This window comes from Larus michahellis, chromosome 12, assembly GCF_964199755.1.
Source record: "Larus michahellis chromosome 12, bLarMic1.1, whole genome shotgun sequence".
In the NCBI taxonomy this organism is placed as follows: domain Eukaryota; kingdom Metazoa; phylum Chordata; class Aves; order Charadriiformes; family Laridae; genus Larus; species Larus michahellis.
Genome location: NC_133907.1, coordinates 2,851,068 through 2,921,907, shown reverse-complemented (window position 1 = coordinate 2,921,907; position 70,840 = coordinate 2,851,068). Strand labels below are relative to the sequence as shown.

The following is a 70,840-nucleotide window of genomic DNA, read 5'->3' as shown; positions in this document are numbered from 1 at the left end:
AGCAGCAGCTCCAACGCCACCGAAGGAGGGCAGAGCAGAGAGCTCTGGAGGGGGCACGGGGGCGTCTTCGTCGTCGGTGTCTCCAGTCAGATCCCAGCAACGCCTGCGGAGCGCGGGAAGCAGCACGGAGCATCGGCACAAAGGTTTGGGCTCGGGCTCCGGCCGAGTTGCCAACAGTCAACACGGTGTGTTTGTACAGCAAGAGGAGATCGCATTCATCGCAGCAACACCCTTCCTCTTTACACATGTTTTTCAAGTGTAATAGCCATTTGACTACCAGTCCCCACCAGGAGACTAGAGAAAGGTTATTTTCAGTCACCAAAGGTTTTACTTGTTTCTTTTAATAAAGCCTGATGAAAAAAACATTATAACTGAGGCATGAACTTTTAATGAGTTCACTTCATAATCTTTTTGAAGATTACTGTTGAACTAACCGAGCCTTTCAACTCTTTTTTGTTGTTGGCTTAAAGTGCTGGCACCGAGCGTCGCTCTGGATCTCTCGTACTGGGCGATCTGCTCTGCCCCGTCCCCCCTGCAGATTTTGGTGAGAGTTGCCATTGCAGCGTAATGAAGTAGAAACACTCACTGACAGCGATATCATAGAATCACAGAATGGTTTGGGTTGGAAGGGACCATAAAGCCCACCCAGTGCCACCCCCTGCCCCGGGCAGGGACACCTCCCACCAGCCCAGGTTCCTCCAAGCCCCGTCCAACCTGGCCTTGAACCCCTCCAGGGATGGGGCAGCCCCAGCTTCTCTGGGCAACCTGGGCCAGGGGCTCACCACCCTCAGAGTGAAAAATTTCTCACTAATCTCTAACCTAAATCTCCCTCTTTCAGGTTAAAACCATTCCCCCTCATCCCATGGCTCCCCTCCCTGATCCAGAGTCCCTCCCCAGCTTTCCTGGAGCCCCTTTAGGGACTGGAAGGGGCTCCAAGGTCTCCCCGGAGCCTTCTCTTCTCCAGGCTGAACCCCCCCAGCTCTCCCAGCCTGTCCCCACAGCAGAGGGGCTCCAGCCCTCCCAGCATCTCCGGAGCCTCCTCTGGCCCCGCTCCAACAGCTCCATGTGCTTCATCTGCCCATATGATCCAGGGATAGTTATGAGCATCACATGTACATGAAGAATATGTAGCATGCTTAGTGAGCTGTACTGGAAAGATTTCCAGATAGTGATTGATTTTCCAGCCATGTAATTAGTTCAGAGGTTACAAACATAGAAAATATTGCTCTGGAAATTGATTCTTTTTTTAATTGTTCATAGCAGCAAAACTACATTGTGACTGCGAAGCACATCACATGCTTTCTGCAGAGAAAGACTTTGAACTTTGGAAAAATATTGCCCCTGTAAACATGGAGAAGAAATCACATGGGTAATTCTGTTGCTATCTCAGATAAGGCCTGGATCCCAACTCATTCCGGCCGATTTTGAAAATCCATCCCTATAGTTCCTGTCGCAGGATCAAGGTCTACAGGAGAGATCAGACTCCGCATCCACGAGGCCGGATCGTGTCCCGGCCAGGGGCTGCCCCTGTGGGTCGGGGTCCCTGCTCTCACCCTGGGCTCCCCCCAGCAGCCGGAGCTGCACCTGCACAGGCAAACCTGCCCTGGACCTGCCAGCTCTGCAATTCTCTATTTATTTATTTATTTTTTATTGCTTCCAGGCAACGTTTTTTCATCTGTAATTATCAGCCAAAGAAAGACGTCTCATCTCTTCTTCGGAGGGGATTTTGGGTCCGCCCCATCAAGGTGCAGGAGGCGGTCGGCGCTTGGAGATATAGTTTAGATTAGGGATGGGTTTTGTCCAAGTTAAGCTGACGGTTGGAGTAGATGATCCGAAAGGTCCCTCCCAACCTGGGCAGTTCTATGACTCAGTGGCCTCGTTGCACACACAGGGTGGGGTGGCTGTTGCTTATGGAAAATAGGAGTAGTTACGTCCAGTACAAAAAACACAAACTTCCTCTTCCAAAGCAGCTGTTATTTCTCTCTAACAGGATAATGGCAGATGTTTTCTGTGGAGGCAAAGCCAGGACACCCCAACAGAGGCAACGAGAGCGCTGCAATTAGGGAAGTTATTAGGATTATTTCATTTCATTGCCCAACTGTGCCAGGCATTAAACAAATCGCTTGAGTCAGTTCCCTAAAAAGCTTGCAAGTTAGGAAGGTTGGGCCGGCAGCAAAACCCCCTGAAAGATAATTTCCAGTTTACACGCTCTGTCATAGTCACCCGGAGAATTTGGCTACCATGAGGTTTCACAGGTTCTGCGAAATCTCAGGAAGGAAGAAGAGGTGCCCGTTTTTAAAAACCCCAAACCTCACGATAATGAAAACAGTTGAACTGAGCAATCACTGATTTGGATGAGAAAGTGCTTCTGCAACTATATAATTCCCAAACGTACCCAGTCCCAGCAAAACCTTGGGAAGCATCTCAGGAGATGGGAAGTTCTGCTGTGAAAGCGAATTTAATAAGACACGAATGAACCAGGCACCCCCCCCTCCCTCGCCCCCAGCGGCTCCCGATGCACGAGCATCCTCCTCCTGCACACGCAACCATCGTGCCAGCCCATTTTTAACCTTTGCAGGAAAACGGTATCGCTGGGAGTATCCTACAGGAGGAAGGTGCGGAAGGAAAGGAGGAGAAAATGCTGCTTTATTCTTTACTTCCCAAAGCAATTATCGGGGTCACCCGGCCTCCTGGGAAGCAGGATTTGGTGTGTGGACGGGAAGAGTGAATTGCAAGCGTTTTCCCCACCTCCCTCTGCCCTAGGACATACGGAGCATCTCTCGGGGATATGAAAGAAATAATAAGTATTTCACCCCAAGAATATATCCAGCCTTTGTGCAAGTGAACCCCCCTTGCATGAGGGCAGAGGGGGGATGCGGGTGTTGAGGGAAAGCACCAGGCAAGCGTTACTCCCCCCTAACTTTTGGGGTTAGGCAATAACCGCGCAGCCTGGGGGTGAGCCACGGCCTTCCCGAGGTGGGAGGATTTGCAGGGTGACCTGCGGGATCCCATCGGAATTCCTCCCGGGATGCGGAGGGGAGCAGCCGAGTTAGCCCAGTCTCACTCTCCCATCTAGTGGCAAAACAAGGAAAGGTGGTGCAGGCGGAAGGAAAAACGTTAGCTTTCTGGGCCTTTTGGAAGGGGGTGTTATTGTGGGTTCAGTGAAATCCATCTTCCCCAGCACCCTGGGGGTCAGGAATATCACCGACCTGATTCGGGGGAAACACAGCAAATGGCAAAAAGGTGGCTCCCGGTTGTTCCTGGGGTTCAGCAGAGTTTAGGGGGGCCCCTGCTCCGGGAATAAGCCCTGAAGGAGAGAGACCTGCCCACGGGTGAACGACACCCCAGGGAAAACACTAACAGCCCACACCTGAAACCACACGCTTCTGGAGGGGAACGTCCTCTACGCCACTCGCGATGGGTGGGAGGCAGGAAGCTGTCGAGCAGAACGAGAGCCGCGTCTTCCCACAAATACCTTCAAATAACCCTCGCTGCTGCTCCGGCCCCGACACAGCTTTGCAGTTTCCCCCCAGCCCCACGGCCACCCCACAGCCTTCCCGGAAAGGCGTCCGCGGTCCCCGAAATAGCGTGAGGAGGCACAAGCCACAGCGGCTGACGGCACGGCCAGGGCTGGGGACCCGCAGGCAGCGTGCTCAGGAAACACGCTGTGGGAAACGCGAGCCGGGGGATGCGGCGTCTGGGCACGGCACGCAGAGAACGGAATTCAGCAATGCAGCAGCCTGCGAGGCCCCTTCTAGGAGGTGACCAGGGAAGGCTGAGTGAGGGCGAGGTGGGTTACTTCGAGCTGTGTTTTATCTCAGACAGACCCACAGAGCCCTATGGGAAGGGTTTCACCCCTCCCACAAAACTTGAGGATGCTCACAGTGATTCAGGCTCAAGAAATCCCAGTTTTTCCACTGGGTATTGATGCAAAACCAGCTCCGTCAGCGGTTAACCCCGTGGGGCTGTCGCTCCCTGGGCTGGAGAGGTGCAGGGCTCAGATTCCGCTGTCCTGGATTCAGGATGCTGCGATCCCAGAACTCAGTTCCGGAGACCCGTGATGCAGAATGGATGCACTCTTACCCAAGATCGATGTTCTCGTGCCAGATCGAAGGATTGCGGCATTTCCTGGAAGGTTAGATGATGTTTCATTTTCAGCAAATAAGGTCAAAAAGCACAAGGGGGAAAAAATAAAAAGTAATCTCTCTTAGATCAGCTGTTGACAAACCCCAGAGGTGCAGGAGCTCGGCTCGCATCGCTGCTCGTACAAAAAGGCTTTCCTGGAGCCGCACGCTGCTAAACGTGGCTTTCCCAGGGCGGTACCCACGTAGTCTGCAGCGTGAACAGCCTCAGCTGGGACAAGCTAACTCAGCTGGGTACAGCGCTCACTCCCACACTGTCAGATTATTTTAAAAAAAAAAAAAAAGAAAAAAAGAAAAAGAATAAAAAGTGCTGGGCAGGTTTGGGAGGGCAGAAATCGGTCAGGTAAGGTGGGAATCTTCTGCCAGAAGGAAAGCAGTGCTCGGGGTGGTTTGTCAAGCAGCACCCACACGCTGCCGGAGGGGGGATGCAGGTGGGACCCAGCATCGTCAGAGCCGGTGAAGGGGCCAGGCCATCTCGGGGGACGCAGGAGGCTGCGTTGGTCTGGGCTCACTGGGATGGGCAGCACTGGGCTGTACGGAGAGCGGCTGGGAGCAGGGTGGGTGCTGGCCGAGGGTGCTGGGCCTCCGCCGCCGCATCCCTCGGCCACTCGGCGTGTCGGGAGAGGGCAGCCTGCACCGCCGATGGATGCGGCCGGGAGGGCGAGAGGCACCCGCAGCCAACCGGCCCCGGCCCAGCACAGCGGGAGCCACAGCTTGGAAGAAAAGCCTAAATGAGGAAGTTTAAGTGATGCCCAGTGTGGAAAAGGGGGTTGCGCAGGTGCAAAAGGCACCTTTCTTGCATGGAGACACTGTCATTGCCAGAGGTTAAGCACCATACCATCTGCGCCCTCAAGGATGTCCCAGGATGTGATGGGCCCCTGGAGCAAGGCTGGCCACAACCTGCTGCTCCCAAATCCCCTCTCCAGCAGACTCGTAGGTATATATCGGGTTTCCCCTTCTTCACTGCAGCTCATCTACATGCAGCGCAGACCACCAGGCTCATCCGTTCGGCTGCCACAGCACCGCATGTGCCGCAGCCTGGGGACCTGGGTGGGACACCCTGGGCTCGCATCTCCGGCGATGGCCCTGCAAACCCTCCCTGGAAAGGGCATTCCCTGCTACGGCAATAAAAAAACATTAATGAAAAGACATGCTGGAAACGTGGAAGCAGAGTTAATGCTACTGCTGTGATGCTGCATTTGAGCTGTGAAGAGAAGATAAAGTTCTGCCTCCCGCTAGAGGTGTCACCAGGGAAAATTATTCCTTCCTGCTCTAAATGGCATCGCATTGTTTCTTCTTTTCAGCTTGTTGCCAACTTGGTGTCATGGTCTATTTTTTTTTTTTTCCCCATGAAGATACTCTGGTTACCTGGCAGTGGTGGTACCCTCCAGCCAACCTCCCACCCCCCAGACAAGATGAGTACAAAAGATATTCAGAAATAGATTCGCCTAGGAAAGAAGAATAAATAAGGACTGCTCTTAGCATGTGAGTAGCTAATGAAGACCCACTTAGCAGTCTCGGCATATTCATCAGCTTCAGCAGATGATCGTTGATTGTGTGTCTGCAGCTACTTTATTCTTCTTTGCTCATTATACCCAGGTCAAACGAAACACACACAGAACCGTGGCAGAAATGAGAAGAGCCGATGGAGGTGGCCATAGTGGTGACCCATCCCAACTGGAAAATTACCGGTTAGGAGTTTTTATAGCCTGTTACATGGAGCTACTTCATCTAGCAGCAAGAGGTAGGTCACTTCTAATCACCAAGGGTGAGATCCAGCTCATCACACCGTCCCGTGCCTCTCATTAGCAAGAGATGAAGCTGAACAGTCCTGCCTGGGAGAGCCCTTGGAGACGCCACGGGCAGGCGTCCTGGGGGTTGTTTGGGATTCACCACTCCACCGATGTGCTGGTGTTGCCCAAAGAACTCGGGCCAGGAGATGACTGAAGAAGGTGGCAGGGCTGCTCGGCACCCAGCTCCTTCAATGACTGCCACCCTCACTGGCCCCTGCACCACTCTCCTCTGCCCAGAGAGACTTTTCCCTCTAAGCAAGAGATTTTTCAACCAACTGGTAGGGTCCTGGGAAATTTACAGTGAAGAACATACATAAATACACCGCAGGCTATATAAATATAGGGAATCCTCTAATAGGATGTTCTTCTTCCACACTTTAGGACACTGATTTCTCCCTTTCCTGGGAGAAACCAAACCCGGAGGGCTCAGGGACTGCAAGGTGGATGAAGTTCTAATATTACATTTGCTAATAAACTGGGAAAGAAGAGGGAACAAGAGAGTAGGAAAGAGGGAGAGCCAGCCAGATCCTGCCTTGTCACAAGTACCTGTGCCTCGATTAGTTTTCCACAAAACTCGTGGCAATGGATAAAGATGGAAGAGGGTTGCTGTAGCGTGAAGTGCCGTTGCAATCCGGATTATTAATCTGGATTTGCTCTATTTCTACTTGTCTGATCCAGCCCCAAGACCTCATTGATGGTGATTACTCCCAGATCCTTCGGTCTCCTCTCCTCTCTGTTCCTAACCCAGTGACCGACCCTCTTCTCACCAGTTCTGGGTTCGGGGGAAATGTTGCTATTAGGCTACCTCTATTTTACAGTCTTTTAATTATTTCCACCTCTGTGATTACACTAATTAGCTAACTGGTTTCTAAGGGCTGTACAGTAGCTCGCATTACACTTTCATTAATCACAGCATTAGCTAGTCTCGTGAAGAGTCCCTGATTTTTTTGTATTATGATCTGAAATTATTCAATGCAAAAGTAATCTGAAGGGGGAAGAGAAGTCAATAGGAATAGACACCGTCTTCGCCAGCAGCTTGGCTGAGAGCCTTTCTGATATATTTAGAAGTGTTATGATTTACAGGAGCCCGCCAACCATTTACTTAGTGTCTATAAAAAAAAAAAAAGGTAAGTTCGAAGTTTCCAAATCACAACTATTAAAGGCTCCTTCTCACTTTCTTTGATTCGAGGCAGTTGACTGACACATTCAAATGGGATCAAAAATAAAACACCTGACAACACGTCTCCTTCATCCTGAGAGCTGTAACCAGGCTAGGCCGTCTCTTCGTCACATCGCAAACCCAGGACAAAGCAGAAATAAAGATCTAAGAGAAGGTTAAGTTTTTGCTGCTAGAAAAACATTACTCTGGCAGCTCTCAAGACCTGCCTATAAATCCTCATCTACAGAGACTATTTGATGTGATAAAGGACTTCTTAAAATATTCAAAATTAAGAACAAAGCAGCCCACATCGGGTAGCTTAAATACATGCACAGGGAAGTGTTTGCCACTGTGGTTGTGATGGAAAACAATAACAATAATGATAATAATAATATTTAACACCTACTTAACAGGAGCAATTCAAACACAAATCAATTACCCCTGCCAGCCTGCTGTGTGTCAGGCAGGGGAAGGATGACGGGTGAGAAGACAATTGCCCAGAGAGCTGCAAAGTGCCAGCAGAGAAGGCAGATCTGGAGCCACCAGCGCAGGCAGTGCTGCCCGTCCACTCGAGCCCTGCCCGGAGACGAGCCATTGCTTTATTTCCATTCCCAAACGTGATCCCGGAGCTTCCCTTTTCCCTCCACTGCATCACTCCGGGAGCCCCCGTGAGAGATCGGTACTGCCCACACCACCCCCGTCACTGCGAACCCTGGGAGGAGCAGGCGGGCACGGCTCTGCCCATCACAGCTCACCCCCCTCCCAAACCCTGTGCAAGGCAACAGAGACACAAATTAGAAAGAAACCAAAAGTGTGCTCTGACACATCAGACCCATTTCAGCTCGCAAGAGCTGAAAATTGATGATGCTCTCTCCTGCTAGGGATGCACGTACCTGGTGATTCTCACTCCCTTTCTCCGCCCCAGGTCAATCCTGCACCATCAGCCCTTTCTCAAGGAAGGAACCTCCACCTGTGCAGCCCTTGCTGGAGGAGAACATGCTGGAGGCCACAGGGATGGCTGTGGCACCAGTGACAATGATCAGGCCTAGAAAAGCTATTCCCAAAGGGAATGGTGCAGGCAATGAGCCAGGGCAAACACAGGAGGCTACCAAAGCTTCTACAACAGAGCCCTGCTAAGATAACGGCACTTAAATGCTGTTCCCTGGGCAGAAATCAGCACTTTGCTCAGCTGTTTGTGACCTTCATCAGCACAGGTGCTGCTGATGCCTTCAGGGAGCACGTCTTCACCTGCCATTGTCTCATTGTCATGGTTTAGGCTCCAACCAGGACACTCAGGCTGGTTTTTGGAGCAGGACAGAGTTTGACCGTTATCTAAGACAGGGTAACAGCACCCCACGAGGATTCACTAAACCTCGAGCAGCAGCTGCAGCATCCCAGCTACTGCAGGAGGGTGACCGTTGGCTCCTGTGGATTTATTTTTTTGTAGCAGCAACCCCTCTATTTAGTTATTTTTCTTCTCTTCAGTCTCCAACCAGTGCCCCTTGCCTGCTGCAAAGCTGAGCTCTGAAGAAGGATATTTGGTCCTGCTGCAGAGCGTGGCCCTTCTCCCAAACCTAGGGGTGCCGACCTGGGCTCTGTGGCGTGATGAAGAGGGTGGCCAAGCCCCAGCTCAACGAGGTGCTTTAATGCAGCATATTTTTAGTGAGCACTAAGTAAAACATTTTTCGCAGAAGGGACCAGGGTGACGTTGCTCTTGCCTGCCAGGGCTGGCTTTGAAGAGGAGGGAGAAGAAGGCAGCCTTCATTTCCTGAGATGAAGAGGCCGAAGAGCTCCCATGGCAAGCCAGCCGTTAAAAAGAAAATGCAACAATAATACTGAGCAAAATATGGCTTCAGGGAAAAATTTCTGCTTGGTTTTAGCACAGATGTTGATATTGCACGCTCAGAAATGGCTGCGTGGAAACACATTTGCGGCGTGCTATTAGATAGTGCACGAAAGCAAAGAGCTGCGCTTGCAAGAGAGAAATTAAAGCATTTAAAAATTAAAAGATGTTTTAAAAAATGCCTTCTGAAAGGCATTTTCTTCTCCAAAAGAGAAGTTATGAGTAGAGAGACTGGGTTTCCCAAAATCACAGAGCCTTACCAGAGTCTGGGACTACCTTGAAGCCCTCGTCCAACTCTTCCGCAGGCGGGAGCTGGGGCAGGACGCAGCATCGCCGCTGAGAATCCCATGGGATCTCCTCTGCTGGCGGGGAGGCCGTGCCAGGCTCGTCCTTGCAAACCGGCCATGGCTCAGGAGCACGTCTGGAGCTGGGGGACCTGCAACGTGCCAAACGTCCCCAGGGCGAGCCTTTCACAGCATCACAGAATGGCCGGGGTGGGAAGGGCCCTCTGGAGATCACCCAGGCCAACCCCCTGCCAGAGCAGGGTCACCCAGAGCAGGTGGCACAGGAACGCGTCCAGGCGGGTTTGGGATGTCTCCAGAGATGGAGACTCCCCCACCTCTCTGGGTAGCCTGTGCCAGGGCTCTGCCACCCTCACAGCAAAGAAGTTCCTTCTCCTGTTGAGATGGAACTTTCCATGGTCAAGTTTGTGCCCGTTACCCCTTGTCCTGTCGCTGGGCACCACTGAGAAGAGCCTGGACCCATCCTCTTGCCCCCCGCCCTTTAGCTCTTGCTGCGCATTGATGACATCCCCTCTCAGCCTGCTCTTCTCCAGCTGAACAGCCCCAGGGCTCTCCACCTTTCCTCATCAGAGAGGTGTTCCAGTCCCTTGATCATCTTTGTAGCCTCCACTGGTCTCTTTCCAGCAGTTCCCCGTCCTTGACCCGGGGAGCCCAGAACTGGACACAGCACTCCAGATGTGGCCTCCCCAGGGCAGAGCAGAGGGGGAGGATGACCTCCCTCCACCTGCTGGCCACACTCTTTTTGTTGCACCCCAGGAGACCATTGGCCTTCTTGGCCACAAGGGCACATTGCTGGCTCGTGGGCAACTTGCTGTCCACCAAGAGTCCCAGGTCTCTCTCTACAGAGCTGCTTTCCAGCAGGTCAGCCCCAATCTGTACTGGAGTATGGGGTTACTCCTCCCTAATAACGCCATGCTGGGAGCAGACACCCATCCTGCCTGACGCCAGCACCGCTGGAGATGCTCTGCCTGTAAATTCAAAAGAAAGCTTATCCATACAGTGCCCTTAGCACCTCCGCATGAGGACCCCACACAGAATAAGGGGATGCTTTTCAAATTTTGTTGTCATCTGTTGTCATAATTTCAAAACCCGAAGCCCTTGGGAGAAAGGGATCCTGAGACCTGTGGGATGAGTTTTTTGGGCACGGAGCACCTGAAGGTGGCACACAGCGCCAGGCTCGTGCACGGAGGTGATCGTGTTGCAATTTTGCATACTCCCTCCACGCACCGGGCTGGGATTTTTCATTTCATCCATAATTCATATCTCGCTGCAGCGATTCTATGGAGGCAGTACAGGACCTCGGCACCGGTGCTAACAAGGAAAGAGAGAGATGCTTTTCGTCGCCAGGCAGCAAACTGTGGAGCTTGGGTCCCACCAGCACCTCCACTTTATCCCAGTTGCCCTGTAGGCAGAGGTGCGAATAGACAGTGGAACGAGGGCTGTGTTCGGGGAACAGCCTGCCAGGGGTGCAAGGAAAAGCTCCGCAGGGCGGGAGGGCCAGCCAGGCTCCCAGCGGGGCATCCTGGCAGACCTTTGCTCTTGGCTCAAGGCTGCAGGTGGCTACCGCGAGCCCCACACGAGCCCACGCTCAAATCCCTGCCCTGGCTCCGTTTGTGGCCAGGAGGGACTGCGCGGGCAGCACGGGGCTGCTCATTCCTCTGGCCCCAAAACGCCATTGCTAACCGAGCTCAGCGCTAGAGCCGCACCACCAGCTTTTGGGGACAGGCTGCTTCTCTTTTCCACTTGGCTCCAGCAGTGCTGAAGGGTGACAGCCTCCGCTGTCGCGGTGGATGGGGATGTCACCGTGCCGCTCCGGCCATGTCACCTACTTGAAACAGCCTGCGCTCGCTCCCAGGGCTATAAAGCTTTCTCCTGTAACCCTGCTGCCTTTCCTCTGCCTAACACACAGGCTGAAAAACCCAGTTTGTCAGAAACTAAAGTGCTCTGTGAGATTAAAATGTAAATGTTGCGCTCGGCTTTTCAGAGGGGGTTTGATATTTTACTTGCGACTCTGCGAGGAAATAGATTTTTGATAACTCTGCGGAACTGCTGCTGCACAGCCGCTGCTGCGAATGGCCAAAACCTTAATAAATAAATCCTCTGTCAGCCAGCTCTGAAAACCAGCTTGCTGGTGGTTTGGAGAAATATTGGGAATTTCAGAGCAGCCTTGCACAAGGGGAGGTGTAATTCCAGCAGCCTCTCCTGCGCTCCCCCTGGGTTCCAGAGGAAGGGGGACTGCGGAACACCTCCTTTGACAGTGCCGGCAATAAATGCTATATATTAACTTTTTACTATGTTTATCGACTTGAAACCGTGGGGAAAGGGCTGTGTCAGGTGTCATGCTTTGCACTGCCTAAGCGCCACCTGTGAACACCAGAACGGGACATCAAAAGGGAGCGTGAAAATTATTCACCTGAAATTCCTGCCTGGCTTGGCTCCGGTTTGCAGCCTCGCCTCCGCAGGACACCTGCAAAAAGGTCTGGCTGAACCCAAACTAGGTCCCTCCTGAGGCGATGCATTTTCTTATCTTTCCCTGATGGATCCAGGTCTCTTTTCTCCGGACTCTCCGACTCCGCAGAAACGCGGCTTCGGCTCCGTGCTAACAGACACGCGGCCCCGCGGTCTGTGAATTGTCTGGGCACCGTGTTCATACAGACGGCTCTAACCACTGCGGAACTTCAGGAAAAATGTCATCGGGAGGAGTTTGCCAGCTTTCTGCTGACAACCGAAGCTCTCGGCCACCGGCCAGTGTGGTCAGAAGTGAATTACCTGGATTTTTACATCCCCAGTTAGCACAGATTTAAATTGTTGAACCTGGGTATAAGAAGCTCTTGGCTCACAGCTCTCTGTTGAAAACCGTGACCAACATATTCACAGCTTTATTACCAAAAAGCATCATTTAAAGGTTTAAATTACCCTTTCTTGCATGATATGTGTAATAACCTGCATGCGACCGCTGCACAACTCCAAGCTCTGCTCGGAAATGATCAGTAAGGCAAGAATCACTCACAGGATTAATCTGGGAAATAATTTCAAACAATTGAGATATATATGAAAATGAACAGACCCCACACTAGCAGAGCTTGAGCCTGATCTGTAAACTTAGCTACTCACTTTTTATCCCTTAAGTAAACTAGGAAGAGCAATGTATTTACAGCCTCTTGACGTCAGTAGCCTTGCTGAAACACTGTGTGTAATGGATACCCTGGCACCTCAGAAAGCCTACGGGACACCGCGGTACCAAGGTCCTGCGAAGGGAAACTCTACGTGGCTAACGAGCGCTGGTGAGCTGCCAGCCAGCTGAAAACATCGCAAATGGGAGAAAGCAATGAAAATATAGACTTACTATTCATACAGGAGAGAGTTTTATTGACACAACCGCCATGCAAGGTCACTGGATAAGGTCTTGCGGCTTTGCCATGGCACCTTTCAACCTCCCTTCCCGCCATCACCTTGGAGTTTGGTCGGCTTTATCCCAACGTTTGTTGTTTGTCAATTATTTCCTCCCCTGTTTTTTTCCCCTTTCTGATGTAAAGATCATAGATCTTAGCCCTTTTTCCCTGACCCATGCTGCCAGCATTGCTTTTTATGGAATTACAAATTACACAGTGCATCCGCATTAAAACAAAATGTGTTCATCACCATTTTTAAATAAGGATGTCGTTTGTAAATGCTTTATTCATAATTAATGGAATTATTACTGGGTGCCGTCACATTCTTCATCCATGTACTGTAAGATATGTTGTAAAGTGCATTAGTAAAAAGCTTTATAGATGAGGATACGACAACCCGCCTGTGAAGCGCATTATGTGATGTACCGGAGCTATTGTTGTAGCGATCTTTATGCAAGATTTTAAGCTATCACTCAGCCAGGGGCTGATTGATAGTGTAAATGTTAATAATTAATAATAGGATAATGTTGATAACTAATTAATAGTAAATGATGAGTATGGATTTTTTTAGGTAGTATTATGCTAATATGCATTATTCACTGAATCATAAAATCACGTTCGAGATGAGAGGCTCTCTCTCGCTTTCTCCGTCCGTATCACTGGTGAGTCAATGCTGCTCTTTCCGAGCATTCCGAAGCAGCTCTTTTCATCTGGCTTCCTACATGAAATCCATGGGCTAAGAAGTATTTTTTTAAAACCAATTCAGAGTCCTGAATACGCGCTCACCAGGGCGGTGTGTTAAGTCATGGCCTTTGGGACACGAGTACAACAAACCTGCTGCTCTGGGCATGGGAGATGATCCGAGGGACCCTTCGCTACGTTTATAAGGAAATATTTTAAAATGAAGGAATTGCCACTGCGGACTTAATTTCGCTTATGTATGTGTGGCATCCTCCAGCAATTTAAAACCACCAGGCACCCTTACCTTTTACAGCGGGTACGGTAAAGTCCTCGGGCTGATGAGCAACCGGTAACGCAGGTGGGGTGTAAAGATGGAGAGAGAGAAGTTCAGTGGAGAGCTGCAAAGGTGGCTCGACGGTGCTGTCATTTTTTTTTCCAGCTGACATTATCTCTTTTTATATATGCTAGACAGGATCGAAGCTGGCATTACGTCATGCCGGGTGAAGCGAAAGTCTGCGTGCCGCCGGGCACAGACTGCTCAGAGGATGTGAAATGCCAATAGCAGCCTCAAAAATCAGGATTTAGAAACAGATACTCTGCAATGGCCCCTGGGACGCGCTGGATTCCAATGCTCCCGGCAGGGAAATCTCCCCTTCTCCGCCCCAGCAGCCGCTGTCTCCATCGCCCGTCTCACGGCCGCCCTCACAGGACCAGAGAGATAATTTTGCCTTCTCCGGTTTCAAAGACTGAGATGCAGGAGAGCTCCTTCCTGGTACTCAGCTGGTTTGTAGATAACCAAAGCCAAAGGCGTCAAATATACGGAGCTCACTGGCATTCTCCTGTCGGCAGCGTCTCCGACGAGGAGGGGTGAGCTCCACACACCCCCTGTAAGGATGTTTTGATGCCCCAAACCATGCCAATACCCACCCAGCGCTTGGGCAACGCACAACACAGCTTATTGACCAGCGCGAGAGAGACGTTTATGGAGAGCTAAAGAGTGGTAGTTAGTGCTGGAGCTCTCCTGTTACGGGAACTGCTGTGGGGAGCTTTTCCTTGGAGACAGTCCCCAGAGCTGATCCACAGATTACCTTTCTCATCCCTCCTCCCTTCCCCGCCCCTCGGATTTGGCGTTCGGCTTTTCAACGTTTTTATTTCAGATAAATCCGCAAGCACATTTTTCGGGTGGATGTCACCAGGATCCACTTCCTCCCGGCCCACAGACAGCCTGTCTCTTATCTCACTTACATTAGTATCAATTATTTACAGCAGGAATGCTAAATCATGAAAACGAAGTTGCAGCGAGGCACTGCCTTGGCTGAGTACCCCGTGCCGGTTGCAGCTTCCCGAGCCCCGGTGCTTTTTGTACTTGGCCTCGCAGAGCAACAGCCGGGAATTTATTCCCCCTTTCCCAGCCGCAGGTGAGAGCAGTGGCCAAGCACTCGCTGCCCATGTTCTTCTTGGGGGTAAAAATCATATACGGGGTGCAATGGCCAACATGTCTATAGGGGAAGCTTTTCCACCGTGACTAGGTTTTGGAGCAGCACAGCCTGAAGGTTTCCTTTGCTTCATTTTTTTCCCCCTTTTCCCAGAGGCTTCCGGACACTGGGAAGCGATGTGGAGGAGGAGGGAGACCCCCAGCCTGCCCCTGCATCCCGCGGCTGATGGACCTGACACCCCAAAGCAGGGTGCAGACAGTCACAGATTTGCTGCCCCGCACCAGTATCGTTGCCATTTCCCTCCTCCTCCTTCCCACTGGTGTATTCTCTCTTCTGGGAGACCATCATTTTGGGGGAAAAAGCTCCTTCCCTGCTCATGGTAGCCAGTGCCGTGAGGTCTGAACGGAGCTCTTCCACTGGCACGTAACCACTAATGGGCTCCTTAAATGACCGAGCGCATAAGGGATTTTTATTTTTTTTCTTGATGAATAGTATTTAAACATGAATAATTAAAATCTCAGTTAAATGGGGATGTTATACAGCTTAGGACAGTATAAATACAAGTGTCTGGGTTCTTGTTCATATCTTTACTCTTTGGATCCAGAACAGCAGAAGTACTTTACCTCCGTTGGTAAGTACACCACTAAGTGAGGTGATGCTGAGACCCTTGACCTTGGAACAGTGCCTACGTGTAAATTTCCAGTAATTCTCTATATTTTTCAGATAAATCTCTGCTTGCACCAGAGAAGCTGTCCTTTCCTAGTTTTGGTTCGGCTGCTTACCCAGCACATTCCCACTCTGCTAGTTCCAAGTCACGAAAGTGAAAAGAAACCCCGAGAAAATAAAAAGAACAAATAAACCTCCTGAAAGCTGGTTGTGGAAACTATGCAGAGAGCCAGGAGACCCTCCGAGTGCAGACCAGAGCCCGCAGATGCTGAGCAAGCTGGTCTTGACCCACTGTGGGCTAGCGAAGGGGTCACCCCACGAGACTCGAGTTAGTCCCGACCTTGAAAGCTCCAAGACTACAACACAGCTCCTTAAAGGAAGCCCCCAACCACCAGTGGCCAATTCAGCCCTGGAGGGATGATTTTGGGCACCTTTGAGCCTCCCTGGCAGCGTGCAGTGGCTGCGGCCCGTGCCGTGGTGATGGCGAGGAGCTGAAGGTCAGGGCTTGCCGTGGCTGGAGGTTTCCATCGCTCAGCAGGTGCTGCGGGAGTTGGAAACCTTCAGCCAAGGCGAGTCCTGTCCCCAGCCCCGAACGAGCTGGCTCGACCCTTAACTGGTGCTTTGCTGTCACCCACGCGCGTGGTTTTGGGCAGACCCCGCAGTCGCTCGCGGAGGAGAGGGAGGACGGGTGTTCTAATTTTAACCTGCTGTGAGTCTCTTCATTAGCCCCGACCCTGTTTGACCCTTTTACTGTGATATCAGCCTAACTGTTTATTTTCCTCATAAAACTAAAACTAGATCAATTGCCCGTGTCTCAAAGCCCTTTATGCGTCTTGGCGCCCAGGAACAGCCCCGCCGCTAGCAAGAGGCACAATGCAAATGGGATCTGTGGGAAACGGGGACGGTTTGAAGCAGGCACCAAGACGACCTCCCATCTTCCTCCTTCTTCCTGCTTAACCTTCATCCATTGCATTTAAAGGATAAACTACACCTTTATATAGTGCTGTCTATATGTGTGTGCACGGCGTGTCTCTGTTGTGTACGCATCTATACAATCAATAACGGTGTGTTGCTGGGGATTTAAATATTAGTCTTCAAAATCCAGGTCTAGAGCACCAGATTTATTTGTATGAAAATATACCCTTTCTGGCTTAAGTAAGGATATTAATTATAGATGCAAACCCATAAATCTTCTGGCTTTAGGTGAGATATTTGTTGGATTATAAATATGAATTGGAGATGAGGGTCCTGCTCTTCCTATTATTGCTATTATTATTACTTACTGGTTATTATTTTCTATATGATCAGTATCTTCAGGTGGGTCAAACATTGCTGGGGAATGGGGAGCTAAGCCTTCCAAGGGTGCGCACATGTTGAATTCATTAGAAGGTTTTCTAGCCCAGCCTTGCTCTCCGCTGCGTTTCACAGCCCGGTGAGTCATTAAACACCCTGTTCAGGTCTCTTCCTCTCCTCCCCGACCTGCTTTTGGTACCTCATCTCATTGTACTGCGTTTGCCAGATCATATCGAGCTCCCTCATGTTTATTAATGCTGTCCTGCGCATCCTATTGACGATGTGCTATTGTTTCCCAGGTTCTGCTTCCGCACCAGTCTTGGAATGCAGCCAAACCAGGAGCCACCGGGGACCCCAATATCATCCAGGGCTTTGTCACAGGTGACAATTTTCTTCTCTGCCATTTATTACGGCAGATCTGGGAACATCAGTAATAAGCCACAAGGGCTCGATTGTCCAAGGAGCTGAGCACCCAGAATACCAAGTGGAGGGTTTGCTTCAGGCAGGATGAGACAACTTTGGTGTGACAACCGCGGACAGTCCTGATGGGCTGGGCTGGTGGAGCCTCAGCATACATCGCCCCAGAGCTGAAGAACTGAGTGTCACTAGTTAATTCAATACAAACCAAGCCACGAGTGCATCGCAGTGGATCTCCCAGAGTTTACCAAGTGCTCCAGAGCCAGGATGCCAATTAACGAGAGTTAAATTGAAGACTTCATTGAGGACCTCAGGGCTTGCCGCACCTGATGCCATTTCCCTGCTGATCTTTGCTGCTCCAGCCACGCTGGTCGCTCTGTGCTCCATCAAGGACCAAAGCCAGATGCCAAATGCGAAGGGCTAGACGCTCGCGAGCATTAGTAGAAGCAGAAGGCGTGGAGCTGGGCTGGTGAGCACCAGGAGGGATCCCTGAAGGCAGCCCTGGCAGGTGCAGCGACGCAGCGGGCTGCTGACCAAAGGAGAGCACGTGGAGGGATCTCAAACTAAGATCATACAACACCCTGCCCTGAAGTTAATAGGACCTTGTACGCCAGGACTGTAAAGACAGGGCTCTGCGTAAGGTCTGCTTTTTTGAATTAGACTCCTGTGCTTAAATAAATTAAGTGAGCTGTCGGTATATCAAATGATTTAATGCCTTCTTCGGTTTTGCAGCGGAATCCTAATGAAAATACTCTTCAATATAAAATGCTGCATAAATTAAATGGTGAAGTGTTTTAATAAACGTTCTGTTGTTACGGTGAACCACATTAAAGTAGTGTTTATCTCTATGGTAATGATGTTGCCCAGGCTTTAAACGAGTTTCTGCTGGTTCAGGCTTTTTTTTTGACAAAACATAAGCGTTGTGCTTAAGTTGTTCCGTTCAAAAGCATCTGCACGGTTCTTGGGCCAAACCCCGAAATCAATGGCAATCTTGTTGGCTGGCTAACACGGAGCTGGGTTAAATGGCACTGGGAGCAGAAGGCTCTTGCAGACTGAGCTGGAGCTGCTGAAGAAGTCGCTGCCTGATGCCCTCTTGGGTGCTGGTCACCGCAGCAAAGAGGTGGCAGGGGCTGGGGGCAGCAGCGATGGCCTGAATCGTGCCGAAGCTAAATCCAGCACAGCTCAGGAGCCAGAGTCCTTGGTGGTGCTCAGCAGGGGCAGCGAGCTCCGTGGTGTGGGCGGCAGGGATGAGACGAGGTCCTGGCGTCCCAGCTTCAGCCACGAGGCCCTAAAGGTACAGCTGGATAGGAGAACCACAGGGAAATCACGACTCCGCTGCGGAGGGGCTTAGAAGTCTGTCTTTGCTGATCTCATTACAAGTTAAGATAACAAATGACTTCTCTTTGATATCCTTTATATAAGGTAAAGACCTGCTTTTAAAGGTAAAGACCTTACCAGAAGATAAACTCCCTTATCTATAAATCAATTATGAAACAACTTTAATCCTCCCTCTTTTGGGTATCAGTTCTTATCTAACCACCTCCACTCATCACAGGATTTCTTTGGAAGGAATTTTTTTCCCTGACACTGTTTTCAGAACTTGAGACCCCAGAAATAATGTCCCAGTACCCAAAGAGAAAAAATAAATTAAGAAAAAAAAATAAATATATATATATACCCGTTTGGTCCCCAGTGCATCTGGACGCACAGTAAGGTGTTGGCTGGGGCTTGCAGCCAGTCCCAGGAGAAGTCCATGGGTGGCTCCTGGAGCCACCCGAGTGAGGGGTCTGCACCCAGGGATGCTGCTGAAGGATTTCCATGAAAACAGGAATTTCAGCAGCTCCCAAAGCAGGGAGCCGAGCCGTGGGGGAGCTCCTGCAGAAAGCCCCACTGTGCAGGGTCATGGTGCTCTCTCATTCTGCGATTTCCAGGCGTAGATGTGTGTGTTATCAAACTACACACCTCAGTGTACAAACTGAGTTTGTACACCTACGAACTCACAGTTTCAGCAACTTTTAAGGAATACGGACGTGTCACTTCCCTGAACAGTCTACCAAACCAAAGCAGCAGACCGGGGTCAGCAGCATCTCGCTGGACCGCTGGAACCCAGGTCCTTCATGTCCTTGCTTTGAGCTGCTCTCTTTGGCACTGCATTTCGGGGTTTTATATAGCAGAAGGATGTAGGCTGGGTTTGTTTTATTTGGTTTTATAGTACTTTTCCAGCCTTTCCACTGGCGAAGATGAAGTACTAATAACACCGCGGTGTCTGCGCGAGTCTCCACCAAGGCCAGACCAATAACTCTGAGAAAAAGGCAACTGTCCCACTCAGTGCTCGGGGATAATGGCTTAAATACTCATTATTTGGAACATTATAAAACCAAAGAAGGACCACCCCATCCATGGGATATGGGTGTCTGTATGTCGATTCACAGTGATCTCTGGTGGATCCAGAATACGGCTTAAAACAAAAGAAAAACCGGCGTGGTTTTGAAATGGCCAGTGATGATGAAACCGTCTGTTGGGAAGTTGTTCTGATGTTACTTCTCCCGATTTCAAAAGCACACCCCTCCCAGCCTGAATTTAACAGTGTCAGCTTCCAGTCACCGGCTCTTTTTATAGCTCTGTCTATTAGATTGAAGAGCTCTCCCTCTCCGCATTTCTGAACCCTGTCTGAATACATCTGGATTGTCATTAAGCCATCCCATAACCTTCCCTTTGTTAAGCTAAGCGCACTGGGGTCCTTGAATCTGTCACTATAAGGCATGTTTTGCAACGCTTCAGTCATTCTCGTGTGCCCTCTCCCATTCATCACCATCCTTCTCGAGTCGCAGACACCCGAAATAGCCGCAGTGTCCCACTAGATGTTACACCGGAGATATTTCACTCCCCTATTTTTTCAATTTTCCAGCGTTGTGTAATTGCATCCCTCCTCCCCCCGGTGAAATCCTGCTTCCCACAAGCGTGGCTTCGCGTGTGCCCACGTTAACCTGGCTGGTGTTTGCTTCCATCTGGCTCAGGAAAGGTGCAGGTCTGGGGAAGAGACCCATCCGCACACCCACCCTGGTCCTCCTCGAAGTCTCACCGCCAAACTTTGATTGTAACGAGTTCTGATTTTTCTCCCATTCGCTAAAAACGATGAACTGAAACACAGCCACTTGGGATGATTCTCTGATATGTTTAAACATATCAGCGGGGTTTTCATCCGTTTAGCGCTTGCCGTGTTGATTTCACATTGTTTTAGCTTCCTAATAAATGAGACAACATTAAGTCAAATGCCTCGCAGAAGTCAAATGTAACAGTGTTGATGAAATGTACTAAATCAATCAAATCTATAATCACATTCTTGAAAAATTATATCAATTTCATTTAATAAGATCTATTTTCCATTAACTCATGTTGATTGTAATTAATTATTCTCCTTAAATTGTTATTAATCAAGTCCCTTATCAGCTCTTCCATTATTTTTCACGAAATCAACAGCAGACAATCAGATTTATAATTGCGCAAGTCATCCTCCTCATCGACGTTTGTGCCTTGGCACAAGGGCAGGGCTGCTTCGGGCTTCTGGAAAACTCCTCTGCTCGCCGATGCTGCCGGCCCGGGGCGCTCCCGGGACAGGTTTCCAAACTCCCGGGCACGGGATATCGAGCGCTGCGAAACGAAAAAATCCTCTAGCGGCAGTAGCAGCCGTTTAACATCCTGAGATGGAACTGAAGATATTTCACATCGTCATATTACATCGCTGATTCACTTAGCTTTTTTCCCCCCAAAAATAGAGAAATTAAATATTTAGTGTCTGCCTTTTATGCATTCTTTTTTTGAAGTCTGCTATTCTGTCTAGACAACTACCTTCAGTCTCCTACATCTGAAGAGCACTTCCCTATTGCCCTCAGCTCTGCTAGCCACAGGTCTCACCTAACAGCCTCCTGCTTGGGGCTGGTTTACATTTCTTATTGCTCCTTTTCCCTTCCTTCATTTCTGTGAATTTAGACCCGCTCTCGCTCCCCTTTGAGCCTCTGCTTTTAACCAGAATAACCTTCTCTTTCCCAACACTGATGTTTTACATGATTCCCCAGAAGCCAGGGTGCCTTTAAACAGAGTTGCCCAATATCATTCACGTTTGCTGTTTAAAATCCTCCAGGTGACCTGGCTTACCACTCAGAAAAGCAAAGGGACCTGCTGCTGGCTCAGACTTTCTTCTCTCGGTGGCCAGCAGGTACGATTGAAACAGGGTCACCTCTGCGCTGGCTGTAGCTAGTTTTTGGATCTGTGATCGGTTCTCCAGCTGTCAAGGTGATCCTGTCGAGGATCCTCCTGGTTTGGGTTAGGAAACGCTCTTCTACGACATTTAGAAAATCCAAAAACCAGCAGCGTGAGCCCTCCAGCCCACACCATTCGAGCTGAAGTTCCCCAGGACAGCACAGGGAAATTGTCTTAAATATAGATAAGTGACTAAGGAGCCAGCAGCCCCCGCTTTCTCGTGAGAGTTGATGGTCTGGAGAAGTGTCTTCTTTTGGCTTTTATTTGAAGTCACTTTCTCTTAAGTTTCTAGTGGTGCTTGGAACGCAGCAATGTCACTTCTGATATTGATTGTCCCTCCTGCACCTTCTTTGCCCACTCAATTCTTTCTAAATAGGTTACGACTATTGATTTTAATATTCCAGGCACACAGATTTTCTCCCCAAGTTTAAGTCATGCTCTCCAGATAGAATTTGCACTCATAAATTAGTCGTTTCCACTTTTTTTTTTTATCGCTCAGACTCGCCACACTGCTGTACAGGCAATTAATGTTCTTCTCCTCACCTCCCTTGGTGTGTTCATTAGCTCTCCTCTCAGCATCTTCATTTTCTTCCTTGGGCCAGAGATGAGGACGGGTGATGGAGGATTTCTGTACTTCTGCATGCTCTCCAGTGCGTGCTCATGCAGTCCAAGTGTGTCTTCTTCCAGAAAGGCCACCAGCCCAAAGAGCTGGCGGGAGAAACACAGCAGAAGGGAAAACCTCAGCCCAACCACCGCCAGTTGCAGCACGGGTGCCCTTCAGGGTCATCATGGCAGTGGATACAGAATGATTCAACACCCAATCTGCCGTACGTCTGCTTCAGACCGTCTCCAACCTCCTGATTTCTTCTGGCAGCCACTTCCCATATTCAGCTCGACCTGCTGCGGCTGTTCCCCAAGCACACACAAGCGCCTTTACTGGGCTGCCACAAAAACATCACATTTGGGAACTAATCTCACTTGCTTTTTGGACCCCGGGGGATTTCCAGTGGTTTTTGCAAACCTCAGTGATGGGGGGCTAAGCCAAGAGAGAGGAAGAACTGTGCTTGGGGCACCTGCACAGGTGGCTTGAGATCTGAAGGTTTCTTCTCACCTGCTCATCTCATAGAATCACAGAATGGTTTGGGTGGGAAGGGACCATAAAGCCCACCCAGTGCCACCCCCTGCCCTGGGCAGGGACACCTCCCGCCAGCCCAGGCTGCTCCAAGCCCCGTCCAACCTGGCCTTGAACCCCCCCAGGGATGGGAGCGGCATCTCCTGCCTTTGGCACGCGCTTCAGGGTTGTGGTGGCTTGAATCCAGCCCGGGCCAAGCTGCGCTGGGCGCAGAACACGCTTGTGCTCATTGTAACTGCCCCTGTTGGAAAGCGAGAAAAAACCAAGCAACCCTAACCGGGCAGGTCCGAACCGTTTTGCAGCCGAGGGCTGGAACAGAGGCTTCTGATGGTTTTGAAAAGTCTCCCGTCCGGGTGATTTTATTTACGGCTGATGCGTGTTAATGTAGAATCGCTGGTTAGAAAATCGCTGTTTCAGAGGAAAACCAATTTGCAGCAATTCTCCAGATTTGGCCCTTGCGGGGCGCAGTGACTGGGGATGTGCCTGTCCCTGCTCTTGAAAATAACCCCCTCCATCTCCCTTAATCCAGCAGAGTATCCGGGGGCAAATCTGCGAGCAGAGAGGTGGGGAAGTACGAGAGAGAAGAAAGCGGAAAGTGTGTGAAATAAACAAGCTACAAAACGCCTCTGGGTTGCTCTAAATTATGCATCCTTCCTGTCGGGGGATGTTCAAGGTTGTCTTTTTCTCTGAACCGCCCTCCTCCTGCATGCTCACCTTCAGTTTCTGGGACACCTCTGCCGTGGGTTTATGGTGACTTTCCCTTCCTTTTCTTTGCCTTTTAAGCAATTTCTTTGCTACCTTTTAAAATTCGGGACATGACGAGTGAATCCCCCCATGGGCTGAGCGGTGGGGGACGGGGAAAGGGATAAATGGTCTCTGGGAAGAGGTGGGTGGGTGCTGCAGGACAAGCGTGGCCGTGGGCTGCTCACGGTGGCTCCCCCTGTTTGAGCCCAGGACAGACGGACGGGGTGGTGTCCGCAGGGACCCCACGCAGCCCCCCCCCGCCCGCAGCCCCGCTCCATCCCGTGTGCAGAGCCAGGAGCTTCACTGGGACGCGCTGGGGCTCCCCGCCTCCTGCCAAAACACGCGGGGGCTCTTCTGGGAAAAAGGCTGAGCCACTCGTTTCCTTAATGCGATGGGCGCTCGGTTCGGTTATGAATTCCATTTTTCAAATTGTAGCCGTTACTTTTCTTTTTTTTTTTTTTTTTATTATAAAAACCTCTAAATTTCATTAGTTTGCACTTACAAAAATAAACCTGGCATCAACTACTGAGCTCTCCTGAGATTGTGTGTCGTCAATTTGCCCTGCCACCGAAGCAGCCCCGTGTCACGCCTGGCGCGGTGACAGCACCCGGCGCCCAGCCTGCGGCTGTCACCTGCCCTGCCTGGGGGCGCAGAGGTGCTTTCAGGGACTTCTGCCATTAGGAATTTCGGCTTCAAGGTTCCAGGGGGAAGAAAGGGGAAAAAAAAAAATAGAAAAAGAAAAAAAAAATAGAAAAAGAAAAAAAAATAGAAAAAGAAAAAAAATAGAAAAAGAAAAAAAATAGAAAAAGAAAAAAATAGAAAAAGAAAAAATAGAAAAAGAAAAAATAGAAAAAGAAAAAAAAAAGGAAGGAAGTTGATTGTAAATTTAATTCCTGCATCTTAGTCATTTCTGAGCCACGGGTCATTAAGCACACATTAGCGCTGCTCGCCATTTTTCACAGGGGCTGCGCCAGCGACACCGAGTGCGGCTGCTGCATCCCGGAGCATCCTGCCGGCGACCCACGGGCATCCGGGGGTGACGGGAGGCACCCAGAGCCTGGGCAGTTTTTTACCAGTTTTTCTCCCAGAGGAGAGCCGGAACGGTGGCAGTCGTGGGTGCGAGCGTAGCTGATAGCACATAAACGTCCTGGGAGTGCTGACTTCTGCTGTATTTCGCATTAAAACGCCTTATTGTCATATAAAACACCCCCGCCGCGTTTCTTATCTCTCCCCGTGCTCCTGTTCATTTTTAACCCCCGCAGCCAGGCAAAGGTTAAACACTTTTCGGGCTTCAGGCATGTGGTCAAGGACTCGTCCAGCCCCACCAGAACGAGCACTATTTGTTGCCAGCCTAAACTGAGGTTTTCTTTTTAATGGAAAAGCCGCGTTGTGTCCCGCCGGCGTGAAAGATAAATCTGGGAGGCTGCAAAAAACCCGGCCCGAGCGGTGCCGCGCTGCCCGTGCTCAGCGCCGGCCAGGGCCGCTCCCCGTGTCGGTCTGTCAGTCTGTCCGCAGGCTTGACAAACCGCCCCAGGAAGCCGGCTCCTTTAATAGGTTTCAGGGCTTTATTTATAGCCCCTTTGAATAAGTGCAGCTGATACTTAAGATCGGCGGATTTAATGACAGCGAGCTGGCGAAAGGCCAGGTCTGCAAATAGTGCCACTAAAAGTCTTCTCCGCCATAAAATTTGTTTAATGTAAGAAATCATATCGCGCGGGGTTTGGCCTGCCATTTTTATAATTAGCAGGCGAAATCTCCATTTCGCTCCTAAGAGCAGCCAGCGCTTTATGGGACGCGGCTGTCGTTCGGTGGCGCTTTGGAAATTTATCTCCACGTTCGGAGGGACTCTCGTGCTCTGTGTCCTGGGGGAAGGGGACCTCTCCCACCCTGGATATCCTCGCGCTTCCCCAGAGACACAGAGAACGGGAAAAAAAGCAGCAGGACCTGTGCCAGGTCCATGTGGTGGCTGAGCATGGAGGAGGAGGAGGAGGATGATGATCACACCCCGTATGTGCCAACCCCCAGCACCGAATCCTTGCCAAGGAGCCGCCAGCCCATGCAGCGACATCCCTCTGAGATTTGACCAAAAACCCGTCAAAGTAACCAGAAAAGCAGCTCCTGGGCTGGGCAGACAGCGCTGGGGTAGCTTGTGATCTATAAAAACGCAAAACGCGTTGAGACCACTGCACGTTTATCTCGCTTTGTCGAGGTTTGATAACTTGGCGATGCTTTTCACTAAAGGGCCGTGTTAGATTTTTGCAACTACCCCCACTTTTTACAGACTTCTCGATAATACACAAAATCCCCGGCAAATGACCTCGGAATGAGTTATTTCATTCCCCTTTTTTTTCCTTCCCCTAATAGAACAGAGATGAGCTTGGGTGGTTTTGCTTATTAACGGCAACGATTGGCTAAGGACACATGGAGCCGGGCACCGCACCTTATGGCCTGGCACCGTCCCTGGCAGCATCGCCGCCGGTGGCAGCGTGTCCCTGGGAGCAGCCTTTGCAGGGCAACATCTGCCCTGGGGCTTGCAGAGGGACCAGCCTGCGCTTGGGGGAGAAGGAAGATCTCCTCTTCCAGCCCAACCCACAGCCCATTCCCCTTCGTAAGGGCTTTTTTTTTTTGGGGTGTCGTACAGGTTTGTCCTCCCTGAGGGAGCGGTGCCTTAAAAAAAAATATGTATTTCAGGTAATAAAAAGCAAGCAAAACTCTAAAAAAACTCAAAGAGTGGGAAGTCCCATTCGGCTTTGCATTTAGGTGTAGAGGTGCACTTCAGGAGCTCTCCCCGCGTGACCTGGCGGCAGTGCAATAGCCAACAGGTCGCCCACTCCCTCTTCACTCTGGTCACCCATCCAGCCTCCTCCCTCCGCAGAAGGGCTGAGAAATAGGTTTTTGCTCCTCTCATTTTCGGAAAGGTCCCCTCGAGATGTGTCCCCAACCTGCCCACCTCCGGAGCAGCCGTCACCGCTCGCCCCTGCAGGTACCTCTGTCCCGAGGTGGCCCACGGGGCGGCGGGAGGGTCTGGAGGAGACGGGATTATTCTGCGCATCTTTATGGGAATAGCTTTCCCTGGCGTTCGCGCTGCGTATGTCCTCTGGACCTCCTGCCATCTCAGCTGTACGTGGATTTTGGTCCAGCTCCTTGCCATTATAAAGATTAACCATGGGCGAGCCCCGGCCAGCTCCGTGATTTAGATTACCCATTTCTGTAATGGACCGAGCGCTTGCCTGGCTGCGAGATGGGCTGATATTTATAGACACACTCTGGATCCCAGATAAAATGCTGCGTCTTTAGTCGAAGATGGGAGAGATGATTAGTGTCCTTTCCGCGGGATACGGTTTCGGGAGTGCCGTAATGCCTTGCTGACCTGGGACCTACATTCAGAGGAAGCTTTAAAATTAAAAAAAGGCAGAGGAAGGGAAATAATTGGGTGGATTGTGCTGAAAAAGGTGCTAGGCATGGCTGCTCACTCTGTCTTTTTTTTAATTTTTAGGCTTTTCCTATTGCATTTTCCCCTCCAGGAGGATGAAAAATTGACAGCGCTGGGCACACGGTATCTCCTCTTCAGATCCGAGGGAGAAGTACTCACACGGACTTTATTTACTGGCAGGAGGAGAACTCCATCACACCGAGACGTGAACGTGTCTCCTTCAACTGCATCTGTGCATGTGGGGCCTGGGGGGGCCGAGGGGGGAGCCGCCAGCGCCGGGGGGTTCAAGCACAGGGAAAATGAAGCTCCTGCCCTTATTTCCTGGTAAAACCTAGGCATCAAAGAGGCACCTTGTTGCCTGTACAGGTGTTTAGACCTGTTTAGACAAAGAATTTCATGTTTTTTTGGTCTTGGGGGCCCCTGGTAACTCATTCCAAGGTCATTTGCCGGGGATTTTGTGTATTATCGAGAGGTCTGTAAAAAGTGGGGGTAGTTGCAAAAATCTAACATGGCCCTTTAGTGAAAAGCATCGCCAAGTTATCAAACCTCGACAAAGCGAGATAAACGTGCAGTGGTCTCAACGCGTTTTGCGTTTTTATAGATCACAAGCTACCCCAGCGCTGTCTGCCCAGCCCAGGAGCTGCTTTTCTGGTTACTTTGACGGGTTTTTGGTCAAATCTCAGAGGGATGTCGCTGCATGGGCTGGCGGCTCCTTGGCAGGGATTCGGTGCTGGGGGTTGGCACATACGGGGTGTGATCATCATCCTCCTCCTCCTCCTCTGTGCTCAGCCACCACATGGACCTGGCACAGGTCCTGCTGCTTTTTTTCCCATTCCCTGTGTCTCTGGGGAAGCGTGAGGAGATCCAGGGTGGGAGAGGTCCCCTTCCCCCAGGACACAGAGCACGAGAGTCCCTCCGAACATGGAGATAAATTTCCAAAGCGCCACCGAACGACAGCCGCGTCCCATAAAGCGCTGGCTGCTCTTAGGAGCGAAACGGAGATTTCGCCTGCTAATTATAAAAACGGCAGGCCAAACCTGGGCGTCAAAGAGGCACCTTGTTGCCTGTACAGGTGCCGGCCGTGTCCCCTGCGACAGCAGGGCCCATGCTGTGCTCACCGGGATGCTCATCCTGGCTCTGCAGCGGGCAGGATGCCGCTGTGAGATCCCTTTGGGAGCGGCCGGTGCTGCTCAGGGGGCGTCGAGGAGCGATGCTGGGAGACGAGCCCTCCCCTGGCCCCCCGCGGTACGTAGGGCCAGGCAGCTCCGCTTTCCACCAGCCACCGTCCTTCCATCTCCACGTCAAGAGGGGTTCGTAGTGACGTGATCCGCAAGGGGGGCTGGCGGCTGTATTTCGAGCCCCCAGAAAGGTCCCGCAAGGTTTTGAAATGGATCACCAAAATCCTCCGAGAGAGCCGACCCCCGAGGAACCGGCGTGTAGCAGCGTCAGCAGCTCTCACTTCAGGACACCAGCTCTTTCTCCTCCTCTCAGTTAACACTACAAATCCAGAGGCTTTTCCCCCAAAATTAATGAATCAAAGTGAATTCCTTGTACACGTCTCACCCATCATCCAAACCCGGCGATTGGGAACATCCTCTTCCCACCCTGTGTCCCCTGGAGCGATGCAAATCCCCCCACAATCCCTCTGAAAGGGAGTGTGAGCTCCCAAAAGGATTTCAGGAGCTTTCTGGGATGTGGGGCCAGATCCTGCATCCAGGGAGAACCATGTCCCCTGTCCCCCCGGGGCTGTCCTGTGCCCAGCAGAGATCTCCGCGTTTGGTGACTCGGTCACGCCGGTACACGCGGACTCGCAGGTTTCAGCGACCAAGTGTCGTACTGACGTGTAAAAATTTAAACTATCTCCTGAATGGAGGGCAGAGGGAGCAATCCAGCAGATTATCTGCAAGGATTCGATCCTGCTTGCGTTTTGGCAGAGCCCTGCCGTGGTCCTGTCCCCCACACCCGGGCACTTCCACTCCGGGAATGTATAGCATAAAAATGCGCCTGCAGCAGGAATGTCGGAACGGGCACCTGAATGGGCATCTGGAGAGGAGGGTTTGGGCTCTGAGCTTCAGACACAGGTTTGAACGTGCCCGAGCTGCTCGTCGGTGCCTGTGCCCGGGGGCTTGTCCCTTCACCGGCGCATCCCGTGTCCTGCGCGAGGCACCGACGCAGCCTGTTACCGATCAACAGTCGCATCGGAATAACACGTTTGCAGACCGAAAGTGATTTTGCTACAAAATCTACCAAATTTCAAGCAGTGAAAGCACCTGATCAGGGTATGTCATGCTTTGCTAGTATACAAATCACAGGCAGATGAGGGCATTTCACTCAGTAAAGCCGCAAGTTTCGAAATAACCTAAATTTCTCTGGCCTAAATTGCTAATTGCAAATTATTCACCCAGTTCTGGTAGAATGTCCTGTTTTTGCTGAACCAAACCCAACTGTATAATACCCTCTTAGCCTACTGGGCTTATCTCCAGAGCTCAAAGCTGTTCCGCTTCCTTGTGTTTCTTCTCCCTCTCATTTATTTACCGTACAATAAATAATAATAATAAAAAAGGATTTTTAAACCAGAAGTTTTCTTTTTTAGTGCACGGTTTGCTGGGGTATGGGGAGAAGGCTGGAGAGCGTGAACTATTATCAAGAATGCCACTCAAATTACAATATGATTGTCTGGAAAAAAAAAATTCTGGCAGCTAATTCTGATTGCAGTGCACATTTCTGTGCCCGTGACAAATGATTTCTAAAGTTAGCCTCAAGGACACCAAGCTTCCAAGAGGTCACTCATCTACGGTGTTTATTTTATTTGCCATACCAAAAGAACTTTTAAAACGGTTACATTAAGAGGAGAGGAAAAAAAAAAAAAAGGGAAGAAAAGCATGGATGATCTGAAAAAGATGGAAGTGTTTTGTTTTAAAAGGACTGATGCTCAGGGCCATAAAGTATGAAATACAGGAGGGAAAGCAGATTTGGGGCTAACCTACAATATCACATTAGACTTTAAAGCTGTTCCAACAGACTAAGCATTTGAGAAAGAATCGGAGCTGTTTGTGATAAGTTGCTCCTCTTATCGGCAAACTGTCATCTGTCTTGAGTGAGAACATTTTGTCCACCCTACCAAAACAAGTCAGAAAAATTGGATAAAAACAAAAATATAAATCAGAACGGTAGCTGGGAGCAGAACTGAAATGATGGCAATTTCCTGGCAAGGATCGCTGTACAGCTAAATGTCAGACGTGCCAGAAAGAATTATACTTTCGACTTGAGGTCAGGAATTATGTGCGAGTGTGCGGTGGCCAGACCCCCGGCCAGTGCAGCCACTGTGGGAGCCATGCGGATTCCGGTGACAGCCACGGTGGCTCCGTGGGCTGGTGCGTGTCCCGGCTGCAGACCGGCCGGGAGCACCGCAGCTCTCCCACCGCAGGCTTTGCTCCTTCCCCGGCTGCCGCATAGCCCAGCTCCGCAGCACGAACCTCCACCTTCTACGATGACGAAATCATCATAGAATCACAGAACGGTTTGGGTTGGAAGGGACCTTGAAGATCACCCAGTGCCAACCCCTGCCCTGGGCAGGGACACCTCCCACCAGCCCAGGTTGCTCCAAGCCCCATCCAACCTGGCCTTGAACCCCTCCAGGGATGGGGCAGCCACAGCTTCTCTGGGCAACCTGGGCCAGGGGCTCACCGCCCTCACAGCCAAGAATTTCTCCGTGTTATCTCATCTCAATCTCCCCTCTTTCAGGTTAAAACCGTTCCCCCTCGTCCCATGGCTCCCCTCCCTGCTCCAGAGTCCCTCCCCAGCTTTCCTGGAGCCCCTTTAGGGACTGGAAGGGGCTCCAAGGTCTCCCCGGAGCCTTCTCTTCTCCAGGATGGACCCCCCCAGCTCTCCCAGCCTGTCCCCACAGCAGAGGGGCTCCAGCCCTCCCAGCATCTCCGGGGCCTCCTCTGGCCCCGCTCCAACAGCTCCGTGTCCTTCTGCTGTTGGTGCCCCAGGGCTGGAGGCAGCGCTGCAGGGGGGTCTCACAGAGCGGAGCAGAGGGGCAGAATCCCCCCCTCGCCCTGCTGCCCACGCTGCTGGGGATGCAGCCCAGTCTGCGGGGGGTTCTGGGCTTCTGAGCTTCTCACCCACCAATACCCCCAAGTCCCCCTCCTCAAGGCTGCATTTCGGCAGGGTCCGTGCTGCTGGGTCAGACCCTTTCTGCTCACAGCCAGAGGCAGAAGGTGGTGAGGCTGCAGCTTGCCGAGGGTCTCGGGGCAACCTTTGTTGGTGGATGAGAAGCTCAACAGGCGCTGGCAACGTGCTCTGACAGCCCAGAACCCCCCGCAGCCTGGGGCTAAGTGTTGCTGGAGCCGCCCTGCCCTGTGCCTGGCTCCCTGCAGCCGCTTTTCCCTGGGATAAGTGCCTTGCAGATGATAATCATGAATTAAGTGCCTCCCAGCCTGTTTCTAAACCTGATCATTTCCCTGCGTTCCCAAAGCACCCCTTTGGTGGACGGAGAACGGAGGTGCCCCCTCTCCCCAGGTGGGTGTGGGGTCCTGGGGACCGACTGCATCCGAAGTGCTGGGCTCCCCCCCTCCTCTGGCTCTCCCGCAGGGAAACCCTGCTCAGGTCAGGAGAAACATCAGGGTACGACCTGCTCCTTGGCTGGGATGACTATGGACAGCCCCTCTCTCCACCCTCCCCTTTGCAGCCCCCCGTGGGGAGGCGTTTAGCTGCACCTGCACTTCGTAGTGCTTCATGTCCTCAGGCCAAGGGGACGGTGCACGGGGACACCGCGGGAGCTTATGTGCCTCTGGAGCACGGAAAAACATCTAGGGACATGGGGACGGTGCACGGGGACGTTGTGGGTGCATATGTGCCTCTGGAGCACGGAAAAATATCTAGGGACACGGGCACGGTGTCATGGCAGCACCTTGGCATTTGAGCTGGAGGCAAAGCGGGGTGTCCGTAACACCACCGGGGACGAGCCGTGTTCATCCTCCCCCAGGCAGAGCTCGGCAGCCCGGGAGGGCAGACACTGCTTCGGGCCCCAGGCACACACCAAATTTAGACTTGGGAGAGCGGGAGGCGCCGGCACCTCGGTGTCCAAAGCAGGATGGGTGGAGGGGAGCCAAGGTGCAGCCCACCAGCCCCTTCCCTTGTCCTGCCCTGTCTGACCCTCCCGAGTGTTTTTCTCCTTCATTTCAACACATTTAACACCGTGTCCCACCGCAGCAGCCGGGCTGATATCACTGGAGGCAAGACCTGAATCAGATCCTGAAAAAAATCAGCTGTTTAGATGCAACAGAGCTGCTGCGCTCTCGGTGGCAGTGAAACCACAAGACACCCAATTACAATTTGGAAACATTTGGAGACAACTCTTTTACAAAATCACGGAATGGGAAAAGACAGATCCCAGGCAGAGAGGAGGCGTGTGGTCCGGCAGGTCCTGAGTGGCAAAGTCACGGCAGTGGCAAAGTCACGGCAATGTCAAAGGCTTGGGCAGCCTGCGGCATCTTCTCTGCCCCTAGAAACCGAGCAGCTGAAGGGGAGTCACCGGAAAACTCCCCCAAACCCTTTCCAGGTGGGGAAGGGGGAGTTGGAGTCGCTACGAGGGCTCACAGCCCCCAGCACTCGCTCCCTGCCCACCAGCCCTGGGGGCTGCGGGGCTGTGGGGGCTGCGTCACACTGAACTGCTCCGCTTTGATTTGGATTTGAATTATTTCTTTTTTAAAAATATTATTCATTTTGCCAACAGTTTGGTGCTCAAGGCACTGCAAGTGCTTGGGTCAACCCCAACGAGCGAGCAAGAGCCGAGCCTTTGCTTCAACCTGCCTGGGAGCAAAACCTCCTAACACATCGTGTAGGCTGGATCGCCGGGTACCGCAAAGCCCTGGGACAGGTGCCGACAGCCAGCGCCCATCTCAGATAGACTAAACGGCTTGTAACAGGGGGACTGGGATAAGAGACAGCCATTTATTCCCTCTTGGAAATATCCCAACAGCGAGGACATCGGGGCTGCCCTTTCAGCAGAGGCTGCCGAGAGGCTGGTGCAAACACAGCTCGTACGAGCACCGTGTAACGCCCGTTTTGTCGCCAGAGGAGGGCTGGCTCAGGCAAGGGTTAATCAAGGCTGCGCTGTGCACCTCGCACACCCGCCCCGCATCCGCAGCACCGTGGGTGCACGGATATATCTCACATACGCAGGTATTTATTTATCTACGGCATGTGGGCTGGGGAGCAGACAGGCTCTCCTCTCACCACGGTGGGGTGTGGGATGCCAAGCGAATTCTCTCCATCCCCTCTCTGGGAATCCTGGCAAGCCCGGGGGAGCCGGCAGTTAATCATCACCGCGTCGCTCCGCACCACTGCGGGACTTCACTGCGGCCGTTTGGCAAGCCCTGGAGCAGCCATCGCCCAGAAAACCACATTTTCCTTGGTGCCCCAGGGATGGCTGAGCACTCAGCCCCTCCTGGGCTTCATCTGCGGGGTCGCGGGTTTGCTGATGAGACCTTTCAGTCCCATTTAGAAGAATTTTATTGGCGCTTTTTTTTTTTTTTTTTTTTTTGCCATTGTAATGCCCTAACATGGTGGTTGGTACGAAAGAGCTGGCAGATCAGCCAGGTCACGGCCAGTCCCTCTCCGCTGCCAGGCACACAGCGGAGCTGAACTTCTCCTGGGGTTGCTTTTGGTTGTGCTGTTTGTTTGCTTGCAAGGATTATCATATTCCCTGCCCGTATTGCACCACTGACAATAAATCCAAAGCAACCGGGGCCCGAATTTTTGCAGAGGTTTCCCGAAGGGAATGTCAATTACCTTTCCCTTCCAGCACCGCCAACGTCCTCTGGCACCTACAAATCCCAGTTTTATTTTGAGAAATGCAGCCACTTGCTCTAATGATTCAGCCTGCACTCTAAGGCGAGCAAAAAAAATAAAAATCTTTAGTAGGTAAACTTGAAAAAGCAAGGGGTGGTTTAAATTGGTACGGCTCTGTGACTCCAGGCATGGAGAAGTACAACCCCAAACAAAGACAGTCTGTGTGCAGGCAACGGCTTGTGTGTGAAGGTATGGAAGGGGTGGGAGAACGTCGTAGACTCCTGAGCTCTCGTTTTGGGTGAAATTCCCATCTGGGACAGCTGGGATTGCTTTTGCTGCTGGGGGTTTGGTTAGAGAAAATAGGGCCATGACCTGGATTGGGATTTCTCTCTCTGCCCAGCACGGTTACTACCTTTGAGCCTGCTGAGAGCCCTGTGCCTTCCTGCACTGGTGGATGTGCCAACGTCAGCTTTGGAAGGGGAAACTCAAGAGCCTTTGGGTCCAGAAAGGGATGGAGGAGAGACTCCCTTCCCCTGCTCTGCCATCACCACAGGGACCAACGCAGGTCCCTGGGATGGAAACGATGGAATTCCCTGGGGAGGAACTGCCCTCCTCCGCCCTTGGATGACATGATGCCCTCTCAGCACTTGTCCTCCAGGTGCTTCACCTCACTCCATCCCCACCGCTTCCCCAGCTCTCTCTTCATGGGCTGCCACACTCCTTCTACATTTAGATGCCAGTCTGTCCTGGCTCATTGCTATTCTCCACCCGTCTCCTTAGCTCAGCCTAGTTTCAAACGCGGATGCTTTGTCAAGGCGCCAGGATCCCCGGCGGAGGTGAAGGTTGGTAGATCAATGCCATGAGCACTTCCCAGAGCACAAGCACCTCTGCACATCTTGTGCCTGGAGAGAGGGACCAGCCCCAGGGCTTGGAGCTGCTGAGGACCCTCCCTGCAGCAGCACTTCCAGACTTGCAGCCCCCACCTCAGCTGCCAGCTTTTTGGGAACCAGCAGCCTTAATTATCTTTTAAATCTCATTCTCCTCTTCCCTAACATCCCCTCTTTGTTTCCTCCTTCCACCCCTTGGTGTCTGCTGGCAGCGGAGAGCTCTGCCTCTCCCGGCAATTCCTCGTAGCACCACCACATTCCACAACTTGCACACAAGCCACATGGGATTTTCATCTAAACCACCCCAAAAGCAAGGACAAAATCTAAGGTTCATCACTCCTGACTCGCAACCAGACCACAGGCAGTGGCACCAACTCAAGAGGATGCAAATGCTTTTGTAGAAATGCCTCTGCCAAGAACATCCCCCATCGCTGACAGAGGGGTTCAGGGACTTCCCAGGGATTTCCAGCCTAGTCCCATGGGAGAAGGAAGTGCTACCATCCCGGGACACATAGTCTGGCTTTTGTGGTTCGTATTATTTTTAATAACCCTGTTTGTCTCAGACCAGCTCGTTCTGGAATTTCAGAAATCAGGTGTCATTACTCGGTGTCATTACTCTGAGGGCGTAAAGTCGTACCTAGCCAGCAATCCAGCCATCTGCAGATAGATGAGGATAATTTGATTCCATCTTTGGAAATGTCAGACTTTATGGGTGAATAAAATACATTCCATTTTCTTCTGTTTATCAATATTGGGTGAAAACAGACTAGAAACTGCTTGTAAACGGGAAGTGTCAAGAGAGAGGCAATCTACTTGTTACCCCCAGCGTATGCCCAGCGCTGCGGTGGCAGCCACAGAGCACCTCTGTAAGAACCGAGTAAAGCAAGAAAACAAGGCACAGCTGGAAGAAAGAGTAACCCCTGGTAACTCTCCATTTACAGTTATTGCTGCACAATTTGGTCCTGCAGTCATCAATCCTGGTCACACAAAATCAGATGGAATCATAGGATCATAGGATCATAGAATCACAGAATGGTTTGTGTGAGAAGGGACCTTAAAGCCCACCCAGTGCCACCCCCTGCCCTGGGCAGGGACACCTCCCACCAGCCCAGGTTGCTCCAAGCTCCGGCCAGCCTGGCCTTGAACCCCTCCAGGGATGGGGCAGCCACAGCTTCTCTGGGCAACCTGGGCCAGGGGCTCACCACCCTCACAGCAAAGAGTTTCTTCCCAATGTCTCATCTAAATCTCCCCTCTTTCAGGTTAAAACCGTTCCCCCTCGTTCTATCGCTCCCCTCCCTGCTCCAGAGTCCCTCCCCAGCTTTCCTGGAGCCCCTTTAGGGACTGGAAGGGGCTCTAAGGTCTCCCTGGAGCCTTCTCTTCTCCAGGCTGAACCCCCCCAGCTCTCCCAGCCTGTCCCCACAGCAGAGGGGCTCCAGCCCTCCCAGCATCTCCGGGGCCTCCTCCTCTGGACCCGCTCCAACAGCTCCGTGTCCTTCTTGTGCTGAGGGCTCCAAAGCTGGACGCAGTGCTCCAGGCGGGGTCTCAGCAGAGCGGAGCAGAGGGGCAGAATCACCTCCCTCACCTGCTGGCCAAGCTTCTTTTGATGCAGCCCAGGATGCGGTTGGCTTTCTGACTCGAAGCCACTGCAAAGTCCTGGTTTTGAAGGGCAATTTGAAGAAGCTTGTAAGGATGTGCTCACCCGCGCTCTGAGCCAAAGGCAAAGCAGAGACCTGGGGCTGAAGGAACGGAGCCCCGTGCCCTGCAGAGCAGCCGAGCCCCCGGTCAGCCCCCGTGGCCGGGGCAAGAGGGGGCAGATGGGGCTGGGCCAGTGAAACGCTGGCTGCTCCTGTGCTTCAACTGCCGAGCCCAAGCCGGGTCAAAGTCTGGGCACACGGAAAGGATGCGGTCCCTGACAGCACGGTAACGGTAACGGGAGAGATTTCAGGAAGGAGAATAGAACGGCGGTGAATGAACTTTTCAGATAAATTATAGCTAAAGAGGAATGAAACATTATGGTTTCAATTACCGCTGTGCCCAGCCACGCAGGTAGTAATTCAAACAAGAAACAATTGGTGGATTGTCACCCTCAAATCAGACACATACCATTTAATTCCATTTACTGAGGGTTCACTGACTGTATTTTGAATCAAATACAGCCATTAATGTGCAAAGATCTGAAAAATGCATGTGTCCCTTTTACAAATGTGACAGCGACACACTAATTCCTGTAAAACCTTTTTTCTTCAGGTTGGGCTGTTCCTATTGCCTGTAGTTATGCAGATATCGCTTATTAAAAGTTTTAGTATGCCAAGCTAGTTCTTTTGAAATGGCTTGCGCCTTTTTGTTCAGGGCACACGAAAAGCACGGCCAAATCCAGTCTTATATTCCGTCATCCAAACTTAACAAATTGATCCGAATGCAGAAAAAAGCCACTTTCATTAAAACAATTAAATCCTTACTATTATTGCCGTATCTGGCTATTACAGCAGAGATATAAATCATCAGGTAGAGGAGCTAAAAGCTTTCAGATAGAATTGCTCCAGCATCTGCCCCACGCAATGGGCAGAGGAAGGATGACGTGAACCGGGCTTCTTGGTGGGCAACGCTGCCGCCGAAATAAAAACCTGACGTGTTCCTAAAGTGAGTATTATTGCGCTGCCTTGGTTTTGCTCCAGCAGAAAAGCGATGCATGCCGACGGGCAGGGTGAATGGGAGGCAGGGCGCTCGGGACGAGTCCTCGGGTGATGCCCCCTGCCCCGCACGGCCGTCACGGGGTGCCCGTGACCCTGGCTGGGCTTCACAGCCTTGGAACCGGGCAACGGCACTACACAAAGCTAAACCCATGCCACCCCCCCCCCCACATCCCAGCAACAATTTCCTGGGTGAAAATATCCCGTTCAGTGTGACATGGCGGAATGGTTTTGGCACAAAGATTTTGGGGATCACCTGGAGCACTTTTGCTTTCCTTTTTAAAATAACACCTGCTAAGATATCCCGTGTGTCTGCACCGTCACACACCCTCCAGGGGGCCAGGCAGCGTGCTGCCTAATAAAATCAGACCTTCCCACGAAACCGTGCTTGCCCTTCTCATCCATCCGAGGTTGCATCAAAGGGCAGATTGTTTAAATACAATTTCACTGATTATTGCGTGGGTCATCAGAACGGGATACAAAATTTCAAAGGCTTTTCTCCTCCTCCTGCTCTTCACATCATTCCAGGTCACACTTCCCTACAGGAGCTCCCTGGTGACTCAAGGACGCTTCCAGGCAGCAGAACAGCAAAGGAGCAGGGACGGACAGGCCAGCTCATCCTACACATTTTAAATTGCTTAAAAAGACCCGGAAGCCTTTTTGCAAAGAGAGTCTGTGGCAGGGACTGAAATCAGTGCTCAGCATGTGGCTTAGGCAAACAGAGCCGTCATTAGTGACTGCTGTCATTGTCACACTGGTGCAGACTGTTAATTCAGCACAGGAGTCATTAAAAACAAGCCTCGGTGGAGAGAGGGGCTTTTGTAAATGCTAGATGACTTGACACAAAAAAAAAGGAAGAAGACCCTCAATATCCTCCACTGCTCTGCATGTATATTCAGAACAAAAACTCCCAGGAATTTGCTCGGGACGGGATTAGGCGCCAATTATTTTCTTATGCTGAAAACTGTTAAAACCCAAGCACACTTTTCTTCACCCCATAACCAAGGTAAGCTCATGGGCCGTTCAAGAGGTCCTTCTCTTCCCGGAGGGTGTCACCACTTCCAGAGCTTTCACCCCAACTTTGCCCCTGGGTAGAGAAGGCGATATCACCGTGCCCAGTGCTTCTGCCAAGCTGTGCCATCAGCTCGGGGGGACGCTGGCTCCATGACACTGAGCGTGTCTGAGCGTGAAGGGCTCAGTCTGGTCCCTCTCCTGCTCCAGCCCCAGCCCAGGGCTTTAATTGCCTCTGAGCTCGCAATTAAAGAGCAGCCTCCGCTATGCTGCATGGGCGCCCCTCCGTTAGAGTTCCTCCTACCAGGTGCTTTTAATTTATTTGTATTTCCAGCAGCGATAATTGAGTTATCAATTTTGTACTCTTTTGGGCCAGAAGCAAAGAGATCAGAGAGCTATTTTACACACCTAATTATAGATTATTTCCCACAGCTATAAAACCACAGAGACAGACCCAGAAAACCTGTCGCGAGGTGCTCTGTGCCCTCTTCATCTCCACTGACTTCTCCCTGTTGCTCCCTTCGTCTCCAGGCTGAACATCCTCCAGACAAAACGGTTGTCAAAAGCAAGGGATACCTATTTCCCCAGGGGACAAAACCTCTCCCCGCCCCAGCAGAGAGCTGCTTAAAAATCAAATTCAACTTATACTTGAACAATCTGCTTAAGCCTTTAGCACCTCGTCGAGTCAGGCTGAGGTTCATCCCATTCCTGTGCAGTTTGGGGATAATCTGGCTCATAATGGTGGCCTGGGGTCCTGCCGAGGAGTGAAAAATTTGATTTTTTTCTTTCCACTTCTGTTTTTTTGGGGGGGTTGCATTTGGCGTGGCCCTTCATGTCCCAGTTAGCTCCCCAGTCCCCATGGAGCCACCTTCCATCCCAGGCGGGTCCGAGCTGCATCCGCAGGGCAGGCAGAGCCGCCTGGAGCACGCTGCAGTGCAGAGCGAGCACGAAAAGTCCAGCAGATCCTATTTTTATATTTACGGAAAGAGACGGGAATCGTCTGTGCGTCGGTATTAGGTTTCTGGTGGTGACACGAAGAGGCCATCCAAGATGTATGACCTAGCAAATGTGCTGCAATGCACACATCACATTTGTTCTCCGAGTAAATAGATATTGTCCAGGGTACATTACATCTGTGCCTTCATGTTTAATTTAATGTAAGTGAACTGCCTTAATTTCTCTAAATTGTAGTAATAAACATAATGCTAACAGTGATATTGCTAATAATTTATTTTGCAAGTGATTAATCAACAATGAACTATTTTAATTACCTGTTCTGAAATGCCAAACTCTAAATTAATTATGTGTCATTATATGAATTCATATGTATACACACACACACACACTTATATGTGAATTCCAAGGCTAATTAAAATGAATAAACCACCGGATTTGGTGAACACATAGCCCTGAGGGGGGGTCTACTCTGCCCTGCTCTTCTGCCTTTTTGCATTTCAGCCTCGGCACAAAGAGAATGAGATTCCAGGGCTTTACGCAAGTCATTTGTGCTCCTGAAAAATATATTACCCAGAGAAAGTAGCCAGCTCCCGGGGTCCCACACGGCAAAGAGACGTGGGAGCAGGGCTCGGAAGCGGAGGCTGAAGAGCGGGGCTCTTCCCAGTGATCCCTGTGCCGGACCTTGGAGTTCCCTGGGAATAAAACCAAATGGGATCGAACGAGGGAGAAGCAGATGATGCAGATTCCACGTCCTCAATTGTTTGCAACAATTTTTGGAGGGGAACTGGGGATGAAATTAGCAGATTTGGGGCACAACCTAAGAGTTTTCCTGGGAGGGGGGGGCTGGATCTAGAGATGCTAGAAGGCACAAAGGGAGAGCGTTGGGGTGTTTAACAGCAGGAGCTCCCCCAGGTGCCCCGAGACCAGGCTGGGCAGAAGCGGGTGGGCACCTCTTTGCATTAAGACTCAAGCCCAGAGTCGATGGCCAAGAGGTCCCCGGTCGCCCAGCAGTGTCCCCACCAGCCGCCGCGGTCCCCAGGGGGTCTGTGCTCCCCACGGCACGTGCGGCAGTGAGGGGCAGGGGAAGGGCAGGGGAGGAATCTCTAATTTAGGGGTACGGAGCGAGGCAGCTCCAAGGCAGTTCTAACGCCTTGTGGCACGGGCTTGAAGAACAGGATGATTAATGAGAGCAACGGCGTGAAGGAACCAGAAACTAAGTAATGAGACCTTTATTTGATATATAATACCCCTGGGACCTTCTATAAAGAGAATACCAGGAGTAGGGCTAAGTTTCGCCGGTTTGGGAATGCGTCGGGATGGGGGAAAGTACTGCTGACGTTGCAGTCAAGTGCCTGGGCTGTGCGCAGCCGGGGCCGCAGCGTTGCTCAAAGCAAGCCCGGGACGTGTTAATTTGGTCATATATTTTCAGAGGGTAGAAAGACACCCTGCCTTTTGATTTAGTGTGCTGCGTGGATCTCTGCAACGCTGTGGGTTTAAAACGCAGTGTCCAGAGCCTGCGTCAGTCACCTGCTGGTTGAATTCCGGCTGGGAGATGAAGAAGCCATTATATACATAACAAGAAACTTCCAGCCAAAAATTACTTATGGTTTCAATTGAAGGAGAAGAAGTTGCTGATAGTTTAGGTATGGATGTCAGAAACACAGCAGTTAGCAGCAGAGATGAATGAGAGATTGGGAGGTGATAACTTAGATAAATTGGTGTCTCATCCATATGAAGGAGACAGCTCATCCTCGGTTGCTGCCGAATGACATGAACAGCGGAGCGTATATGGATACTAAAATACACTGGTCTTAAAGTTAAATCCCCAAGAACCATCGGAAATAAGTCTCAGAAGCCAAAGTGAGATCTGATGCACACTGCAAAAATATGCAGTCTGTCAGAGCGGGCTGCTCTCTCCATATAACTTCCACCGTTTGTGGGACAATTATAGAGAAAACGATACTGTGATCTGTAAAGCAGTTCCTGGAGTGGTTTTATTCACTAACTCAATGCTATGCATAATCATTGCCAGCAACGTCTCCAGAGGTGTGCGCATAATAGAGAGACATCAAGTCAATGAGTCAAAACATCAGAAAATAAAATTCAGATGAACATCGCATTCAAAAATTATATCATCTGTCATTTAACACTGTCTGAAGACCTCTTTATTGAAATAATACATCTAAACCAAAAGTTACCCCAGGCAGTAATACCGTATTGCGCCGTGTTTAGGATCTACCAGGACCTGGGGTTTTCTGCAGCTTGAGCTGGCATCCAAAGGCTGGGCTACGAACCCTACGGGGGTCCCAAGCTGGAGCACCCATAAGCGGCGCAGAGGGGCAAGGCAGGGCGCTGGGAGGGTCCCTTCCTCTCGGGTACCCACTTCAAAACCCGCCAAAGTCAGTAGTGACCCCCCAGCGTCACCCATTTCCTTTGCTGGGCGGATGTGAATAATAATTTCTCTTTTAAGCCCCAAATTAGCCTCTATAATAGGCGTCGTATCCAAACGCAAAACGAATTTGCCCTCGCTGACATTACACTTCACTGCATTAGAGCCTTCGTTCCTCCTGTTCCAAAACACCCGTCGAGATATGAAGTTTCCCTTTTCGAAAATGCAGGTCTGGAAGACCTTTAAATCCCCAAAATGAATTCTTGTCGTGCCGTTTTCCCAAAGCACCATGTATAGCATCGTCCCTGCGCTACAGCTCGAAAGGAAAAATTCCCTGCAGATGCATGCATCCGAGGGCAGGAATATCTGCAGGGATATCACAGCATGGGCCAGAAGGCAAGTATATATATTTTTATACATATGTGTATATATATAATGTGTATGTACGTATATATGTGTATTTTTTTCTAATATATATATACACACACATGTATTTTTTAAGTAGAAGGCTTTTCTTCTAGGCTTGGTTTTCTCTTAAACCACATGAAACCATAGCCTATCCTGTTGTACTAAAGGGTAAAAAAGTATTGCCAAGTTGGTTATAATTTCCCACAAGTTCCTAGTAGTGGGTACAGAGACAAAGAGGGGTTTTCTCCCCACTTTTTTGCTCACTGCCCAGATCTCCGGTCCCACCCCGTGTGCGGGCAGGTGCCGGTGGGAAGAGCCAGTGCCGCGTAATGGGTCCGAGTTGCTCCCGGGTGTGAGAATGAGCAACGAGCATCTCTGCTGGAAGCAAAATCGGGAGCTTGGGCGAGCTTTGACGCTTAGACAACAAATCTCCGGGTGCGCTTGAGGGTTCATTTTTCATGGGAAAACGCCGGTGAAACGAGTGCTTTGCTGCTTATTTCTTTATTGCTCATCGGTGCTCCTCCTTGCCCTTCGCTTCTTGGAAAAGGCATGGTGTTTAAACGGGCTGAAGGGCGGACGCTGTGAGAGAACTAAGCCACCCCTTTAATCCCAGAGGCTTCATAAAGGGTTAATTTTGCTCTCCGGGAAAATCTCTGTCTTCCCAGTCCACTCGCCTCCCTCTCTCCCCCATCCGTCTGGGCTGCCTCCTCCGTACCTGAAGGCATGCTTGCCATCCTTCGAAGAGGTAGTCTCCTCTAAAAAAATCAATAGTTAGCGTTGTCTTTAAATAGTCTGACATTTACCTTTACTGCAGTTTTCTTTCTGGGATTCCTCAGGCATTTCTATCACCCCTGTACATTCCATATTTCTCTGCCTGTGGCCACCGAGCAGGAGCTTTGCAAGGGCGACAAACCTGCTGGGGTAGCTCTCGGCCGCGAATAAGGAGACTTGAGCAAGATAATTGAGAGGACTGGAACTGACTAATAGGAGCATCTTTAATTTATGGAAGGCATCAAGTGAGAATAATTACAAGCAAAAGGGTAGCGCAAATCCCTGAAGAAAATATATCCTGACTGCAGCTTTCCCAACAAGCAAATGTGAACGCCGGCCCAAAGGTCAAAAATAAAAGACTGTGAGCTTCAACCTCCCGAGCCATCCACCTTTCCTTTCCCCCCACCCTTGTCAAGAAATTGCCTAGGGGTTCATTCAGAAACCTGCTGGTTGAGAGCGGGGCTGTTTGCAATCTGGGAAAGTTAAGCAAATTAGCAGAATTATCAGGTAAGAGGCAATTCTCCACAGCCTGCAAAGCAACCGCTTGTTAAATTAGCTCGCACCAGAGAGTTGCGCTGATGGAACGATGGTGGCGGTGTTTGCAGAGGGAAGGCTGTGCAGGCATTTTCTTTGAAACCACACTGCCCCACTCCAGCTGAAAACTAAAAAAGGGGAGTTTGCGCGGATTCCCCGGCAGGCTGGGACAGGCTCCCTGCACAAATGCGCTGGAAGAGGCTTTTGTCTTTTACACGCGTTACTGCTACCCAGTTCCTTCTGAAATAATAATAAAAAATATTAAAGAAGAAAACCCAAACGCCTTCAAACTAGCTGCTTCTAAAAGTAGGGGCTGCGGCAGGAGAGCCGACGGCAGGAGAGCCCTGGAAGCAGGTGGCTGGTTGTACCCGCTCCCCGCTGGGACTCACAGGGATGCCCGGGGAATTGCAGCTTCACCGCCCCCGGGGAGACTTTGGGAACGGGTCTTTCGGCAGCAGAAACAGGAATCGGAGTCCTCCAAGACGCCAAGGAGAGGGTGGCTCACACATCTCTCTGATCACTCAGTCTCATTTTTATATACTCTTTAGCTATTGATTTGATATTTTTATACCTTATGTAGTGCACTTAGCACAGAAAAAAATGGATTAACCAAGTAAATGTGCTTTATTAGCGGGTCTCTGATGGAAAATTATGTCAGTTTTCCATTTAAAAGATGCATCAGATTAATTCACTCATGAATCAATTTGTCCACGCTTGAAAAACTACTAACACCCCACATAAAAGTTTCCAGCGTCAAACTGCATGCTGGCTGTAACAATCAGAGTTTTAAAACGAAGGAAAGGTATTGCTGGGAAGTCTTTAGCCCTTCCGCGCCAGCTGAGAATGAAACGCTCGTCCCCAAAGTGAAGAGCGGGTGCTACCCCAGGCTGCGCTCCCACTCCTCTCGCGGGAGCTGGAGCTGCCTTAGCAAAGTCACACAGCTCTTGCTCCTACTCTTTGAGTAAAACTGCGATGGCGCAAGATCGGGAGCTTTGGTAGCCAACCTGGGGAGCAAAGGAGCCAGTATGAGCTAATTGTCCCGCAGTAAATTGTCCAGCAACCAAGCGTCCCTTAGCAAGGGGGTGGCAGAGGCTGGGGGCAGGGCAGCCCAGGAGCAGGAGGATGCGCTGCCTTAGGAAAGGGGGAGAGGAATTAATTCCTTCCACGACGCCGAGGAGGGACTGCAGGATAATTCATTATTTGTTCCTGAGCAAGTGCAGCACAAGGCCATCTCTTACCCCTGGCAAGACATCAGCTCACGGCTGAACACTTGCGTATTTGGGAAATAGTTTCAAACCTCTCCCCCTCTCACTCTCACTCTTCCCCCACCTTAGCGGTGAAAGGAGAAAGCAGAAGCTCTCTCTCATGCACGGCACACCATGATTTATCGGAGGGGGAGGGCAGAAACAGCCGGAGGCAAATGTTATCGGAGGGAGGTGCTAAGTGATGTGAAATACCTGTCCCACATGGCTGGGGAAAAGAAGTCCTTGGTGTTCCGGCTTTTGTACCTTCAAGAGAAAGGCTGGCCACGCTCTGCCTCCATCACTCGGTTGCTCAGCTCGGTGTAGCCCACCTGGAGCCGATGGGGCTCCTGTGCTCAGCCCCAGCTCCGTGGTGCAACCCTACCCTGCAGCCCTGGGACTATGGAACATCGCATTCCTCATTTTTGATGTTGTATAATAAAAGACAACTACCTGTAGCCAGCTGAAGTGCCTGGGCATCCATTAATAGCACACGCATAAGGTAAGAATACTTTGGAACAGGCTGCCCAGGGAAGTGGTTGAGGCACCATCGCTGGAGGTATTTAAAAAATGGGTAGACATAGTGCTTAGAGATATGGGTTAGTGACGGGTTTTGTCAGAGTTAGGCCGATGGTTGGACTCGATGACCTGAAAGGTCCCTTCCAACCCAGGCAATTCTGATTCCATGATTCTAAGAGCAGATGAACATTAAAACGAGGAGTCTGTCTAATCCAGGCAGACCGACTGCATAAGAAAATAATTTTCACGGGGCACGGACAAGCTGTTTTCTGTTGTAATTCCATTTGCTGAACACCCCAAAATGCAGGATTTTATTTCGTGGGCTAAAGAGGAGGACTCACCCACACCCAGGCCAGGGTGTTATTACAGCTCGGCGCTGCGGCAGTAACTGAGGTAATGCATGAACCCGCCGAGCTGCCACGGCCGGCCGCACGCGTGCTGTCTGGCCGCCTCAAACACAAAGTAAAGGACGTTTGCTCAAACCTCAGCCAAAGAAATACACGAGGACACGTTTTATCTCGCGGTTGCAAACAGCTCAGGCAACAGCCCCGTCATCGATGCACAGCTCTCCAGGGCTGGGCAGCAGAGGAGCATCCCGTGCCCGGGAGCCCAGGCATCCTTCTCCTGTTCTTGCCTGGATGTGCAGAAGATACCGTCACCCAACCCTTTATTCCTTTGGAAAACACGGGCAGCACATCTCAATGTTTAATCCAAACTAATGTCCTACGGCTATCACGTGCGTGATTATGGCAGTCATTTTTAATTAGGGGTTGTGTCAATAGTATTGACATTTTCATCGCTTTTGGGGGAAGCAGAGGATATTTTCCTGCAGCTGAAGTCCCCTCTTTGCAGTTCTCTAGCCCTCCAGCTGCACCCACTGTGCAAAAGGGCTGTGCGGCTTATTAAAAAAAATGCAAAAGTATTAAGCCCATTCTCTCTGTAAGTTAATCGGAGCGACTTACGCAGCAGCAAACTCCAGGAATGCAGAAATGCAAGTTCCCTCCATCCTCTGGCAAGTCTTACGATCTTATTCTGATTGCAATATTTATTATTAACAGAAACGCTGGCAGGACCTGGGAAACGCCGGTGGCCCTGCGGTGAAGGGGATGCTCTCCACAGCTGGCTGGGAAGCGGAGTCGGACACGGATGGCTCAAGCCAGCCATGGCGCTCAGTGATAAACACTCTGCAGGAGCTATCCTTCACCCAGAAAAAAAGGGGAAGGCAGGTCTTACGTTTATTGGTCATAGTTTTTCAAGAGTCAATAAAGACCCACTAGCAAAGGCACGGTTAGTAGCAGGATTATATATTTTTTTTTGCCTATCGCAAAAATACCTTTGGCTATACATAACACCAGTAGAAGGTCCGTCTTCTGCCCAATACGTCAGGATGAATCTCCCTCCCAGAGGATGGTCCTGGTGTAGACGGTGCTCACATTGCACAGTTTTTAATGTCTTTAACCATCTTTAGCTTTGTATCCTGATAGCCCCTTCAGGCTATATGTCAATGCCATCTGGGAGGAAAAGAAGAGACTTCTGCTCAAGCGGTAATGCAGACCTCTTGACTAAAATTGTGCTTCCTTCACTTGACAAACTGTCAGCACAGAACAATTATCTGCCTGTTGGTTTGCTTGTCCTTGCTTTTCTCTCCTCTCAGAAAAACAACAACAAACCAACAAATGAAGGAAAAGGACGCGCATCATAAAACTCCCCGGACAGAATCCAGCCGATCTGACTGCTCCGCCCGGAGGTGTGCTTGCAGATGCATCGAACCCTTCTTTACCACCTCTTTTGCCATCTTCTCTTTCGACACTTGCCTGATGAACGCTCCCAGGTCTTTGGGACAGACAATGTGCGTCTGGTTTTATCTGTCTTAAGTCCTGTACAAATACGGTGGATATTAGAGTATTAGAGTATTTAGGCAGATGTGTTTAGAAGCTCTAGATTATGAATTGCTCCTCAAAATAACGTTTGCATTTGCCGACCAAGGTCTTTATTACAGAAGAGGGTCAAGCAAAAAAGGATTATTGCTGCTAATTATTCACTGTTATTTAATATTTGCACAAAAGGTTTGCAGGACCGAGTCCTCGGGATTGCCTTGTTTGAGAAGCTAATAGGGTTTCCAGGAAAGCAGCAGTGTCTGGCGGGCCATCAGAGCCGTCTCTTAGTGGATATGGAGGACAATTAGATTTGATGTAGTTACGGGGTGGTTGGCTAAAGGCTTATGACGACTTCGCCAGGACCTGATCCTGGGGTTTTCAAAGTCAGCGGTGAAACCTCCACTCAGAGATGTGCTTTTTGGCAAACCGAGTGAAGCAGATCCAATTTTCATACCCCGGGCAGGTTCATGGCCTGGGCAGCTCCTGGCTGAAATGGGCAGCCCCGAGCCGGCTCCGTTTGCTCCAAATCCCTGCTGTTACATCAGGAGGGACTGGGGGGTGAGCAGGGCTGAAACACAAACTGTTGGGAGGGTCATGTGTAATATTTTGGCCCTTGCCTTAGGTTTGTCCCTATATATTTGCAGTCCCTAGAGAATTACCCTGAAGTCTACCAACTGCCTTCTGCTTGGGCCTCGTATTTCCTTGATGAGACCATAATAGGCTGTATTGTTACAGAAATTCCTTGGAAAGTGAATTGAATTTCCCATTCCATAAAGATAAAATTAGACAATAAAAATACTGGCAGAAAGCTTCAAGCATGGGTGCCTGGAGGTGGGATCCACATTTAAGCACCCAATTACATGGCCCAACTTTTGTAGCCCCTGTGTATTCGTATCTTCTCCAGCTTCAAGAGAACGGGAAGCTTTCCTGCTATTTAAGGCTCGGGTGGTTTTGGGGGTACCTAAATACAGACCACGCTTCTTTAAGGAGAAAACATTTTCATTTACATTCCATGGTTTTGTTCAAGTCGTGACGCCTCCAGCTTCCCCATTTGGCGTTTTTTTACTAACTTAATTACCATCACCAAGGAAGAATTTTAATAATGGTGTTGTTTACATTGGACGCGGCCCTGGGGAACGAGAGAGAATAACCCAGATTGCGGGAGCAGGAGGGAGGAGCGTGGTATTTTGGAAACCCCGGCCACAGCCTGCTGGAAGCATCTGTTTCTACTCAACCTTTTCCTCTAGAGTCCCGACATCACTCACAGCCCAGACTGCCAGCAATTAGGGACTTGTGCTGAGGATTCCCTTCCCCTCGTGCTTTCATCCCCATCCTTCCCTGTTTGTGAATCTCGGGACCGACAGCGCCAGCGTTAAGGTGATGTTTGCTCAGCTCATGCACGTTCCTGTCTCAGCAGGTGCCTTGGCTTGAAGCTTCTGGGATGGAAATCAGGAGGTGGGATCGGGTAGTGCTCGGCACTGCTAATTGCAAAGCAAATAATTGGCAGGGAAAGACAGTGTGTCGAGATGTGACTCGCAGCTACAGAGGTGGTGGCCACTTGGCTACTTTGCCAAGGGCAGAGCGGTGCTGTGTGGCTGCAGCTGGAAAGCCGCGAGCATCCGTACTACCCACGGCTGCAAACGGGCTCCATGCTGAGGCGGGGATTTGTTGGAGCTGCTCCTTTTCCTCTGTTTGCAGGCCCCAATGTCAGCAAACGCACATTGCAACACCTCTTCTATTACACCAAGTCAAAGCCCTTTTGGATGCGTTGTTGGGCATCTGGAAAGATGTTGCGTTTGTGGAAGAATAAAATAAAAAATAAAAATCAGTAATTTCTTTTACGTGTTTCCAAAAAATCAGCTGGTGGCATGAAGGAAAACATCCTTCTCCAAAGGTTCATCCATTGCTTCCCACTTTTCAGGGTTTTTTTTTTAAAAAAGCAGGAAATACTCTGATCAGTTCTGATACAACCGCTTCTCCTTGCTGGCGCATTTACATGGCAATAGCGATGAACCACAGAAAGGGAAGAAAGTACCAGAACAACTTAGTACCTCCATCGTCCCGGCAGCAACCTGGGCACGTATCTGTCATCACTGTTGTACGGATCCGGGCTCTGCCAAAGGGGGTCTCACCACAGAAGACGGTCTCACGTGTGGCAGCTGTAGAGGCACTGGCGACGTTAAGTGAAGTTTTGACACCTTAGCAGTCTTCTCAGTACGAGAACGGACCACCGCATCCCAAACGAGAGAGCTGGAGACCTGAGCCCTCAGCCCCACGCGTGCTCTTCAACCTGAACTTGTTCTCGGGCAGAAATACCAGGTAGGGGCCCAATCTAATTGAAGTTTGTGGAGAAAACCCCCACCATGTAGACTTCAGTAGGATTTTGGTATGGACGTTTAGGCACTGTTAAAGTGCAGAAAAATGAGCCAGTGGATGCAGGCAAGCACCGTTTTCCTTTTAGCTGAGGAAAGGTGCTCCTGCAGTAACATTGCTCCTGATGTCTTTGACTGTTAAATACCCAGTGACATAAATATTAGATGCATGTTAAGCCTCAGATTCAGCAAATAGCTCCTTATCTTAAAGCACATGAATACTCTTGGCCCTAGGAAGAACATTTAAAGCTACCTAAAGGACCAGAGACGTGGAATCAAGTGAACCACATTTCTGGTGTGTTTAAAGAGACAAATCTCTGCGCTCTCTCGTGCCAGGGGTTAACCGAAGAAGTTGTTAAGAAGCAAAGATGGGAATAATCTCACATCAGACTTTGCATCCCGATGGCTCATTATATCCGCAATATTCATGGCTTCTGATAGTCCTATAGATTTACGATGGATAGGAAAAGATGACGCCCAGCTTACTTTCCCACCAATCATTATTACATGGGAAAGTGAGTGATTTTCTTTAAGTCCATTAGCATAACATTAGTGCTTATAACGACCAGACTGGGGTAGACACTTTACAAGTCTTTTCGGTCAACAAAGTCAAACGGGGGATACTTTTTTAGCGTCATAGCTTTTACCTCTTGAACACAAACAAAAAAAGACATTTTTGCCCAGTTCAGGCTGTGGACGTTTGCAATTTGGGGCAATTAGGAAGCAGCAGGTATTCCTCACTCATTGCCTGCTCTGGGAACCCCGTAACTCCCCATTTCCTCACTAGAGCCTACTGAACGAGCAGCTCGGCGCCTGGAACAAAACACAAGGAGGGAACTTCAGATCAAAACCTTTATTCTTCGTTGCAGCAGACGAAACACTGAGGCACGGGGTGGGCACGAGCGAACACGTACGAAAACGCACAGCATTTGCAGTTGAAATACAGAGCCCTGGACCGCAGCTGAGATCAATACAGGAGGACGATGGAGATTATCAATCTTGAGTGGTCTCCGTCAGGCAGAATTGACTGGCAACCACATAATGACTCAGGCTCAGCCCACCAGTTTAGAGCCTGGGTGATAGATCTGCAGGTGCCAATCATCAGAATTTCCTTATCGGCAGGGTTCATGTGGCCATTTGTCTTCTGCTACCTGGGATGTCTCCGTCCGGTTCAAGCGTTTCATCCTCCAAGGTGCGTCTGAGAGATCAATGCACAGCTACAGCTGGTTGAAGGGGACCAAATCCATTGAAGAGTTGATTTGGTTCCATTTTACCAGCTTTAGCAAAGCATTTGGCCTCACGGGCGGCGGCCAGCGAAGAGGGGAATTCCTCGGGGTCTTTTCTTTCCCAGCTGCCTGCCCCTCTTCTGAACTTGCTGCCTGGCGTTGCAGTGGTTCAAACGGCTTCACTTTCAGGCAGTCGGGATTTATTTAAGCTTCTTAGAGGCTACGGCTGAAGAGCAGGTCTGAATTAAAGAGGCAGGTTTGATAGCAGTGGAATAGTCTGCACCAGCCTGGAGCATTTTTAAACCCGATATTTGGCTCTGTGTGTTTTGAGAGCCACGACGCTATGACAGTGTGACAGAAGTAAAGGCTGTTGTTTTAATCCAGGTACTTCAGCTGTCACCTCCTGCCGTCTTCCTTTCAGTGTTGTACGGTCTGCTGTCCTCCCCCATGCCCTGCGTTTCCGAGTCTGAAGTGCCACCCAACCCGCAGCGCAGGTGAAGCAGAGATGAGCTCTGCTGCGGCCAGCCCGGGCCCCAGCGCGGCAACTCAGGGCTGCACGGCTCATCTCCCCTCGGGGCCATCCTTGGAAAACGGGAAGGATAAGGCTAAAACACCCCAACTCTTTTTTTTAGAGGTCAGCAGACTCAGCCTCCCTACCCCGTGTTTTCTCGCCTGGCATTAACATCAGTTTTAAGATCTGCTTGAGACAAGCAATGGTTGCATTCGCCATCACCAGAAACCAAGAGGAAAGGGGTGGAAAGGAAAAGAAAGAGGGAGGGGTAAAATGGAGAAAAAAAAAAAAAAAAAGGTTTTTTTCTTTCTTGCAATCTTATAATCAGGCGATTTGCCCCCCCCGAAAGGCGCAAGCGAGCCCCCGGCAGGTAGCCCTGCCCAAGCCACTCGCCCGCTAGTTGGGGCCGCAGCGCTGGGGAGCTGGTTTCTCCTGGAGAGCCCTGCAGCATGACCACCCCCTTGCTAAAAATAACTCGGTAAATCAAATTTAAAAAAAATCACAGTGGCTCTGATCATTTCTGCAAGTGGGAGCCAATAAACTCAGGCCTTTCCTTCTTAACCTAGAGCCAGGCGCAGATATTGCACATTGCCATGTGCATAACCTATTTAAAGAATTTATATGCGTCATAAGGCAAAGGTGACTTTCCCCCCCTCTTCCTCGCAGCCCACCACGCTGCAAGATGATACTGGGAAAAAGCACCTGCGCTTAAAACCGCTGCACGCAGAAATATTGCAAGTGGGCCAGCGTTATAGCTCCCCAAGAAATACAGGCTTTGCGCTGTAACGGTAAGTACTGCAGATCACTTAACTGCCCAAACCCGTTACTCTAAGCTGCCTATAAATAAATGGAGAGAGAGAGACAGAGAGAGAGAAGAGAGAAAGAGAGGGAGAATAGCTTTTTAAAAGGAGCTCTACAATTAATTTAATCGAGTTATCTCTAGGTACCTTTTCAAGAGACAATCCCGCCAAGGAACTAAATGAAAACTTAGACAGCGGACACCTGGAAGTATTAAATTCATGCTTTGGTGAGTTACAGGAGGCAAAGGAAAGGAATTATTTACCAGCGACTGGGGGGTGGTGGGAATGCCGTCAGTGACCGATGCTGCACTGGGAGCTAAACCCCAGCGGGCACGCGGATTTGGGGTTAGCGTGCACCAAGCTGCTCAAGCATCCCCACCACGCGCTTAAAACACACTTTGCTCCCCAAGTACGCTTGCTCTGTCCTGCTCCCATGGATTTGGGGAGAATCCATTGAAAGCGAGACAGAGCAGCAAGGGGGTTACACCGAGCACCTTCTGGCCAGGGACAACGCTGTCCCCACTCCCCCCCGGCTCTGCTTCGGGGACTGCCCGGGAACACATTTGAAATCGATGCGAGTTGGCGTGGATGCTCTGTAACATTTTGTTTAAGTTCTCTGCCGTGAGTTATGAGTGAGCTTTTCCTTTTTAGAAAATTAGTTTTTCTCTTCTGGATGCCATTAATCAAAACTAATGATGTCTCTCTGGTGGTGAGGCTTTTCCCAGCAGCCGAGAAATAGCAGCCCACGGTATCAGCTGGAGATGGCTGTAACCCACCGGGGCTCGTAGCCTCCTGGCAGGGCGAGCACAGCTCCCCAGCAGCCCGCGTACCGCCAGGCTGGGCTCTGGGGCTCTACAACCCGGGCAAGATGAATTACGGAGGCTTTGCTTGGTGGTGTTCAAAGGTCCAAGCCATGCCGAGGTTCTGATGTCTCCTGCGAGGCAGTGCTCATCCTCCGAACCCCTGGGAAACGTGGGGTACGGGGTTCAGCAGCAGCAGAGGTGGCAGCAGAGCTTTGCCCAGCCCTCGCGGCCGGGCAGGGCTTTGCTGTCCCTCTCCCCTCCCTCCTCTGCCGATACTACAAGCACAATCTGCGACAGCACCATCTCCCCGCTCCAAAACCTCAACCACCCCTCGCCCCCGAATGGAGGTTTGCTGCCCAGAGTGAAGCCAGCTCCACTCATTCCCTCGTCAAACTGGGTCTCCCGTTGGAAAGGTCCTTCCTGGTGGCTCCGTCCCCAAGGACAGGGGTGGGTGCTGGTGCCACCCTCCGCAGGACCCTTTCCCAGGCCCCTCCTGCCCCTCGCACCGGCACATCCCCGCGCGGGGCAAAGTCCATGCGTGCTGCGGGATGGCATCGCAGAGCCACGGGCAACACTTGTTAGAGGCAAAGCAAAGCCAAAATTACAAAATAAACCTGCGCACGGCTTTTCGCTCTCCGTTGACCATCGCGTAGCGCCTCCATTTTGCTTTCGGCCCGGGCGACAGCTCCGCCGTTAACAATTATAGGCATGAGAACGGGCAAAATCGCCGCAGTACCAACCCGCCGCCACGGCAAACGGGATGAGCAGTAGGCAGCGAAAGAGGATCTGATCTATTGAAGACCTTTCCACTTTAGCCTCAATATTCTAATACAGACGTGTTACAGACACTACAGCAAAGCCAAAGAATTTATCAGCATTTGTCGATATTCCTAATGAAGCAGAAGATTCGACATGCAACAGAATTAGCCTACAACGAACCCTTGCATAGGCCCCATCCTTCTGCGCCCAGAAATCTCCTGCCTATTCCAGTCCGATACCCTTTTGAGAAATGAGCATCCCTCGAAGCCATTATCGTTATAAGCTAAAAGGCCAAATGAGACAAAGTACTGTTGCTCTTCATCTGAATAAACAAATCATTTTTAGATCAAATGCATTAACAATTTATCATCCTAAAATCCAATCAAAAGGAAAAAACAACAATACAGAACATTGATTTCCTACAGCTTTATCTTAATGAAGTGCACATTCCCTTCGTAATTAGCTTTGGAAGGTTTTTTTCCCCTTTCCTCAAGCTAATGTGTTATTTGATTTCCATCCAAACGTTACTAAATCGGAGGAAATTTCCCCAAAATGAAGTGGCTTTTGATAATACAGGAAAATGCCTACTTTCTCACTCTGCTATTTTTCCCACCAAAGAGCCATACTCGTACTGCAGATGATTCAACTTTATTGCCCAGTGTCTTTGCGAGGATGCTTAAATCAATGCCACAGTTGCTGTATTCTGCACAATGTGCCATTTGTAAACCAGAAAATGCAACCTCCCCGCTTTTACCCGTTTCCTTGCAGACATCAAATATTAATTTAACTTATATTATTACGGGGGAAAAGTGGAGTGTGTTTTATTAACATTTCTAAAATTATAGATATTCAACCCAAAAAGTAGACTCCAGACAAGGCTCCAGAGTCTACCGCTCGGATTTCATTTGACTTAATTAAAAAGCACTCAGTTCTCCTCTGCACTAAAGTAGTTGCTGACGCTGCAGTAGCCACTCAGTCTTTCCAACCAAAACTATTACCTGAACTTAATAAAGTGTCTGTTTAATTTACACACCCCCGTGAACTCACCTGTCCCCCACAGACACAACGCGGTTCTTGCTAACGACCGGCGAAGGCGGCGAGTCGACGGCAAACTCCCCAGCGCCCCGGGGTAACTCAGCTGCCCCGTAACACCGTTTCCACCACCTTTTACCCTCCTCCTCCGCCGTTAACACCGTTATCCAATATCCACCACCCGACGACCCACCGCGCATCGCTGGAAACGCTTTTTTGCCAGGCCGCCTCTCCGTTCCTCCCCTAAATCTCTCTTTTAAATCTTTTCTTCTGTAAATGATGCTGAACAGAGGACTATTGCTTTCATCCTGCTTCACTGATTATTTGCTGAAATGCAATGGCTAGTTTGATAGCCCGGTTTTATTGGGATGTATTGCTGAGGTACCTGGCAATAGCTATGACAGAGAATAAAGCCCCAAACCCTACAATTATCACCTTATTCCCTAGTTATACAAAAAGTCAAAAGCGACCTTATCAAAATCTTGGCTTTCAAGGTGAGAAACTCTGTCTTAACCCAAATTTTGGTCCTAGGCCTCTTTCTTGTAAAAATAAAGGTCCTGTTTCAAGCACAGACCTGAGGGGTTCTGGCGGTGCCGAGCATCGATACCTGGAGGGAGCTGCAAATGCTCCGGCTCCACGCGGGGCCGGGACGGTCCCTCCGATGCTCCGCGCCGCTCTCCGGGAGCCGCAGTTCCTGGAACCGGCCGTGGAAATAGTTGTGGGCTTGGATTTTTATTATTTTCTTTTTTTTTTTTTTTTCCCCAACTCGCACACTCAAAAGAGAACAAAGCCGTTCCCTAATACAGTTTGTGCATTTTATGGACCAAACAATTAAATAGGTTTTAAAACATCTGCTGACTGCATAATTCCATACAGGGGAGTGCACTCAGCATTTTTAAACGGCAACTGATACGAGATACCACTTAATAGTACAAAACACCAGCAGTCCCGTTAAAATCAATAGAAAATTAGATGCTATGAAAATGCAATATGTGTCCAATTAGTTATAATTGGAGCAAATGGTGATGCAGATAAACTCCTGGAGGAAGATGTATTTGTCCGGCCCGCTCCCTGCCTGCTCTGGGCACGGCACGGGATGGGCAGTGACGGGCTCGGCCGCGTCCCGCGGCACGAACGACGATCCATCTAATACAGGCGTGTTAACTCTTATCTAATTACGGAGTTGCTCGGGGCCCGCAGCACCGCTCCGGCGCACCACTGTGCGGGGTGAAAAATGATCCCCTGTCACACGGAAACCTCCCTGTTGGACTTGACAAATTACGCCAGCAAACCTGTTTAAGAACTAAAAAATCCTTGGACGCGGTGACAGGCAGAGAAAGATGCTTCCCGGGGGCAGTTATTTATTTATTTATCCGGCGGAGTTTAAGAATTGCAGCTCAGCCCCCCGGACGCTCGCTTTTCTGCCTGCCTGCCTGTTGTTGTATCCGCTCAGACTCCTTCTCACCCATTATTTTTCAGGCTTCTTTCAACTCCCGAAAACTCGGCCGCACGGCAAAACGGGAAGTAGGTTATGCGAGCCTAACGCTTTATTTTTAACATCCTTGGCGCAACACAGCGGCCTCCTCTTTGTTTCATCTTACGACTAGAAGGAAAGAGCAAAGATCCCCCATCGCAGCGGCACAAAAGGTACGTCCCCACCCAAGCGTCGCTCCAGCCCCTCCGTGCCTTTGCAGTGGCTGGAAGCAAATCGCTTGTGGTACAGCAAACGTTATTAATTTGGGGGACGCTTTTTCATATAAACACTATAAAGTATTAGTTATTTTGCCAAAACCGTTGGCTCGGCGCTAAGAAGCAATAACTTTCTCTAGGGTTCGTATTTTATTCCCGTTTTAAGTAAATAATTCAAATTATTAAAGACTTAGGGCCATAAAAATAAAGGAAAAAAAAAGCTCACGTTTACCCAGACCTGAAACCTTTTTGCATTATTGGACACTCGGTTCCTTACACCGTTAAGGGAAGTGTCTCTCAAGAAAGACGGGGGGGGAAAGAAGTGGCAGCTTTTATTTGTTACGCTGACTCAGCCGAACGGTGGAACAAGAAACGTTAAGACCCGACCCATAACTTTTGTGGCCGCTTAAAGGACGTATTCTTCCTCGACACTGATAAAAGTTTAATACGTAGTTGCCCGGGTTTTTAATAAACTTGTCAACAAAAGAGCAAGGCAAATTGATGGGGACCTTCCCAGGAATAAATTCAGCTTCAAATAGGCCAAACGAGCGCGGAGGACAGGGAGGGGACAGCACGCGGGTGACTTTTGCTGGTCTTTGCAAAAATGGCACAATAGATTTTAGCGGGTGCGTCTTATCGTCTCAAAGACGAGGCTTTAGGACGAAGCTGGCTCAATCCAAAGAGAGCGAGGGGGTGCATCGCGCTGGGGAGGGGAAGGGACAGACCCCGAGAGAAACACCCCCCTCGCCCTGCGTGTCCCCGTCCCGCGCGGACCCGCTCAGGGACAAGCTGCGGCATCGCTCCCTGCACATATTTCAGGACATCCCCTCCGGGTACCACCAGCACAGCCCCATCCCCAGCTCCGCCAAACCATCCCTGTTCCCTGCTCCATCTTCTCCCATCAAATACTCAAGGCTGAGCTTAATTCAAGGAAAACGCAGCCCTTTGCCACCGCTGGTACGGGAGGTGGGTCGCACCCCTGCAGCCTGTAGCTACACCTACCCCTCGCCTACAGAAACCGGTCACACCGCGTGCACGGGGACGTAAGCTACACCCACTGCCCACCTTCTGCGAGGTCAGGAGCGAAATCGCTGCATGAGATTCATTATTTTCTCCTAGCCTCCACCAAATCGGTGCCTTAGATTACTGAGACTTGGGTTTGGGTTTTTTCTTTTTGTTAATTTGTTTACCCGAAGTAAACACAAATTAACACAAGTAAACACAAAGTGGGAGGTGTCCTTGCCCAGGGCAGGGGGGGTTGGAACTAGATGATCTTTAAGGTCCCTTCCAACCCGAACCGTTCTGTGATTCTGTGTGTGGTTCTGTGATTAAATCAGAGCTTCCGATAACCTCCTTGCCAGCAAACTAACCCAGGGCGTCCCAGAAGGGGACACCACCAGTCTCTCCGTCTCAGCATCTCCTTGTGACACTTTGCAGCCCGTGTCACCGGCTCCCTCCCAGCGCCCTCCTTCGCTGGCACCGACCGGCGCCGGCAGCCCGTGGCCAAGTCCTGCTCCCGAGGCCGGGTCGCTTCTCAGATTGGAAGCGCTGCCCCGGCCGTCGCGGTGAACTTTATTCTTGACCGCTCTTAGGTCACTGGATTCCTGCTCCCGGCAGCTTTATCCGACACCCCGAATGCCAGGCTCGACTTGCCTATGTAAGGGCTTCGCGGGGATGGCTCCCGTCCGTACAGCTGCCGGGTGACTTCTGTGGTCGGCGGTCACGAGTCCCGCGCCTCCCGCCTGCCCAGATGCCACCTAATCCGGTCCCAGCAGAAGGGCAGCTGGGAATGAGCACTATTTATAGCAGCTGTTCCCTGGTTCCCCCTGGGCTCGTCAGTCCGACCAGGGCTTTTTTAGAGAGCGGCACAGGTCCCAGCGCAGGCCATATCTGGGCATGGCGAGGTGTTTACAGGCATGGCCCTGGGCTTCATGAAAGAAAAATAAATAAATAAATAAATACATGAAAAGGAAACTCCTGCGTCTGTTGGAGATGTCAGTCGCCCTGCTTCCCCAGCGTAGCCTCCTGAGCACCACCAGCAACTGCTCCGACTGCTAAAACCTCTGGCTATTAAATTCCGCTTTCTTCAAGACGTATCTGTGTCTGAAAGCCTTCCCCTGGCACACAGGGATACAGGATATCCGCCTCTGCTCCTCCACGCGGACTGCTGCGCAAAAATACAAACTCAAGCAGGGGTGCCCGCTGATGCTGGTCAAACAGCGCAAGTGAAAACGCCTTCAGAGCATCGCGGGCGAGCAGCGGGCAGGAGGCGGCAGCCGACGGGGACGCTGCTCCCGCACATGCAGGTACCCCGAGGTGCTCCCGGCCGGGCACGGGGATGTCCGGGCCAGCCTGGGGCCACCCTGGCACTACTGGCATTGCATACACTGGGCCGTACGGTGCCCAGACGGGCAACCAGCACCCGTGAGGCAGCGAGCAGCCCCAGCGGCTGGAGCATCTCGTGGAGCCCATCGCCTGGCTGTCTCCCGCTCGGGTACCACGGCCCCGCGGGGTCCCGGGTGAGGTCCAGCCTCCCACCCTGCACCCGCTCGGAGGCACTGGGGCGGACAGAGAAGTCTCTGCATTTTGGCACAAGAGCAGAGGGGGCACAGTCCAGCCAGGCCATGCCATCTCCCCAAAACACGTGCCAGCATCCCTGTGCAAGCCAAGACCAGAGCAGGGAAGTCCTTACAAACCCAGGACAAGCTTCTCCTTGGGCAGTCGCATCAACTTGCCTTGGCCTCCTCCAGCCTTAGCCTCCCCGCGCAAGGAACAGAACCACACAGAATCACAGAATGGTTTGGGCCGGAAGGGACCTTAAAGAACATCTAGTTCCACCCCCCCTGCCCTGGGCAGGGACACCTCCCACCAGCCCAGGTTGCTCCAAGCCCCGTCCGACCTGGCCTTGAACCCCTCCAGGGATGGGGCAGCCACAGCTTCTCTGGGCAACCTGGGATAGGGGCTCACCCCCCTCACAGCAAAGAATTTCTTCACAATATCTCATCTAAATCTCCCTCTTTCAGGTTAAAACCGTTCCCCCTCATCCCCTGGCTCCCCTTCCTGATCCAGAGTCCCTCCCCATCCTCCTGTAGGCCCCCTGTAGGGACTGGAAGGGGCTGGAAGGTCTCCCCGGAGCCTTCTCTTCTCCAGGCTGAACCTCCCCAGCTCTCCCAGCCTGTCCCCACAGCAGAGGGGCTCCAGCCCACGGCTACAACAACTCTGGGGCGAGCACCTACGCTGCCCCTGGGGGAAACTGAGGTAGGGGAGCAACACGACCCAAACCGCAAGCCCAGCAAGCCAGCCTCCGCTCCCATCCTTGGAGCACTGGGCTGCTCTCAGCGTGACCCCCGCCATCCCAACGGGAAAACATCTCGCCCGCTTGGCCGAGGTCAAGAGCAACTCCAGCGTCAAGCGGCAAACATTAAACCTAACATCTTCTCTGGGAGCGTATCGCAAGCGCGGTGCTTAAATCAGCCCCGGGCTTTCAGGGGAGGGATCGGAGCCGAGGAGTGAGGATATTTCTCTTGCGAGGAACACGCCACCCCCTCGCCCACAGTCACTGCTAAGTGCAAGATGTGGTGAAAGTCTTTAAAAATAGATATATTCCCAAGCAATTCATGCCGCTTGCATCTGGCAGGGCAAACCTAGCATGGGAGCTCTCTCTCCCCGACGGGAAAAAAAAAAAAAAAAAAAAAGCTCATTAGCAGCTTGAGGCTCGTGCAACCTTGACTCTCTCCTCCTCTCTTCAGGGCCTTTCTCTTCTTCTTGGCCTAAACCGGCCCTGGGAAGCGGAGGGGAAGCCCTGCCCAGCCGGGCTGGTGTCAAAGGCAGGGAAAGATACTGCAGTGCAGTGCTGATCGCTTCTGCAATCGGACGTGCAGGCTGGCCCGAGTGCTGAGTCAGCACAATTTCTTTTTTGATTGGTTGATCTGAGTAACGTACTTTCAATGTATGCTAAAGGGGCACCAATTAATACTTTTTTTTTTTTTCCTCCTACCTCCCCTCCCCTCCCTCCCCGCCCCGCCGCCTTTCCCCACCTTTCCAACTGGCTTCGAATCGAACGCGCCAGTCTCACCCCCAAAGTCACTCTCTGGTCCTAAATATTCTGAGCCTCTTTCGTTTTTAATTTAGGGCATTAAAAAAAAAAAATAAAAAAATAAGAAAAAATTTGCAATCTAAGCGATGCTCACTTTGATCGACTTGTGCTGCTGCAGCTAAAATATCTGTCCTGCAGGTCAATCTAATCATGCTTAATAGCAGTTTATTCTTCAACGCAACATTTTTCACGTTGGGTCGACAGTTTTAAATGAGATTGCTGATGCACCCCTTTACTAATGCTTTTACCGGGGCCAGCACATCCCTTGAAATACTTGTGCAATAAAATGCTTTATTGCTCTTGATGAATGCACTATTAAACTTGAATTGCAAACATGCCCCCCCTCTTTTTTTTGTTTTGTTTTGGGTTTTTTTTTTTTTCAAAAGAGGGTGCTGGAATTTATGGGACCACCTGTCTTCCACTATTAAGTCATAGTAACAACGGTAATAATAGATCATCAACATAACCAATGCACAAAACTGAAAAAAAAAAAAAAGACAACTTGCGTAGGAAAACCGCATGGTAAAATTTGTCCCTGTGCTCTCATGTGCACGTGCAAAATATCCATCTTACACCCGCCGGTAGTTCCGCTTATATACGGAGAATTCATCTTGAGAACGGCTGGGTTTTGTGAGGCATAGAATAGAAAAATTTAACTAATTTGGTCCACTGGATTTATGGCTTTTACGATTCTCAAAGCTCCTGTTCCCGCGCCCGGCACCACCCGGCGCTCGGTGGGCAGGACGGATGGGCGCAGCCGAGCATCCCCGCGCTGCGGCACGCAATGGGTCCAGCGCCGGCGCTCAGCCGGGGAGACGCTCACTGGTTTCTAACGAGCGAAAGAGAAGTGGCTTCATTTTAGCTACCGTGCGGAGCGGCCCCGGAGCAATGCAACGGTCGCAGGTTTAATCCAAAGAGGTGTAAAAGGGAGGAGGAGCTGCCAGCGAGCAGAAGAACGGCGCCAACTGGTTGGTGAAGGCCTGTGGCCATCGTCTGCTTCCATCGATGCCAACAGCGAGGGGCTGCCCTGGCTCTGGGGGGGCCACACACAGACACCCCACCGCGTTTTTAACACCATGAAGCCCCTGGGACATATGCCACGGCGAAGCCTCCCCTGCCACCTCCGCTCCCACGCTGCGAGACAGCGCTCGGAATTATAGCTTTGAAAATATTTACATAAAAAATAAATCTGAGCACTTAGTGACTTCCTAAAGCTAACAATTCCATGTGATTAACAAGCGTATTAATTCAGAGAGGGGGGGAAGGAGATAAAAATTGCATTAGGAATGCAGGTACCTACTGTAAATCAGACCACGAGCATTTCTGCGAGAGCAATGCATAGTGGCACAGGAGTTTTAGTAAAACCTGCTCTCAGGAGAGAAAGAAAGAAAGAAAGGGAAGAAAAGAGAGAGAGAAAGGAAGGAAGGAAGGAAGGAAGGAAGGAAGGAAGGAAGGAAGGAAGGAAGGAAGGAAGGAAGGAAGGAAGGAAGGAAGGGAGGGAGGGAGGGAGGGAGAGAAAGAGAAAAGGAGAGAAAAGAAGAAAGAGAGAAAAGAAGAAAGCGAAAAGAGGAGAAAGAGAAAAGAGAAGAGAGAAAAGAGAAGAGAGAAAAGAGAAGAGACAAAAGAGAAGAGACAAAAGAGAAGAGAGAAAAGAGATAGAAAAAATAAGAAAAAAAAAGAAAAAAGAAAAAAGAAGAAAAAAGAAAAAGAAAAAAAGAAAAAATAAAAAAATAAGAAAAAAGAAAGAAAAAAGGAATAAGAAAGAAGAAAGAAAGAAGAAAAAAAGAAAAAAGAATAAGAAAAAGAAAAAGAAAAAAGAATAAGAAAAAGAAAAAAGAAAAAAGAAAAAGGAAAAAGGAAAAAGGAAAAAAGAAAAAGGAAAAAAGAAAAAGGAAAAAAGAAAAAGGAAAAAAGAAAAAGGAAAAAAGAAAAAGGAAAAAAGAAAAAGGAAAAGAAAAAGAAGGCAGGAAAGAAAAGAAGAAGGAAAAGGAGAAGAGGTGGAGCAGAGTCAGCAAGGAAAGGAGGGAAATACTATATATAAATTATAGATAACATATAATTTTATGTAATAGCCAGAATGGTGCGAATTGTCCTCATTTTTCATCTAGAGACCCAAGCTAACACGGCAGACTTACAATGGAGCGAAACTGCAGCCCCGCTTGGGCACCGGCGCTTTCCTGCTCGGGCTCAGCTCGTTTCCCCGCACCCACCAGCTCCCTGTTTAAATCTGGCCCCAAATGGGGCTGGACCCCCCCAGGACCCCCCAGCGGCTCAGCCCAGGGGACACCGTGTCCCTGCAGTGAGTCCCTGATGACTTGGCCATGGACCACCGGGAAAGCCCCGGCTTCGCGGGGCCCAGCATAACCAGAGCATCCTAAAATGCCAAGGGGATGATGTACAAATCATCCACCCTCCAGCCCAAACCCGGCCTTCCCAAAGCCACCTGGCAAAGAACAGGCTCCTCCCATGCTCGGAAGGGGCTCAGCGCTTCCCACGCCTCCGTCAGCCACGGTATTTACTTCAACAAAAAAAGAAAAAAAGCATTTAATAAAGCCCACCGAATTCCATAGGTAGGAAATCTCCCCGTTAGCCCAGCCTGCCTTTTCTAACCCGCTATTCACGAGCTTACAGTTAAATCCCCTCTGGCGTACGTGTAACAAGTGACGTCCGCGCTCGCCGTGAATAGAGCCGGATAAAGACTCCGCAGAATCTGAACTCCCGGTCTGGCCCGCTCCCCGGGCCCGGGAGAGGATGCTGCGAGGGCTGAGACCGGGTGAAGCTCTGCACGGGATGCTCAGGCATCCCACCCACCGGGGCGATGCCCGGGGAGCCCCTTAGCCCAGCCAAGAGGGGTGCTGCGATGGCGGGGAAATCACTCCAAAGCCAAACGCTGCTCCCAGTGGCCCTGCGGAGACGGGGAGGGGAGTTTGGAGAGCGGCTTCGTGAGGAGTTGGGCTTCGCCCGTCGTTCCAGGCGTGAAGATTTTGGGGGCCGAAAGCTTGAGACCCTCGGCTCCCGCCCAGGCAGAACGTTAAACTGGTGTTTCAACCCAGTTCCTTTCAACTTGCCTCATCCTGGTAGGATCCTGGAAAAACAGCCCACTATTTTACGTCGGAAAATGTTAAAAAGGGAAAGCGAAAACCAGTGAAGGCTTCCAGAATTAAAGGAGCTAATTTTCTTATATTCCTTTGGGGAAATAAGGCCCCTATAATGAGAGCACTCCTCGGGCTCCAGCTGGGATGGGTGGCTCGTCACACTGACAGGGAAGATCTCCTCCTTGCCAGTTTTAAGCCCAAAAAGTTTTAACGTGGGAAAGAGTCGAGAAGCGGCGCTTGCACATTAATTTCAAGCTAAAACACTGCACGCCCAAGTCCCAACTCTTGTATCCTTTTTCTCCCTCTTCTTCTCCCCCCCCGCCCCCATCTCCTTTTGTCTTTCCCAGATTTAAAGCGCAGCCAGCTCTGTTTGCTATCTAGCCTTATTTTGGGGGGGAAAAAGGGTTGAGGGAGAGGCAGGAAAAAGGAGCGATTGGCCTGCATCCCTGTGAAAACCCTGGAGTGGACAGCCAGCTTTCCTCTGGCATCGCCTTTCAAAGCCCATGCCGCAGTCAGCATATTGAATATTTAATGTCCTGATGAGCATTTCCACCTGCTGACACAGGCAAAGTGACAGAACAATACACGCGCTGGAACAAGATCATCAATTGACTCCCCAGTCGGTCTGCCAGGTCAGGCAGTTAAGAAAAAAAAAAAAATTAAAAAAAAAAAAAAAATGAAAATAATCTGTCTGTCTTTCTCCCCTGCTTTTGCCCGGGGTCACACATTGCTCCTCTGAGAAGGGTTCCCACCTGAAATACATACTTCTTTACATTCCATAGCTTGCCAGGTCCATATGGGCATATAAAGAAGTATGTCTCTCAAGCAGGTAGTTTCAATATGCGCATTTATATGGTCACGGGAGGAAAAAAAATAACGCTGATTTACAATTTACATCCTGAGAGTGAGTTACGGCTCCGGTCCTCCTGCCCAGCCCGTGTGCACACACACACCCCCCCGGCTCCCGCTCCCCGCCGGAATCCCGGGCTTTGCCCTGGGCAGGTGATGGATTTTGGTCCCTGGGAAGAGGATGGGGATAATTCACCGGACACAAGGCGGCAGCGGGGCCGGTGCCTGCCCTGGAGGGGGCTCTTTGTCACGTAAACGGCACAGAGTAAAAGCCAACCTCCCACTCCACCTAAAAAAGTAGGTGTTTCTTTCGAAACCATAAACTTCCAGCAATTATAAAGACCAAAATGTGGTTTAGTGCAAGGGATCTGCTTCATACGCAGAGAGATACAATTTTAGACAAAGCCGTGGCGGGGAGGGGGGGGCGGGGGGGGGGAGTTAAGTATATATTATTTCCCAATTGCCTCCATCCTGCAATTTGGAAGCGAAAAGCCAATTTGTTTGCAGAAAGGCAAAAATCAAACGGCCAGCCGCCGGTTTACAAACCGACACCGGGAAGGACTGCTCCATTTGCCAGAGTACAAAAACTCATCAGCCCCAGCCAAGCGATTGCTTTCATCAGTGAGTAGAGATTAAAGCAGAGGAAGAAGAAAGCGTCTTACCTAGTGAATCCAGTGATTTTTCCTCTGCTGGTCACTGTGAGTGAGACGCTACCTCGCAGACAAGCGAACCCCCAAAGACAGCAGATGCTTTTTAGGGCGTTCAGGGTATTTAAAACAAAAAAACAAACAAAAAAATAAAATCAAAAAATTAAAAATCGCTTCTAATAACTCATCCGGTTGAGCTCCACGCCAGCTGAGGGGGTTTGGGGGGAAGCCACCCGCAGATGTGCAACACAAAAGGCAGCCCAAGCGATGTGCCGGCGGCTGGGGCCGAAGTCTTTCCCAGTTACTCCCGCAGCCACCGCGCGCTTCTGCACCCGTGGGGCTCGGCTCCCCCCTCCGCTCGCCTCCCCGCAGCCACGCCGGCCTTTAAAGCTCCCCGGACAATGTGGGATGAGCGACCGGGCTGGAAACACCAGCCGGGGTTGAACGGGAGACTCTAATGGGCAGGATTTAGGCAGGGAGCGCCGGCGGAGGTCAGGCCGGGCGCTGCCTGCACGCTGCCTGCACGCTGCCTGCGCGCTCACCTGCGCCCGCCGCCCCTCGCCCCGCCGCCGCCCGATCGATACCAATTTACAGGCAAATGCGGAATGGCTGCCTGCGCGTTAATGAATTTTACCGCTTCTCCCGGTCTCCTAATGAACCCTTTAAAGAGGGTTTAAGTAAACTTAGCAAGTGGCAAACTAAGCGCTTCGGAATACCTAATTGCATCGACGCTTTCCCACTGCTTTTTTGAAATATCGCTGCCAGCTGGGGAGTAAATATTTCCCCGCTCCCCATCAACTTCCAGCACCGCCGAGAAGCAAAGGCCGCGCAGAGCCGGGGGGTAAATCCCCCGTGCTCACCCCCCAGCCCCCCAAATGGCTTTACACCACTCACATCACGCCGGCCCTGGCTCCGAGCCGCTCCCCTCCCCGTTCCCCGAGTTTGTTGGCCCTTTCCACCATCGTTATTTGTCTCATTTCCAGGCAAATTTCAACCTTTAGTTCGGATTGAGGGGAAGAGAGATGGAGCTGTGGCACCACTGTAATGCATGACTGCAGTGAAATTAAGGCGAAGGGGGAGCTGAGGAGTGGGAGGGAAAAGTCTGAGCGCTTCAGGTTCAAAAAAAACCACCACCCAACAAAAACCCAAGTGCTGGTGGGGGGGCTCTGCACAGCCGAGGCACTCCATGGTATTGAATTTCCTTCTGACCGACAACAGCAGGACGGCTACTGGACTTCTTGGACCATTAAACATCTGCAGCTCATACCCAATTTGCGATCTTTAAATGCGTTTGACACAGGCTGTCCCGAACGGGCCCCAACTTCTGCAGACAAGTGGGACAGCGGCTGCCGGCCGCAGCAGAGAGCACTACGTGAGAGCTAAAAAAAATGACCTTTTAAATCCTCACTAAAACTGAAAACAAAGACACAACCTCGGCAGCAAAGTTCATCCTGGGGATTTAAATTTGCTTTGAGGCTCTGCGTGGAAGCTCACGCTTTCCAGGGCTGTGCCTTTCGGTGGAGGAGCAGATAAAATGTGTGATGGTGCTTTTAATGGTGACACCAGAGGCACCCTGTGGTTCCCGTCCTGCAGCTGCCACCAGCAGCAAGGGGTGGTGGGTGAGCGTCACCCAACGTCCTCCACCCCCCTGGGCTCCCTGAGCTTCTGGGCTCGCTCCAAGCGGCAGAACATGCGCAATCAAACTGGGGCTGTTCTGGGGAGAAAAATGGATGGAGACCTGGAGAGTGCAGAGGCCAGGGGGCAAAAAAAAAAAAAAAAAAAAGGGGGAAGGGAAGGGAAGAGGTGGAAGGAGAAGGAGGATGGTGGGAGGGATGGACAGCAAGGTGCTGTACATGGTGCCCCTGCTCTGCCCCAGGCTCGAGGGGCTGCTCGTGTCCAGGTGGCAAAGTCGAGCTGGAGCTGTGCAGCACAAAACTTTGGGGACTTCGGAGGCAGCCCATGTTTAGGGCTGGGGCCGGTGAGGGGAGAGGCCAGCGGGGCCGAGGCAGAGGCCAGCGCTGGCCCCACGGCAGAGGGGCCGGACACGGGGCTCGGTCCTTGGGAGACACAGACACCACCATCCGCCCCAGAGAGACCCAGCAATTAAACCGGCAGCACAAACCAGGGATTTCTGCCTATACAATCACACACGATTGCCGAGTGTAGACTCTCCGGCACAGAGACACACATACACCCGTACTCCAAACCCAGCCTGGCGACGCGCTGTATCTGGATGATATGTTACACCTGCTTTTACATACCCAGGTATAAAGATGTGTAAAATATACACATGCATGCTACAAAACGTCCCGAAATGCGCATGCAGGTGTGTATGTAGCACAGTATCCACCTCACAATACCGATATCTATACGTTCCTGTGACTAGGTATCACTGCTAACATATAAAATATAACGCCCATAGTCAACTCCAAGCTGCAGAAGCAATAACAGCCAGTCGAGGTATGAAGTGTAACCTGAATTCCAAACCCTTGCAGGGAAAACCTAACTTCTCCTCCTCATAGTCCCTTTCCCATCGTCCACAAACCATGCGACTGTAATTAACGCTCATTTCTCGGCATTTTAACAGTTAATCACCGCAGCACTGAGATCATTGCAAGTTAGGCTAAGTTTAACCACATTTCACCTTTCTGCTCTGGCTGGTATTAGCTCATAGCACTAGTTTGTTGCAAATAAATAAATAAAGCCCCAATCCCCCCAGGTGTCATTAGCCAGCCTGTGCCTGAATTAGGCATTTAAAGGCCGGTTTAACCTTGCAGAACGGTTTCATGTCAAAGTTCTAACATTTCAGTTCAGATTATTCTAGTGCACTGCTTGCTCTGCAGTTTGTTAGGGCTTTTTTTTTTTTTTTTAGTTTTTTTTTTTTTTTTCAAATGCGGAGTATGCCACAGCAGAACAAAAAAAAGAAGGGGGGGGGGGAGAAGGTCTCCTCACCCAGCCACAGATTAAACACACACCCAGCGCATCTCCGCACAGACACACGCAGGCGGCACACACACACACACACACACACACATATCGACACACACATACACGTTTGCTGGATGCAAAAGCCCACATTTAAGTCCCCGGGTAAGTTGGATGGGCACTCGGTCCTGCACTGGCCAGAAAAAGTGTTTAAAAACAAGCTGAGCCGGTAGCGGTTAAAGGCAAGGCAGGGAGCAGAAGAAGGGAAAGGCGGGGGGGGGGGGGGGGGGAGAAAAAAAAAAAAAAAAAAAAAAAAGAGACATACCAGTTAGGAGCTTCTGTTGCAGCAGAGGACTCACCAGAGCACTAGCTGAAAGCTGAATCAGCTTTCGAGAGTTAGGGATGCATAGAGGAGGGTCATGGAATCACAAGGTAATAATGCGCTTCATGCTGCAGCCGTCAGCCTTCTCCTTATAGCCAATCTCTAATGCAGGAAGGGAAAAAGAGAGCAGGCCCAGGAACGGTTATTAGTCCTCACTTGGAGGAAAAAAAAAAAAAAAAAAAAAAAAAAAAAATTAAAAAAAAAAAAATTAAAAAAAAAAAAAAACCCAACCCATCAGGCAAACCCTCCCCTCCCCATCCACCCTTACCTCGCCCCCTCCACCCAGCACCGCTACAACTCCGTCCCCGCTGCTGCAGCGCGGCTCGGCGGGGGATGGCGCGGCGGGGGGGGCGGGCGGCAGCGCGGTACAGCGGGGGATGGAGCCGGGGCGCGGGGGGGGGGGGGGGGGGGAGAGAGGGGTAGCGGGGCTCCGGGCAGCGCTGCCGCCGGCCAGGCGGGGGTTAAGGAGAACCCACCTCGCCCCCCCGGATTGCAGCACACCTTGATGCAAAGGGCTGCGCCTGCAGAAGTGCCTGCGCACCCCACCCCCCCCATCCTCCTCCTCCTCCCTCGGGGGGTCAGCCCGGGCGGGGGGTCAGGATGTGGGGATGATGGGGGGGGGGGGGATGCACACCCATACCCGGGGCGGGGGGGGAGGGGGGGCTGGCGGAGGGGAGGGGGGAGCGCTGGTCAGGAAGCGAGTCCACCTTTCCAGCGCTTATATCCCCAGCGAAGCATCCCAACCACGCCGGCCGCGGCCCCGCGCTCCCCTCCCTGACCATATTTAGTCAACCACGGCAAAAAATAGCCCGTCAGCTGGAGCCTGCGAGCGGTATTTGGAGTTCCAGCGCTCCTCGCAGCCCATTGACTACTGGTCCTGCGGGGTCCTGACTCTGCCTTTTTTTTTTTTTTTTTTTTCTTTTTCCTTTCCTTACCCCTCCGCTATTTTTAGCCAGGCCAAATAAAGAGGGAGCTCATCTTACTCTACTCGCCGCTGGCCCGAGGTTGCGCAGGGCCCTGCTATGTTTGGTAAGCGCCGGCGTTGGGAGACATGGAGCGGAGACCTTGTCTGTACCACAAGACCTTTGGCTCCCTCCCTTATTTATTCTTTTCCTCTCCTTTTCTTCCTTTCGTTTGTATTTGTTCCTCTGGTAGAAATTCCTCTTTCCTGCTAGAAAAGTATCCAGGCGAGAAGGTGGGGAAAAAGCTCAAGGGAGCTTTCACCTTACAGAGGGAAGAGCCGGGATTCAAAGACCTCATGCTGGGGCCAAGTCCCTCACCACAAGGTCCTGGGCACCCCGCTGTCCGGCCGTGTTGTCCTCTTGTGTCTCCAGCTGGGTGCTGGGAAGGCGTTGGACCTTCTGCCCTACATGGGGAGTACCGGGGAGCCCCATCGCCAGCCAGGGAAACCCCTCCTGCCATGGTGGGTTAATGTGGGTCACCAACACAGCGGTGCCTCCTGGGCCTGGAGGTCGTGGCAGCTTTCCAGCCTCCAAAGCTTCACCCAGCAGAACCGAGGAGGGGCAACTGGGGCAGCACAGGCACTGCCCTTGGCTTGCACCCGGAGAAGCAGATGAACATCTCTAGAAACTTGTGTTGGACGTGGCTTCAAAGTAAAAATGTCCAGGACAGCCTAAGGAGGTCACCTTGGGAGAGCAGAAAAAACGGTGACAAACACGGCATTGGCCGCATTCAGTCAATCTGTCCCACTTGTTTGCAGCAAACCCCCATCCTGGAGCACCTCCTGAATCCAGCGTCCCCCCTGCTCTCCCCACACCAGGTCTCTACACTGTGCCACCTCACCGAGGCTCTCCCAGGAGGACCACGACACATCCTCACACCCCAAGGGCATCTCACACTGCTGACGGACCCTGCCATGGGCAGGCTTTGGGGGATCGGAGCTGGAGGGATCCACATCTGCCAACGCGTGCTTGGGTGGTGGTGGCTGGATGTGGAGCTGGGGTGGGAAGTTTGCATGAACCCCAATGAGGTGCCCAACACCCTCTGCTCCCATCAACGATCAATGAGCACGAAGCAACGTGTGACGGAGACACCCACCTGCCCACGGGGTCTGTGCACGGCTGCGCAGAGACCCGGCAGTGCTGATCCCAGCGGATACCTCCACTTAGGACATCCGTGTGAGACTGTCAGGCAACACTCGCCTGAGGTTGTCATACTTCTTGGGAGCTGATAGCAAGTCAGCTAAGGATGGGAAGTGCCTGCAGGAACCACCCCACGGTGCCACGAGCTGGGAAGGGCTCCCAGGAGGTCCCAGCGGTGCTTCCCTGTGTCTGAGCTCCCCAGCTCCGAGGACGATGCCAGAAATAGCCGCTGACGCGTCTGCTCTCTGTCCTGGGCTGCTTTGGCTCTTTGTCCCAGCCGATGGCTCTCCTGAACCCGTGCTGGGAACTTGGATTTCCTTCTGCCACCCCAGTCCCAAGGACAGGCTGTTCCACACCGTCACCAGTCAGATAACGCAGGACGGGGTGTGTGGCAGCAAACCCACGAAGTCTGGTGTCCCTGAGGTGCCAGAGCCATCTCTGCAGTGGCCACAACACAGAGCAGCCCTCAGGCAGGTCTGTCTGACCCCAAGGACCAAACCTGCCACCCCCCACGGGACTGGCAGTGGGGAGAGATCCTGCAGGATTGCTTCTCCCCCCTCCCACTCCTCTGCCCCAACATGGTCCTTGTGACACCAGTGTCCCCTTTGCACCTTCAGCTCATTTCCCTGCAGAACAGCCGGGAATTCCCTGCAGAGTCATAACCCACATCCATTGTTTTTTTCTCCTTCTCTTTTTCACCACCACAGGGATGTCCAAGCTGCCCCCTTGGGCATCAGCCAGGACTTTCAATAAGTGAAGCCGTGGAAGTCCTTCTCC

At 51.1% G+C, this 70,840-nt stretch overlaps 2 long non-coding RNA genes across 11 annotated transcripts; one reads left to right on the top strand and one right to left on the bottom strand.

The window, feature by feature from the left end:
- Window positions 1-14,789: 14,789 nt before the first annotated feature.
- Window positions 14,790-69,267, bottom strand: LOC141750125 (uncharacterized). 10 transcript variants are annotated; one of them, XR_012589580.1, is made up of 5 exons: window positions 68,230-69,267; window positions 67,905-68,063; window positions 64,670-64,756; window positions 21,928-22,092; window positions 20,402-20,834 (listed from the first exon to the last, which is right to left on the bottom strand). It is a non-coding gene; the product is annotated as an uncharacterized LOC141750125 (long non-coding RNA). The 10 variants fall into 10 exon arrangements; XR_012589583.1 differs by having other exon boundaries at window positions 20,402-20,775; XR_012589586.1 differs by lacking the exons at window positions 20,402-20,834; window positions 21,928-22,092 and adding an exon at window positions 14,790-18,424 and having other exon boundaries at window positions 68,230-69,259.
- Window positions 55,038-62,051, top strand: LOC141750126 (uncharacterized). The gene is made up of 2 exons (XR_012589588.1): window positions 55,038-57,224; window positions 58,824-62,051. It is a non-coding gene; the product is annotated as an uncharacterized LOC141750126 (long non-coding RNA).
- Window positions 69,268-70,840: the final 1,573 nt, after the last annotated feature.